Raw genomic sequence first — 72089 nt, 5'->3', positions numbered from 1 at the left:
CTAGAGTGATCGTGTGGATCAGAATACTCTAGGAAGTCTTAGAGGTTATCTAAGCAGGTTGTAACTAGAGTGATCGTGTGGATCAGAATACTCTAGAAAGTCTTAGAGGGTTTCTAAGCAGTTGTTCCTGGAGTGATCAGTGTGTGATCAGAAGACTCTGGAAGACTTAGTTGCTGACTAAGTGGAAAACCATTGTAATCCGTGCGATTAGTGGATTAAATCCTCAGTTGAGGTAAATCATCTCTGCGGGGGTGGACTGGAGTAGTTTAGTTAACAACGAACCAGGATAAAAATAACTGTGCAATTTATTTTTATCGGTCAAGTTTTTAAAGCTACACTTATTCAAACCCCCCCCTTTCTAAGTGTTTTTCTATCCTTCAGCTTGGACAGGGCATAAGCAAAATATCATTCATCTTAGATTTTTTGGATTAATATGTTTCAGGCATGTTCCTGAACAATTAAGGAAGAAGTTGGGTGATCGAAGTCAGACCATGGTGTTCATATGTTATCATTCGAATGGTGCATGCAAGTTGTATTCACCAAACAATGATAAACTAATTATCAGTATAGATGTTCTAGTGAACGAAAGAAAATGGTGGGATTGGAGTTATGGGTCAGTTTTACAAGAGTCATATAGAATCATAACTGTGTTTGAAAAAGACCAATAAACTAAACAACCAATCAAAATGAAGAACCACTCGAGCAAAATGTTAGAAGATTGATTAGAGAAAGAACCGAGTCGACAAGGCTAGCTGGATATGAGAGATTCCCAGATCAAGCAGTCGTTGCAAATGTTGACTTGATAGAAGAAGCGATGATGATAGTTTAAGCAGAACCAATCAATTTGGATCAAGCCAAGAATGAATTGAATTGGTTGGCGGAAATGAAAGATCTAGAAAGAAGCCAACTGATGTGAAGTGGGTCTACAAGTTGAAACAAAGGCCAAATAGTGAAATTGCCAAGCATAAGGCAAGAGTAGTGGCGAGAAGTCTTCTATAAAAACCTAGTATTGATTTCGACGAAGTCTATGCATCTGTTGCAAGGTTGGAAAAAATTAGGATTTTTGTGTCGACAATATCATACAGAGACTGGAAGATACATTAGTTGGATGTAAAATCAACATTTTTTAATGGACCTTTGAAAGAAGAAGTTTATGTCAGACAACCACCAGGATTCAAAATCAAAGGGCAAGAATCAAAGGTGTACAAATTGAGGAAGGCTCTATATGACTTGAAACAAGCCCCGATGGCCTGGAATAAGAGAATAGACATCTTCTTGATCGAAGTAGGTTTCACAAAGTATGTAGACGATTTGTTGATCACCGGTGCAAATGAAGCAGAGATAAGAAAAGTTAAGTCTAAGTTGATGCATGAGTTTGAAATGTGTGACCTAGGGAACTTATCATATATATTTGGGATGAAGTTTAAAGACACAAGTGAAGGAGTGTTGTTGCACCAGAAAAAGTATACCCAAGATATCTTGAAGAGGTTCAAGATGAGCAGCTATAATACAACTCCCACACCTTTAGAAATTGGAGCAAAGTTAAAGAAGGATACAAATGATGAATTTGTAAGTACAACAATGTAAGAAAATATAAGACCATTACAGATGCAACTGAATATGACTTAACTGAGTCATATTTAAGTGGAGATCAAGACAAGAAGAAGATTATTGCGGGTTACATATTCATGACCGAAGGCGCTCAAATATCTTGGAACTCAAGCAAGCAAAGCATTGTAGCTTTGTCATCATATGAAGTTATGCAGCATTTCGAGCAACATGGATAGAGATGTTGCTCGAAGAGCTTAAAATTAAGAAACCTAAGAAAATGAAGTTGTTTGTAGATGACAAGTCAGTTATCGACCTAGCCAATCACCCTATGTGTCATGGTCGAAGTAATCACATAGAGAGGATGTATCATTTTCTTAGGGATCAATTAAATAAAGGAAAGCTTGAACTTGATCATTGGAATACATAATGGAAACTAGCGGATATACTCACTGTACCCCCTGAAGAAAGTCATGTTCGACAAGTTGAAGAAAATTGTTGGGATGAGAAGTCTCGGAAACATGAATTAGGAGGTGTGTTATAAGTTGTAATTCGATGTTTTGTAGAAAAGCTAGTATTTATCTGTGTCGAAGTAATTAGTTGAAGTAGTATGAGTCAGGTGTATTCGACAGATTCAAATACATTATTTAGTTATTATGTTGAAGCCAGAATATAACTTGTATGTTTTGGGCTTAGGTTGTTATTAGTTGGGGTTGGGCTGTAAGTTTGGGTTTGGCTCTTGATCGCCTATAGCTAGACTTGCTATTGTAATAGTTTTGTACAACATACTTAACAATAATAACAACTTTACAAATTAGTTTATAATTTTCTCTCTTTTCTTTCTTCTTCTTCTTCTCTCATCTTTCTTGAAAATCCTAATTGTCCAAACAAAACTTGGATAAACTAATACTCCATCCGTCCCAAAATATAAGAGAAAAAACAAAAAACACACTTATTAAGAAAAGTATAAATATAATCGTTTAATTTGTGGGTTTAATGAAATAAAGTGTTTAAAAAGATGTAAAAATAAATTTGATTGGTTGTTGGTTATAGAGAAGATAAGAGAGAATGTAAACCAAATGCAATTTGAATTTAATTTTATCTTGAAAATATGAAAGATACATTTTTTCTCTCTTATATTTTGGGACAAGAAAAATACTTTTTTTTCTCTCTTATATTTTGGGACGGAGGGAGTATGTTTGATTCAGTTGTTGTTAATATTAAAAAAAAAAAGAAAAAAAAGAATGAACTCTTCTTATCCATACTTTGTTAGAATGAACTCTAATCTAATTGCAATTACTACAAGAAGGAGACTTATCCCTATTTATTCAGGATTAATATCATTGTTACACTGAAAGACATCATGGACCAAATAGACGTCATCTCAACACTATGACACGAGAAGAATGGTTAGTGTTGACTATCGTCGTGCGTCAAATGGCGATGATGGTTGTGTTCAATTCATCAACATAAAAATTTAAATTAACATTGTTCTAGATATTTGGTAAATATAGTGCCAATGGGATTGATCGAGTTAGATGTTAGCTTGCTAAGATTCGTTCGTGTTATCTATTCAAGTCTAATTCGTCACAAAACATTTGATGAAATCATGGTGTGTATAATTGAGCCCGATAAAAAAGTAACCGTTTTGTCTAATATATATTTAATTGATATTTTTAATTATTCACGATTTATTGCTGGTGTTTGAATATAGCTTTTTGATGAATTTCATCTAATTTAATATAGTGTTTATAAAAAAACGAAAGAGGATTTAAAATGTGAGATGTATAAAAACACATCTATCTGTTCATTGTATTTATTTACTGATTCAACAATTTTGAATTTATAATTTTGATGCTAAAAAAAGCATATTTCAGATTCTAAATTCAAAAGATATTTTTGACAAAACACAATTTCTGACAAAAGAAATTCCCTTAATTTTATATGACTTTAGATCCACTAATCCACAACAAGAAATACAAGGGAGTGTTTGAAATTGAATTTAGAAGGTTGATAACATACTCTTTCTTTTTTTTACCATTAATATCAGGCTCATTAAATAGACTAATCCAGTTTGAAAATTAATTTTAACATCAAATAGTTTTAATCTCCTCCTAATCACAGCTGCGGGCATCAGAAACATACTCATTTGAAGCTACAAAATATGGCTTCCCAATATTTTACATGTGCATTAGGATGTGATAATGAGGTTCCGGAGTCATTATCAAACATTAGCATTAGGGGACTCATTTCATGAAGCTACAAAATATGGCTTCACAATTTTTTACATGTGTATTAGAATGTGATAATGAGGTTCCGGAGTCATTATCAAACATTAAATGTGCATTAGGATGTAATAAGGACTTATTATCAAACATATATTAAATTTGTCAAGAAAAAAATCCAAATAAGTAAACTTTGCTGGCTTTGTTGAATTTTCCACTCATATAGTATTCCAATAATTTAGAAAATTTCAGTCGCATCCCATTGAAATTCAAAGATGATTTATTCCTTAGAAATTATTTTGAAACATATAAGCGAACAGGGTGAGATGTTTTCAACATCTGAGTCATCTGAAGAAATTTCTTGCAAGTTGCTCATAGGAACTTTTTAACTAAGGAGAAATTTCAATTCACCCAACTTTTTTTAATCATTAACCTACATTTTATAAAATCGCTATATTCTTTTTTCTCCAATTTTTTATTAGAAAAACTTTGACTTACAGTTGTAGAAAAACGGACAATTATAACTATAGAAATATGTATTATTATTTTTACACAATTAATATTGATGTATGCTAACGAAGGTTGAATAAGTGATTAGGAGTTGTCTTACTTGTGGGACTCAACTTCTGCAATCGATGTGAGGACATCTTTTATAGGTAATAAGTATTTTTGTAAGCGTTCTTTGAGCCTTGAAGTCTGCCACAAACTCACATGATTTTTATAAAAAAAAGTAAGTATATTAATGTATAGTGAGTAAATTCAAAATTGAGTGCATGAATGTGGAATAATAGAAAGTTAAATGTTATTATTGCTTCAATTATTTATGTTTGAAATCACCCAACAATGGTCAATTTCTTAACAAGATGGCAAGCAAGCACGAGGAATCTTCCATTCTGCCACCTTGCTTAGCACGACAGACTTTTCCAAGGAAAAAACTGTCCAAGTTATAAACTCCCACTATAAATTAGCACTCTGTCATGGTTAGTTATACCACAAAAAATCCTAAGCAAAAACTGATAATTGAAAGTAATTTTATCCTTGAATATGATCAAACTAGGAGTGCTTGTTTGTTCGAGTTTGCCTTTTTACTTGATTTGCTTTGTGGAGTCCATAGCTCAGTTTTTTGAAGCTTCTCAATCACACATCACTTCAGCATCCAAAGAAAATACGCTGAACCTGAAGAAAGAAGATGCATCCACCATTGCTAATGCTGCAGCGCAAAAGCACTTTCGACAAATCCAACGCACGTGCTAATAGGGTGTTATTTAATTTACAGTTTTGGGGTTATATATGGTATTTAGGAATTACATCTAATCTTGTAGATTTTTGAAAGTTTTTGGGGAAATTTTCTTTAAGTTTGGAAGCTGTATTTCTGTTGTTCAACCACAAATTGATTGTGATGTGGGTGGTTCTTGCAATATATTAAGCATGTTGACTTTTGGTGAGTATACAAAAAAACCAGTACAAAGTGGTGTTGAAGTTCATCATAAGTAGTTATTTGATCTTTATTACTATAATGGATTTTAACTGCAGAGAACATTTACCATATCTGCATAACATTAGTAAGATCAAGTATTGCCCTTATTTGTAGATTACAGAACATTACAAGGAGGCCACATTATTATATATTATTATATGATTGTAAAAGAACAATAATATAATTGCCTAATGTGCTTCGCGGACTAAATACAATTTCTGATCATCCTTAATCATGCTCACATCAATAACTTTACCAGCATCTTCTGATAAAATACAAGAGTCCCTAGAAAATCCTATCTGTTCTGCTGCTGTTTTGACTAGCTCTTCAATGGTGTGTGGAACCCATAATACTATTCCATTTCTTCTAGAGTCTTTTGGACCCCATGGGTGGAAAGGGAACACTGTGCACTTCTTTGGATGTACTTTATCTGGAAAAAAATAGTAGCTGCATTTAGTATTTGAGTTTACTGTAGCACATGATTAAGATTCTAGAAAAATGAGATGCATATCAAATTGGAACTAGGTGTAAAGAGTGGAACTAAATGTATTTGGGGGCTTACAAAAATCTTTAAATTCTCTCAATGTTTTAGTACTCTCAAAATTAAAAATATATTAATTATAAGCATTTTCTTCTCATTCCCTACAAAAGCACACTCTCAAATAAGATGGAGGATTTCTCTTTCTTTTCATCTGCTCTCTCCCCACAAACCCCTCCCATCCAAACTTAATCTCTCTAAATTGTTACTTAGCGTATTCTATTGAACTTCTTACAACCTCTTAGAATAAAAGAAGGCAAACACAACATATCAGTACCTATAATTTCTTGGGGAAAAGGGTATTCTGTCAACTGAGCAGATTTTGCAACTTCCAGCATCTTTATCAGATTCTTATTTCCACTCATCCGAGCTTCATCAAGCGGAGTATTTCCCCATCTGTTTTGTAATGAAATGAAAAAGAAAAATAAGTTTTGATAAAACACTAGTAATGTCTATAAACACCATTAAGAACTCACAAGTAACAATACAATACTGCTAATACCATGATGAAGTTCTGATATGGAGTTGCATGTCCAGAATATGATATTAATGCAATGTTCACAAACTATAATTATATGATTTATGGGCATGAATTCTAGAAAAAAGAAGCCTGGCGCACTACTAAACTAGGCCAGCTTTAAATAAGCACGTCCCTTTTTATTTTTCAAGTGAAAACAAGTAATGAAAGCTTCCCTACTTGAAACACTAGTCATGTTAGTTTGAACATGTAAAATAAGAATCAATGAACAGACCTGTCTTTTGTAAAAACACTGGCTCCAGCTTCTAATAGCAACTTTACCATGAAGATTAAACCTGCAGATGCAGCAACATGTAGAGGGGTTCGATTGTCGTAATCTTTCAAATTAGGATCCATTCCATTAGATAGAAGTCTTTTAACATAATCTGGATCTCCTCTTGCAACTGCTGTGCATAAAAAACTACCACTATCATCTATCTTCATAGAGGCCCCTTCTCTAACAAGTAAAGAAGCAATCCGATCGTGTCCATTCTTAACTGCTTCAAGTAGTGGTGTGTTCCCGAAGTTATCTATGGAAGTACCACATTAGTGATGTTTGCATTATCTTAAATTTAAGTTTGATGCTCGAGGAATATCTATAAATCACACAGTTACCTTTGATGTTGATGTCGACGCCTTCATGAATAAGGAGAAGTGTGATATCTTCATATCCTCTGCAGGCCGCAAGATGCTATTGGAAAAACAACAAAGGTTCTTATCAGGCAAGCATTTTTTATAACAGCATTTGTAAATGGCAGTTAATTAACCAGCACACCATAGAAGAAAAGGAAGAAATTGATTGATAACATGACATCATAGCACAAAGTTTCAAGCTCCTTACCAAAGGTGATCTTCCATCATAATCTGTCTTCTTAGGATCAGCTCCAGCTCGAATCAAACTTTTTAGCTGATACATATCACCATCAAAAGCTGCTCTATTGACCTTCAAAGCAAGTTCAGATTCTAGCCTTCCAATATGAAATGTGATGTCTGACTCCAATTGCTTACCTCTAATAGATTCTTTTCCCTATTAAAATAAGAGATATTTATCTGTATCATGATCAGAAAATAATTAAATTGTATAATCCTAAAATGAAAAACTTGGTACATCCATGCCATGTTCAACTAGAGTCTAGAGAGCAGCATAATGCATTTTTAACTCATGTCAGAGGCTCTGTTAAAGGGAAAATGATGTCAAAACTAATATCAATGAGATGATTACCTCTACAAGGTTGTCTAATACTTTCTTTCCATCATAAAAGTATATATCTAGGATATTTGAAAATGATTGTTTATCAAGTCGCAAGACCCTACACAGTTCACAAACACGGACAGTAAATGGCTGAGGAATGTTGCAAAGAATAGATATTTCTCCAAATGAACTGTTGTGCTCTAAAAGTGAAAGAGTTTCTTCGGTCCCATCTTCAGCTGTGCCTACTACCTCCTGTATTGAAACAGATTTGGGCATTCAATAAACATAAATTGAAATCCGTCTTCTACTGAAAATTTTCAAAGAATTAGTCCTAAAATTAATAAGAAATTTGTATCCTCTTTGATGACCTACTGAAGATATGATGAAGCACATTCATTCGATTCTGAGCCACTATTCTCAAATACTTTAATAAGGTAATACGATATAAGGAAGTAAGAAAACTCAGCATTATCCGGCACGTCTCAGAAATAAAAAGGTATGAATACTTATGATGCAAAGGTATGGGTTTGAGTACGGAAATAGGTACAAGATACAGCCTTTTAAAAAGAATCAAAGTTACAGGCGCGTCGATTAAAAATGAGATTTTTTATACGCATATCAGTACCAGGTGCTTCACCATTTTTGAAGTATCCATAACTCAGAGATGAATAATAATATGTCTCTATGATATGACTAAAAATTCCAGAAACTTGGAAGATGAGAAAAGATAAAAATTGCAAAAGTGGTTCTGGAAATATAAAATCTAACCAGCACACCATCGCAGACAAAATATAGTTGATCTACAACGTTTCCTTGTTGCATTATAACTTCTCCTGGAAGAAAGAATTCTTCATGGAGCCTAGTAACCTGAAAGATAAAGGAGCATAAATAATTTTCACTTGATATTACACGTGCAGAAAACTATATCAGACAAATTAGAAACTCTCATTAAGCAAAGGTGTCGCTAATCTTATTCAATTTGCAGAAGAATCCCATACAGGCAAGGCTTTTTTATAACTACAAAGTTCAACCTTGAAATTAAAAGTGGCAATATCAATATAAAGATTCTACATGTATATAAGATATTTTTATGATACACACGCATATTATATAATCGAAATATGAAAAAATAAGTAATATTTATATATATGCATGCATGCACACATATGTAATTATATATTGAGAGGTGGTGGGGGAGAGAGGAGTAAGATAAGTGAAAGCATAGTTGATTTTTGTGAAAGAAGGGTGAGAAACATTGTTATTATTAAGTAGGCAAAAAGACTATTATTTAGATAGCTTATCTTTGGACCGAAATTTGTTCTATCCTACCCTTTGTTAAGTAACAAGTGTTTGGATTTTTGTCTTCTTATTCGCCCCTTGATCTGTCATGTCCTAAAAATAAGACAACAACAATAATAACCAAGCTTTATCCCACTAAGTTAGGTTAGCTACATGGATGAACTTCCGCCATAATGTTTTATTCATGTCCTATAAATAACCATATTTAAATCATTGAACAATTACCGTGACTTTTTTGCAAATCAAACAGACACTTCAAGGCTTTCAAGGATAAACTATTGTCCAACATATAAATTGCATAGAAAATAATAAACATAATGGACAAGAGCACATAAAACATTGATAGCCATTTCCAGTTTACCAAAAAGTCAATGTCACGAAAATATACTTGTTCCCTTGTTAAAGTTTAAATAGCAAAAAATCTCTTGTCAAAGAAAAACCAGCTAGAAAGTATTGATCCCCTCAGTTTTAGTTGTAATTTGTAGATTGCATTATTAACCAAAAATACAAATAATACAACTGTAATTTTGTGACGATATAAGCTAGGCAATGGGAAAAATATTACTTACAATCTGATTGATGAATTCTGAAGAGCATCCTCTAAAAAGGGGAATGTTTTCAATGTATGGCAAGTACAACGATTGGGATATCTGCAATAAGTAATTAGTTTGTTACACAAAAACCTACAAACCAGATGCTTTCATGGAAAATATGAAGGCCTACAACTCCAGCAGAAAATTTGCCGGGACAGGGTGGAGTCAAAAAATAAACAGAAAAATATGAACTTTTTAAAACATAAGAATGAACAGAAAAGTGAATCTGGCTAGTAATATGGTGGATCATATTAAAATAATTCATCAGTGTAATATCAAAAAAAATCTACAATATAACTTGTCATTTCATTTTAGCCTACAAGTTTAAATGTATCACAATTTCCAATTGAATAGAGAATATCAAGAAAGTACACTACTGTAAAAAAATCTCACAGTATAACATGTCAATCCTTTAGAACCTAAAATGTTATCTTACCTACCTTGAGAAAAGCTTCAATAGGAATTTAATGTCATGATAAATCATTTGAGAGTCTTTAACTGAAATTTCTTTTATACATGAATATATAGCAAATTCTATACTTTCAAATAGTATCATTTATTGCATATTTATCATGCACTTTCCTTACAAATTACCAACAGTAAGTGCATTCATCTCCTTAGATCTTATACAGAAAAAAACCCTAAGTTCAGAAACGCTCTCTTCTCCTCATCCACCAATAAAACCTCTCCGCCACCACCACTCTTCCTTCCCAAAATCCAAATCTCTGGTTTCAACAATCACTCCCTCCATCTTATAAAAAGTGTCTCATATGACTTTTTATCGATCTCAAAATAATTGTCCCTTTACAATACCAACAAAAACCAACAAAACTTGATTCCACAACTAAAACCAACAAAACTTGATTCCAATAAACAAATATCAACAAGCATTGAAAGCATGTGGCAAAGCAAGATATTATGGAAGGTGAAATAAATAGGAACAACGACAACAATGATTTTTGTAACTAACCATAAATAATGTTCAAAGACCTCTTTATTCTCTTATTACCTTAGATCGAATAGAAATAGGAATGTCGTGAAGGACAGCAGCGTCGGTGTAACTGCTCTCAAACTGCAAGCGCACGTGACCCTTTATTTGTTCACGGATATCCCTGCCAAGTTTATTTCTATTCATATATTTCATCAAATCTGTCATCCTGTCCCTAAACTTTTCAGTCTTTGATCCTTTGACTATTAAAGCTGTCATGTTACCGATCAAATATGCACCAAGAACCATGTCGAATGAAACATAAACCATTACAAATACCATCTCCCTCATATTTACAGCATGTATATCACCATAGCCTGTGGAAGAAAAGAAATTTGCAAACATGATTCGTTCAAAATAACTTTCTAAGAGAGATAAGATAGTATACAATTTGGACACTATAGAATTATTGAGATCAGTGCAAATAATACATGGATCTTGAAACCCATAGAAGAGGTTCTGATAACTGTCAGTTCATTCATTTAACCTAGAAAAGCTTCAGCAGATGCAGACAAGGTAACAGCAGCTGTGTTAGATATGAACAAAGGTTCACATTTCAATTTGTGCTGATATGGCTCACCAGGCCAGTAATTTCATAAAAAACGGTTCTTTGAGATTTGGTCGGTGAGAAAACAGTGGCTTAGTTCCTACTATATTTTTTAAAGCACTGAAACTTGAGCTACTATGACATTACATCATTGACATGCTTATCAGTAGAATTCTTTGAATATTTGTGATCAATAAGTACAATCAAGACTTAAGCTACTAAGTGTAGTTGGTTACAGGATTAAATCATACAAACCTAAATCCATTTTTATTTCCTGTATAATATTTTTAAATGGCTTCTTTCTCCTACAATTTTCTTTAGACTACCTCTAATCCTTTATTAGGAATTTCTTTCATCTTTATCTAGCACTTTAAAGATATGTCAAAGTTCTACAATTAGCAACCAATTGCCAGCACACCCTTCTTCTTTTATCTAGAGTGACCAGCTATTTAAAAACTAGAAGCAGGCCACCGCATAGGCTTGGTGGAAATAACTAATGCTAGACAAAATGAAAATCATTTTGAATTGTGAATTAAAATTTAAAGAAAGAAACCTACCAACAGTAGTCATCGTAACAATAGCAGAATACAATGATGTTGTGTAGAGCTTCCAAAAATCAATTTCTCTGAAATTTGAATAACTATAGTCACCCATTTTCAAACTTCCTATCCATGTGTAACCCTCTTGTGATTCAGGTAGTGTAGTAGCCAAATAGTAGAAAACGCAGGCTGCTGTGTGTGTGCAATAGAGTTCAACAACTAAAAGTTTCACAATCCGAGCAATAATGTAATTGAAACGTATGTCTTTTTCCAAATTCATGAAAAATCGCACGACTATCTGCGCCCTATATAATCTGATCCACAATAGGAACCTCACTTCCTCTCTCGATCCACAAGCCTGTTCATTAAAGGTTATCTTGGTGGTTAGAGCAAGATTCAAGAACTGAAAACTTTCAATGATAAAGAACTTGCTGCAAAACCAGAAGTCATAAATAACAAAAGTCTTTTAACATGTTTGTATAACAAGTGCCGTTCTTCGTCTTCACAGGCCAACATTAACCTTAACTTGTGTTTAGCTAAATAAGTTGCACGGAGAGTCTCACAAGTACAAAATCCTGCCTTTTAATAACAGGCTTCGTAACTTGTGCAACATAATGTTGTAAGCAACATGACTAATGACTAATATACATTATTAAGTTTGTAAGCTTGTGAGCCAACGATGCATTCTATTAATGTAATTAACTAGTATAATTCTTAAATACGAAACAGAAGCACAAGAAAAGAACCATGACACATGTGCTGTTGCAAATTGCAATAGGATATAAACGAAATGCTCTAAATGTTCCATCACCCCAACATAAAAATGTTATTTGCATTTCAATTTAAGTATTGAAACAATCTATCAAGATATTGAGCAATTTATGTCTTTTCCCTGATTAACCAACTTATAGTTGCCAAGTTGAGTAGACATTTGACTCAACTAGGTATATATAGATATTATAATGAATTAATCAACTCCCAATAAAACCTCCATAGCTCCATGAAGAGTTAAAGAAAAAATAAAATGATGATAAAGGTTCATCTAGTTCTGGCAATTGACATTTTATTGCAAACTGAAAAAAAAGGCTAAATGCACAGAACCATTGTGAAATGTGAACAGGCATTATAGAAAACATTTTTGAAACAACGTTTAGAATCATAATAAATTATATAGGCCAAAACAATCCTCAGGCAAGCAATGCAAGTACTTAAGGTTTATCCAGAAGAATTAGAACCTTGTAGATAAGGTCCCAGGGCATACATCCAAGAAGATCAATGACAAAACTAGATTTTAGATACCTGCAAAAAAAAAATATTAAAAATAGGGCGTAAATCAATTAAAAGAAACCAATATGCTGACCACTGTCCCATTTCAGAACGTATCAAATATATAATATATTTAAATGATCTAAAGCTTTCACCAAGACTATATTAAAGCCATGGTCATACACAGTTGGATTTTCTACATTCCTTCTACCTTTTAAACAAAAGAGCAGCCCTGCCATTAATCTAACAACCGAAGACTTGGGATGGAGGGGCCGATGAAGATCAAAGTCTGGAACATGACCTGGGAGGCCCAATAATTTCTGATACCATCTTAAAGTTTAGGTAGTCATTAACATGTGACTCTTAACACGAATATACACTAACAAAGCATTAAGATCATGGCAATAAGAAGAACATCATGAGGTGTAAATGTACCGCGTAGCGATAGGAGCACGCCTGTAGACCATGCGATAGGTCTGGCTGTCTCTATAAGCAACAAAGAACCGCAAAACAATGTCCACAAGAAAAGCAAGCTGTCCTACAATGTCAAGTATAAAGAGATTCTCTGGCAGGCCACGAAAAAATCCAAACTCTATCGGGGTGAAGAATGATGAGTACATTGCCCATAATAATATGAACTTGATCCATGCCCGATACCACCTGCATTGCTCGTCAATATCAGTATCAAACAATTTAGTCTTCCAGTAGTTGAGACAAAGCATTTATCAGTACTTGAGGGGCTTGAGCTAGAGGGTGAACCTTAATATTAAACACAAAGTAGATGTTACTGTAATTAAATTAGGATTAATTAGTCTTTATGTGTAATTGTTCACTCTGTTTCTTTGTCTCCAATCCTAGTGTAATAGGAACACTCATCTCACCTGTACTTAAATATACAAATATTTTTCTACATCTTCATGAGTTTATCAGAGCTTAGGTTTTCAGCTCTTTTTTCCGTGAGTTTCCATGGTGAATTCCCTTTATCTACGCACGCAATAGTACCAATTTGAAAACGTACACCGACCCACCGCCGATAGCACCCCCGACATCTCCGGTCAATAATCATCTCACCATCATAACGCATTCCAATGACTCGGTTAATTTCCGTGACTTGTGTTGACTTCAGCAACAACGCTGCGCCCCTCTTTTCCATTTCTTCATTGTGTGCAGCAGTGCCTCTCTCACTTTCTCCCGTGGCTGCTCTACCAAAGTTTGACATTTTTACCATAGGGCTCTGTTTCGATGAAGAAGCCATGGTTTTTTTTTTTTTTTAGTTAGACATGGTTTTTCACCAGGATGTGAGAGAAAATGGACTAACAATGAAAATGTTTTAGGAAGAAGAAAGAGAACTTGTTTCTTTTTTCTGAATTTTTAAATGTGAATTCCTCATATCACCCCACGAGTCTATTAGACACTCCTGAATCGACTAAAATGTCCTCGTGCTTTTCTAGAAGCACTTCCGGAAGCATTATTTTTAGTTTAACGTTGTTTTATTACGTAGTTGCACTTATGGAACTCTTCCGTAGATACATCTACGGAAAGGTTTGACGTTATAACTCGCATCAGACATTTCTCCTCCCTCATTCTCTTCATTTCAAACTATCAACCTTCAAACACTCTCAAACTCTCTCAACTTCAAATTTCAAATTTCAAATTTATTTCTCCCGAGTTCGGCTACGTTGTCAACATCAAAATCAAATCTTTATCAAGTTCAAATCTATATTTTAATCGGTAAGTTTTTGAAATTTTAAGTTATTTTATAGTATTTTTGAAATCGAATTAGAATTTGATATTTAGGTGTAGAAATGATTGGATAGGTTTAGAGATATTGTTTAGAGACAATGTAGGTGCTGTTTGAGGTTTATTACGGACGATCAAGTAAAAAAAAATGGAGTTCCGCCCAGACTAGCCCATGAGGGTCATCGAGGGTCCTGAGGAGGCTCGGGCAACGAGAGAAGAGAGAGACTGGAGCTGCGTCAAGGGGTACACCACCTGATACTACATGGTGTCACACCTGTACATGTTGCACCTGGAGATCCGCCCAGACCAGCCCACGAGGAGATTTTGCATGCTCATCAGGTTGAGTTGGACCACACTCACGATCTTCTTCCTCGGTGTGGTCAGATAGCTGACACGGGTCTGAGAGTCATTGTAGATGGTTTATTCTCTTAGGGGTCTACAAAGAGGTGTGTGGTGGATGTTATGATTAGGCTGACACATGAGGCATTTCTATACCGTAGAAATTGTGCTAGGACTGGTGGGGCACTTGATGCTAGAGGCAGAGCGAGGAGAAGGCGTGGTGGATGCAGAGGCGGAGGTGGGGCCAGAGGTAGAGGAGAGCAGTAGGATGATGTCCAGCACACACAGTAGTGATGCGTGTGATTTTTTTGATGTTTGTATTTCTTTGATGACGTATGTATGTTACTTTTATAATGTATTCTACATTATGACCGACATTATTTATACGATGTGTTATTTTTGGTTTACCTACTATTGTATTTAAAATGTACTATAATTTTACATTTTTGTAACCAAAATTAAGTTTTTGAATGAAATGAACATGCTTTGAAAATATAACAGACTGTTCCGTATGTGCATCTACGGAATACTATGTTTTTACCACATTCCATATAAGCATTTACGAAAGGCTTCCTCAACTAAAATCATTTGCTTCTGTGGATGTATCTACGGAAGGAAACACACATTTTTTTGTAAAATAGTAATGCTTCTGGAAGTGCATCTACGAAAGCATGAGGCAAAAATAAAATTTCGTACTGTGTGTAAGAGATCAATGGGATGCGTTAAGATATTATCTTTTTAAATATTAATTTTACTTATATTATTTTGATTCGTGTATTGTTCGGTAAATTCTTTGTTTTGGTTAAAATTTTAATTTATTTATAATAAATTAATATTTTTTTTATATTTTCAGTTTTTCTTGATTTAGTAATGCAGTTTTATTTAGAATTCTTATAAGTTCAAATTTGTTTACACAAGGATTGTTACCAAGTAGTAGGATTCCAACTCAAAACTTTGAGAAGAGCACTTTTAGGGCCTGTTTGAAAGGCTTTTTAAAAACTCTATTTTAGTTTTTGAAAATTTAAAAACTAAAAATTTGTTTGAATATAATATTTTACAAATGTGTTTTTAAAAACTCTTCACAATTTTTCAGTTTTTAAAAGCAAAAAACTGAAATGGCTAAATTGTGTTTTGATTTTTACTTTTCAGTTTTTACTTTGCAGTTTGAATATAATATTTAAGTTTTTACCACTAGACCAAAAAATTAATATAATGAAATATTAAATAATATTTTAATATTATAAAATTTTATAAATTTGATTTATTTGACAGTATCTCTCCATTCAACTGTTGGACTGATTTAAATTAACATTTACAAAAACTATTGAAAGGTGTAAGTGATAAATTTTTCATATATTTTAAATAATTTATCATACATTAAAATAAATTAATATGATAGAATTCATCAATAATTTTTTTAATTTTATATAGTCTTATAAATTTAATCTACCAATAATATTTCTCTATTTAATAATTTGATTATTTAATTTAATATTTACAAAAAATATTAATAATTAATATATATATATATATATATATATATATATATATATATATATATATATATATTATTTTTTAATATTTTTTATGTAATATGCCTCAATTGATGAAAGACGCATGTTTCACCAAATTACATTTTTATTTTTAAAATGATAATGATATATAAATTTAAGCATTTTATTGGTTCTTTAAACTTTAACGAAATGGGAATTTACCTATAAATTTTAAAATTTACTTGCCGCCATTTCATTCCGCATTAATCCTCAAAATACAACACTAACCAAAGGAATCTGCTCCAATTATCTATTTTTATGTAGTTTTTATTAAAAAGGAGATTGACGCAAATAATAAATGAATTTCTAATTCAATAAAAAGTGTCTGTTTATAATTTTTTTTAATAAAAAAAATAAAATTAGTTTAAGTTGTTTTTATAGATATTAAAATTCTTCCAAAGTTGGAATGGAGAGATAAATGGAACTCGGTCTAATTCAACACGATCATCTTATCTTCATGAGGGCCTCCCTAATTAAGTAACTAAACTAACACTAACTAAATTTCATATCAGAGAATAATTAGCAGTTACTTACTACTAATTTTAGTTAATTACTTTAAAACAAAAGTGAAAATTAAAAATAAAATAAAATAACTAACCTGTTATCAGGATCGATAACGAACTCATGAAAAAGAGCTTGGCGACTAAACTTTCTCCATCCAATCTTCAACCCTAACTCTTTCTCTAGAAGATTGAATCTGCTTACTCTTGATGATTTTATTCCATCATGAATATCTTGAATTTCGTATTCTCTTTCATATGAAAAAGATGAACGCGAAGAAGAAGAAGAGGAGGATTTTGAACTTGTCGCCGTTTGCTTGTGTTTGTTTTTCTCTTCTTCATCCACTTCCTTCGTCTCCTTCTTATCGATCTAACAATATATGCAAAATTTTAAAAAATCTGAATGTATCGAGGAAAAAACTGATTAATATAAGACTTACTTTCATGATAACAGAGAGATGATTATGGCATTGGAATCAATGGTGGTTGAATAAGAACGAAGAAAATGGAAAGGAATCACGAGAAGGAATTGTAATGGTTCTGTTTGGGGATAGGTTTATGATGTGAGTGAGAAAAGGAAAGGGTGACGATTTTGTTGGAGAAAAATGAAAGAAACTGCACTTGAATTTCTTTCTCTGCTCTCATACCGCTGGTATCGCATTTTATATATATGTTCCAGCCAAACTTGAAAATTAAAATTATTACTCCCTTCCTCCGTGTTAAACTGTACCTTAAATATAATCAATAAAAAAAATTAAAGGTAGTTCACTTTAAGTATAAATTAATTTTACATCATTGCTCAATAAAATTATAATATTCAATCTTCTCATATAAATATTTTAAAATTAAAAGCATCATTTGACCGAATACATCTCTGGGAATGATTGAGTGTAAAAATACTTCACATGCATACTCTTTTTCATCTATAAATTTACTTTTTAATTACTTACTACATTTATTTTTGTTCTTCTATAAATAGGTGTGTTAGAATTAATTTAATACTCTCTCCATTTTAAAATAATTTTCATATTTGACACTTTTACATAGAATAAAAAAATATAATAATAAAAAAAAAAGAATGTTAATTTTACCAAATTATCCTTATTGGTTATTGGTGTATTTTAATAATTATTAATATAATGTGAGAGAAATATAAATTATGAATATTAATTAGAGGGTATGATTGGAAGATAAAAGTAAAAATTGCATTAGAAACTAAAAGAACACTTATTTTAGGACAAATAATTTTTATAAATGTGACATTTATGTTGGGACAGACGAAGTAATTAATATATATATATATATATATATATATATATATATATATATATATATATATATATATATATATATATATATATATAAAATTTATGTAAGAGCTTAAAATTTTAATACACTTAAATAGGTAAATGAAAATGCATGTAATTTTAGGACCTACGATGGTTGATCTATCCAAAAAAAATTGAATGGACCCAAAGCAAAAAGTATATAAAAAATGACGTCAATAATTCTCAAAGACACGTTAAGAAAGAGATATGAATGACGATCATGAGACCCAATAAAATTAGCCTATGTCTCAAGTTCAATTATGAAAATGATGAGGACGACGATGACAGTGATAATGAAGGGTAAATCTTTGAAACTCCAAACAACCGTAGTTGAGGAATGAAAACACATCTCTTAAGGAGGTGGTAAAATATAAGACAATAGATAATTAGATTTGAGTAGTTAACTCTCCCTTACAGATAAATAAAATATACTCTAAGAGTATACCCCCCCCCCCCATTTGGCATTATCAAAAAGGAGGAATAAAATACAACACACTGAACATATATAACACATTAAGATGAAGACACAAACTCAATTATGCAATCCCCTTTTTCGACATGATCCCTAATAAAATTTTGCTTAGTCTCAATGTGCTTAGTCTTAGAGTGAAGTACAAGATTTTTTGTGAGATTTATGGCACTAGTGTTATTGCATTTTATCGAGACAATTCCAAGATTAACTTCATAATCACTTAAACGTTGTTTCATCGAGATAACTTACGCACAAAAACTACATGCAGCGACATATTCTACTTCAGTTGTGAATAATGCAACACTTTCTTGTTTCTTATTATGCCAGGAGATATGAAAATAACTCGTACTGCTGGTACTTTTCTGATCCAATTTATAACTAGCAAAATCGAAATTAGAATATCTAAGATTCGTATAATTTGTCCCATTGGCGTACCATAAACCCATAAATGGTGTGCTAGTAAGATACCTCATAATGCGTTTACCGCCGAGAGGTGTGATTCGTTGAGTTTTGCATGAAAACAAGCACACAAGGAAACGAAAAACACAATATCAAGTTGAGATGCATTAAGACAAAGAAAGGAATCTATTATATCTCAATATTTGTTTTATTCAAAGGCTTTTCCTTCTTCAACCTTATCTAAACTGCATGAAGTACTCAACGGAGTTGAGATTGGCCTTACTTCATCCATGCCGAATCTTTTTTATAGCTGTGGATAATATTTAGCTCAATTGACAATTTTGTCTTCCTTTGATTGAAGAATTTGTAACTCAAGAATATATCGAATCTCCTCAATCATAGACATTTCAAATTTATTCTACATCATGTTAGAAAAATCCTTGTACAAGGACTCATTAGTATAATTGAATATAATATCATCGATATATATTTGCACAAGTAAAATGTCATACTCAGATTTCTTAATAAAAAGACTTGTATCAACCTTCCTTGTTTGAATTTTTTTCAAGCAATAACTTGCTTAAGCTTTCATACCAAGCTTTAGGGCTTGTTTCAGACAGTAAATAGTCTTTTTTAACTTGAATACATGATTAGGAAAAGCAAAGTTTATAAATTTGGGAGGTTGATCAACATACACTTTCTCTTGGATGTAATCATTTAAGAACGCGTTCTTTACAACCATTTGGAAGAGTTTGAAATTTAAAATGAATAAAAAATTCTAAAAGTACCCTTTTAGCCTCAGATCTAGCTACAGGGACATAGGTCTCATCGAAATCTATGACTTCCTGTTGATTGTATTTAAAGATCCATTTGGATCTAAACCCTGAATTAGATGAAGGTTTGAAGACAAGCTCCTAAATATTGTTTCCCTCTAATTGATTTAACTTAGATTGCATAGTAATAGACCAATGTTCGATAATGAGAGCTTCGTTGACGTCCTTTGGCTCAATTTGGGAAACTAATACTATAAAGTGACATACCTGGTTAAATGAGTGTTGAGTCTTGACCCCCCTTAGAGATATTTCTAATGACGTTCTGGATTGGATGATCTCTTGTGATTCGTTATTCCTTGGGTAAATCCTGATGATCATTGCTTGTTTCTTCATTTAGAATGATTTCAATTTGATTTTTTGTTTATATCTTCTGTTGGAACAAAATTTATGTGAACCATATCCCTTGAGTTTTGATGATAACAAAGTATTTATAGAACAAATGGGTTCAAGTGTGCAGGTACAAAGAATAATATACTTATTGAAAGTCAGTACTAATATTGCATTGAACATTCAAAAAGAAGCTTAAAGATGCATATTCTAATAACAGACTTTAAAGAGTCAGCCTCTGAAGAAGCCAACTTCTGAAGATCAAAGTCTGGAGAAGATCATCATCTGAAGATCAGAACCTAAAGATCCCATATTCTGCTAAATTCAACCTTTGAAGACTCAAAGATCAAGGAGTTTCTTATAAGTCTCTATCATACTTTGTTGTTGATTTGCATTCTTTTGGTCAGATGGAGACTTAGCAGAAAATTGTAAAAGCCTGAAAAAATACAAATGATAATTCTTTTTGTAGCAAAGGAGTTTCAAAAGGCATTGCAACAATATTAACCATATCAAGAAGCTTTGTAACGAATTTGATATTGCTTCTCTCGAAGACTCACTTGTGCAAAAAGTTCTTTCCAACGTCTCTTTGATTATTATCTATAAATAGAGCATAAGTCTTGGAGAAAAATACAACAACACACCTTGACAAACAAAGAGAAGCTACTCTGTCAAAACAAAGAAGCACAAGTTAAACTTAGGATTTCTTAACTCTTGTATATTCTAGAAATTCCTAAGTGTTAGAGTCAGACTGTGTTGTATTTTGTCTACACTTTTGATTGTATATCAAGTGTAGTTTATCACATTCCCTTAACTATTTTTATTGATTCAGAAGTCTCTTGCCTGTGTGCTTAAGCATTTGGAAATCTCTTGCTTGTGTGCTTGAGCATTGAAGTCTCTTGTGTGTTTGGACAATTGTAAGTCTCTTATTTGTGTGCTTGAGAAATTTGTAATCAGATTTGGTGATAGCGGAAATCCCTTGGAAATGCAAGGGGACTGGACTACTCTTGATTTGTAGGAGGAACCAGGATAATTGCTTGTGTGTTTGTTTGCTCTCTTCTTTATTTCTGATAAACTTTATTCCATTTCTAATCATTAGACTTTATCTTTGTGATCAGAATATGTTAAGAGATTTGCAAGAGAAAAAGAAGAAAAAGTTAACATAATTCAACCCCTCTTTTTATGTTTTTCTCACCTTCATTTGGCATCAGAGCACGGTATGTGCTAACACTTAACTGTGGTACAATAAAGATCATGAGAGAAAAACTATGCCTGAATCAGAAGTCACTAACGGCTCCCCCAGAAAAATGTTGATCAAAGTACTTCTGAAGAAACAATTATATTTCTAAACCTCCAACGCTTAGTGGAAATTCCACTAAGTTTGAGTGGTGGAAAAATAAAATGTATACTCATATCATGTGTCTTGATGATGAGTTATGGGATATTTTTTAATATGAAATTGATTTTGAAGTTGATGGAGTTGGTATGGTGGCTGATAGAAAGAGCCTCACATCTTCTCAGAAAAAGATATATAGAAAGCTTCACAGAGTTAGAGGAATCTTGGTAGATGTTCTACCTCATTCTGAGTGTCTCAAGATTCTTGACAAATATACTGCCAAAACTATTTTTAAATCTCTTTGTGCTACCTATGAAGGAAATCAACAAGTTAAAGAGGCCAAAACAAACCTTTTGGTTCAATATTATGAGCTATTCAAAATGAAGGAGGATGAAGATATTGAAACCATGTTCACAAGGTTTCAAGTTTTTGTATTTGGTCTTCAAGTTTTGAACAAAAGCCAAACTATTGTTGATCATGTCAAGAAGATTCTAAGGAGTCTTCTTGCCAAGTATAGACCTAAGGTGACAGCTATATAAGAAGCTATAGAATTAAACAAAATAATTTTGGAAAGTTTGATTAGCAATCTCCAAAGTCATGAGATGTAACTTATTGTAGATGAGCCTACCCATAAGTCAAGGTCTCTTGCTTTGAAGTCTGTTGATCACTCTGCCAAATATTCTCATGTCTGGAAATCTAAAGAACCTACTCATGAAGAAGGTTTTGAAGAATAATTAGAAGATGAAGAAATGGCATTCATAATCAAAAGACTTCAATATCTGGCCAATAAAAAGAACAGAAGATTTTATGGACGATATCTCTGAGTCTAAATGTGCATCTTAGTATTAGGAAACTTAGAATGCATTTAGAAAAGGTTTTATGCATTAAAAACATGTTTTTATATGAAGAATTTCTTCTATGTGTCGACACATGCAAGTTCCAGAATCAATAGAGATTATCAGAAGGGTTGCTTCAACTGCAAGAAGTTTGGTTACTTTATTGCTGAGTGTCCAGAGCTGCAAAAGGACCAACCTAAGAAAGGAAGCTTTCAGAAGAACAACTTGAGAAACTAGGTCTTGAAAATTCTCATGGAAACATTGGATGAACTTGACAAAGAAGGAGAATCTGACAAAGATGAAGAGGAAGTCACTCTGTTTCTGATGGCTTCAACATCTTCAGACACAGAATATGACCCATGTTTTGGCTATTCTGAAGAAGAGGTATTTTCTAAACTATATCGGCCATATTTAATTTTTTTCATTCAAGACCTTATGGATCGTTTTCAAGATAAATCCGTACATATAAAAAGTTTTAAAAGGGATTATGATCTCATGAAAGTTGAATTGAAATCTTTCTGAAAGATATTTATGTAAGAATGAATTAGGTCAAACTCTAATATGATATCAAAGTATATCAAAACAGACCATGAATTATCTTTAGTTTTTATCCATGATCGACTCTAAAAGAGTGTTCAACGTGAAGGGTGTATTGAGAAAATCTCAAATCCCACATTAGTTAGAGATAAAGTCTTACTCATACTGGTTAGAGATAAAGTATTGAAAAAATTTATATATAGTGGCACCTGTAACCTTACAAATCGGTTTTACAAGGATGAATGCTCGCTTTAGTAGATTTTATTCTTTTAGGGAGAGTGCTCTAGTAACATTAGCAATTTTAGACACTACCATGAAAGCACAATCTCATCATAAGAAATTATTTGATCTTAATTACTAGGATGGGTTTTAATTGTAACGCAGTCGGAAGCTCTAGGGAATAAAACGCGCTAAACTTAGAATAAAGAACAGGGTTGCGAGCGCATATCTAGAATAAAACACAGGGTTGCAAGCGCAACATTTGTCAAATAAGTTAGAATCCACTAGAACAAAGAAAAGTTCAAATTTTATTATATGAAAGATATCTCTTATGGTCACGCTAAAGGTCTATAAATACAGAAAACAAAGAAACCCTATTGACATGGACGGATGTATGTAGTGGCATGGTGTGGCTATAGCCACACCAGAATATTTTTTTTAGGGTTAATAGTAATTCAACCCCCTGTAATATTAGCGAATTTTGTTTTTGCCCCCTCCCTACCCTTTGGCAACGGTTTTTTCAAAAAAAAACCGTTGCCAAAACCTGCCTTTGGCAACGGTAGGGGGTTAAATCAAAACACGCTCATATTACATGGGGGTAAACTACTATTAACCCTTTTTTTATATACCACCACCTTCGTAATAAAATAACTTAATTGCAGCATGAGTATTTGTAGTATCACTCAATACGGATTGACAACTAGCTCTCCTAATTGCAACACATTAATAACCAACAGATTGATTATTAGATTGAATTAAAAACTTAAATAAAATTTAAAACTATTTACAATCCAAATCATCTTTATTTATAACCATAAATACACCATTACCAATTTTCTTTTGATAATAACATTTGAGATTAATATTTCATGTTAAATACATATAATTTAATTATATCACTACATAACTTTGTATCTTATATATTTCAAGCGAACATTTCAAAATAAAATATCATTGACTAGACCTTAAAGTACTATCAGTTTAAAGATTTAACTATTTAAACTTTATTAATTTATCTATAATTTTAAATAATTTTAAAATTATATATAATTTATTTATTATAAAATTATATTTGAAAAATACGATCAATATTTTGCCAATAATGTTATTTATTTTTAAATTGTTTAAAATTATTTAAATTATAGATGCATTAAATAATTATATTGTTAAACTTATAATAGTTTAATATTTGAATTTCATATGACTTTGAAATTATTTAAGTTACGAATAAATTAATGAATTTTTTTCTATTCGCACCGATTTCGACCCACCACAGGTGGGCCATTAATGAATTTAAATAATTAAATTACTACACTTATTTTAATATTTAAATTATCTAAATTTAATTACAATTTTAACCACTTAATTTAACTCATTCAAGAAATTAGTTCTTATATTTCAGTGCAAAGAATTGAGAAGAGGGTCAAATTGGTTGAAAAATTTAAACTAAAGATAAATAAATGCAGTTTTAATAACTAATTTATTTATCATAAAACATTAATTTAAAATACTATTAGAAAAAAATAATTGTGAATTGTGTATTTATTGATATAAATAAAAGTGATTTGAATTTGTAAATAATTGAGACTGAATTCAATTTTAATTCAAATTTTAATCTAAGCTATGCAACAAAATGAGTGATTAGTGATTAAATAACTGTCTTATAACTTTTATAAAATGAGATGTTCTTGAAACAATTAACACTGATGATATTTTAGTCCAATTTCAAAAAAAAAAAAAATCATATTTCTTTCATGTTTAGCCACACCATTATGTAATGTCTGGATCCGTCCCTGCTTATTGGGCCTTTAATCTGAAACAAAATGAAATAAAACAAATAAAATTAAATAGAAATTACTTAAATATTAAAACAAAAATTGCTTAAATATTAAAATGTTTTGCGACGTGCGATTTCTCTTTTGATATGCACAAGTAACCCTCCTACATGAGACTCTTCCACTTTTGAAGAACTCGATCCCGAGTTCTCTTCTTGATAAACAACTTCATCTGACTGCAGCTTGTTGTAAGTACCAACTGAAAACCTCTCCTTACGCAGAAACACCATCACATTATCTCCCACATTCAAAACCTTAACTTCCATGTGTTTATCTCGCATAGGAGGAAAATTGTTTGGTAGTTCATCTGCGGCGAACTCCTTAAAATTCTTTAGGACCCCTAACAATTCTTCTGGAATTGTTGTTTTCTCCTTTACAACACTTGTCACCTCTTTAGTTAGTACTAGACATAAATATTTAGTTTCTTTAATAGCCTCATCAAGATTCTTTTCACTATGTGTCATCACCAAGAAACTAAACTTTTTTTCTCTCCGATTCTTATCAAAATGTAAAACAGGAGTCATAGTATTTTTATGTGTGTCCCATGTAAACATCATCACATTATCCCGTCCTCGATAAGTGGTATCATTATCAACCTACCAAGGTCTACCAAGTAAAATATGACAAGCATCCATATCAATATTTCTATTTTACATAATTGATTTGCAAGTGTTCCACCTTTTTATCCATGTCATGATCTCCACATTTGCTTACTAGCATATCAGATGGAAGTAGCTCTGAATTTTCACTTAAAAGACACTGCTCCTCAGATTTTAAAACAACTGCAATTGTAAAAGGGTCTTCTGTCACTTCAATACAAGAATCAAATTGAATAGAAATATCATTATCATCAAGCTGATTTTCGCAATTGATTGTGAAACTCTCATTCCATAAACGCCCTTGTGCATCTCCTTCATATATACCAAATTCATCATCACCATAATTTACTTCGGTATTCTTTGTTGCCCCTTTGACAATTTTAGACCTTGCCTCTTTAACAAAAATTGTCTCCAACTTCTTTATTCACCTGATTGCTAAATTTGCCATTTGTTCAGTCAAAACAATTAGAGTCGCGGTAATTCCCTCAAGATCTGCTCTTGTCGCTGATTGATCCGCCATAATTGTCAAGCTACGAAAATAACAAGAGAGGCCTACTTTGAAGCCAATTGACGCAATCGGAAGCCTTATGGAATATCAAACACTAAACCTAAAATAAAGAACAGGGTTACAAACACAAACCTATAATAAAACACAGGGTTTCAAGCACAAAATCTGTGAGATAAGCTGGAATCCACCATAACAACAAAGAAAACTTCAAATTTTATTATAGGAAAGATATCCCTTATGACCACGCAAAAGGTCTATAAATATAGAAAACAAAGAAATCCTATTGGGACTTATTGTTCTTTAATTCAAAACAACATTAAATAAAACAAATAAAATAAAACAAATAAAATAGAAATTATTTAAATATTAAAACAAAAATTGCGTAAATATTAAAATGCTTTCCGACGCGTGATTTCTCTGTCGATACGCGCAAGCAATCCTCCTACATTGCGTTGGACATTTACCATAAATTAACTGCATAACATTAATACGATCAAATATTGAGCTTATTTCTATATTACAGCACATTACAAAGAGGCCACATTATTATATGATTGTAAAAGAACCATAATATAATTGCCTAATGTGTTTCAAGGACTAAATACAGTTTCTGATCATCCTTAATCATGCCCACATCAATAATTTTACCAGCATCTTCTGATAAAATACAAGAGTCACTAGAAAATCCTATCTGTTCTGCTGCTGTTTTGATTAGCTCTTCAATGGTGTGTGGAACCCATAATACTATTCCATTTTTTCTACACTCTTTTGGATCCCATGGGTGGAAAGGGAACACTGTGCACTTCTTTGGATGTACTTTATCTGAAAAAAATGGAAGATACATTTAATATTTGAGTTGATTCAAAAAAAATAGATGAGCAGACATAACGAAAGGAAATGCATATCAAATTGGAACTAGAAGTAAATTGGAACGGAGCTATGGAACGGAGCATGGCTTAAGGTAGTGGTGTGTTTGACAGCAAAAGGAGATCACAGGTTACATTGCGTATTCTATTGAACTTCTTACAACCTCTTAAAATAAAAGAAGGCTAACACAACATATCAGTACCTGTAATTTCTTGGGGAAAAGGGTATTCTGTCAACTGAGCAGATTTTGCATCTTCCAGCATCTTTATCAGATTCTTATTTCCACTCATTCGAGCTTCATCAAGCGGAGTATTTCCCCACCTGTTTTGTAGTGAAATGAAAAAGAACAAGTTTTGGTTATGCTAACAAGGAAAAGGAAAGAAACAGAAAACCTATAGTATATTCTAAATAAACCAATTCAGCTAAGTGTTTGGAATTAGGGGAAATATTTCACCTATAATAGACAATTTTGGTGGAATAAGCACTAGTAATGTCTATAAACACCATTAAGAACTCACAAGTCACAACACAATACTGCTAATACCAACGCTGAAGTTCAGATATGTCCAGAGTATGATATTAATGCAATGTTTGCAAAACTATAATTATATGGTTTTGGGGGATGAATTCAAAAAAACAGAAGCCTGGTGCACTACTAAACTATGCTAACCTTAAATAAGCATGTCCCTTTTTAGTTTTCAAGTGAAAACAAGTATTGAACGGTTCCCTACTTGAACCACTAGTCATGCTAGTTTGAACATGTAAAATAAGAAATACTAAAACTGAACAGTACCTGTCTTTAGTAAAAACACTGGCTCCAGCTTCTAATAGCAACTTTGCCATGAAGATTAAACCTTCAGATGCAGCAACATGTAGAGGGGTTCGATAGTCATAATTTTTCAAATTGGGATCCATTCCATTAGATAAAAGCCTTTTAAGATAATCCGAATCTCCTCTTGCAACTGCTTGGCATAAAAAACTACCACCATCATCTATCTTCATAGAGGCCCCTTCCCTAACAAGTAAAGAAGCAATCCGATCGTGTCCATTCTTAACTGCTTCAAGTAGTGGTGTGTTCCCGAAGTTATCTATGGAGGTACCACATTAGTGTTGTTTGCATTACCTTAAATTTAGGTTTGATCCTTGAGTAATATCTTTAAGTTACATAAATTACCTTTGATGTTGATCTCTACACCTTCATGAATTAGGAGAAGTGTGATATCTTCATATCCTCTGCATGCCGCAAGATGCTATTGGATAAACAACAAAGGTCCGTATCAGGCAAGAATTTTTATAAGTGTTTGTAAGTGGAAGTGACATCATAGTAAAAAGTTTCAAGCTCATTACCAAAGGTGACCTTCCATCATAATCTGTCTTCTTTGGATCAGCTCCAGCTCGAATCAAACTTATTAGCTGATACATATCACCATCAAAAGCTGCTCTATTGACCTTCAAAGCAAGTTCAGATTCTAGCTTTCCAATATGAAATGTGATGTCTGACTCCAATTGCTTACCTCTAATAGACTCTTTTCCCTATAAAAATGAGATATTTAGCTGTCTCGTGAATCGTGATTAGAAAATAATTAAATTGTATAATCCAAAAATAAGTAAATCAGTACATCCCTGCCATGTTCAACTAGAGTCTAGAGAATAGCATAATATATTTTTAAATCATGTCAGAGACTCTATTAAAGGGAAAATGATATAAAAAATAATATATAAGACATGGTTACCTCTACAAGATTGTCTAATACTTTCTTCCCATCATAAAAGTATATATCTAAGATATTTGAAAATGATTGTTTATCAAGCCGCAGGACCCTACACAGTTCACAAACACGGACAGTATATGGCTGAGGAATGTTGCAAAGAATAGATATTTCTCCAAATGAACTATTGCGCTCTAAAAGTGAAACAGTTTCTTCGGACCCATCGTCAGCTGTGCCTACTTCTTCCTGCATTGAAACAGTTTTGGGCATTCAATAAACATAAATTGAAATCTGTCTTCTGTTGAAAACTTCCAAAGAATTAGTCCTAAAATTCATATTAAACTTGTTCCTCTTTGATAACCTACTGGATATATGATAAAGCACATTTATTCTATTCTCAAAGCCGCTATTCTCATAAATATTTGTATAAATATGAATAAGTAAGAAAATTCAGCATTATCCAGCAATGCTTGGGAATAAAAAGGTATGAATACCTATGATGCATAAGGGATGCGGACTACTAAAAAGAATCAAGTTACGGATACATCGATAAAAAACCATTTTTTTTTTGTTACACAAAAAAAAAACTAAATTGTTCAATTCATTGCAAAACATCATAATAAAGTTCAAAAAGTAAAAAATTGTGTCAAGTTACAACAACAAAGAAAGTAAAATACATAAGTATTATATTATTACAACAAAAACAACCAAGCCTTATCCCACAGAATATAAATAGTATTATATTATTAAATAAAAAAATTCAGATACCTGGAAGATGAGAAAAGATAAAAATTGCAGAAATGGTTCTGGAAATATAAAATCTTACCAGCACACCATCACAGACAAAATATAGTTGATCAACAGCGTGTCCTTGTTGCATTATGACTTCTCCTGGAAGAAAGAATTCCTCATGGAGCCTAGTAACCTAAGAGATAAAGGAACATAAATTATTATCACTTGACATTGCACGTGCAGGAAACGATAACAGACAATTTAGAAACTCTCATTAAACAAAGGTGCCACTATTCTTATTCAATCTGGAGAAGAGGCCCATACTAGCAAGTTTTATTATCACTACAAAGTTCAACCTTGAATGTAAAAGTGGCAGTATCAATATAAAGTTTCTACATGTATATAAAATATTTACATGATACACACATATTATATAGTCGAAATATAACAAATAAAAGTTATGTATATACATGCATGCACACATACATGATTTATATATTGAGAGGTGGGGGGAGAGAGGAGTAAAATAAGTGAAAGCATAGTTAATTTTTGTGAAAAGAGGTTGAAAACATAGTATTAAGTAGGAAAGAAAGACTGTTATTTAGATAGTTTTTCTTTGGACGAAAATTTGTTCTATCCCTACAGTTTGTTGAGTAACAAGTGTTTGGATTTTTGTCTTGTTACTCACCCCTAAGTTTTAGTTGTAACTTGTAGATTGTAGATTTAGTCCAAAAAGCTAAAGAGAGCTTTAAGCTTTATTCACCAAAAATACAGATGATACAGATATAACTTTATCATGATATATGCTAGGCAATGGGGAAAACATTACTTACAATCTGGTTGATGAATTCTGAAGAGCATTCTTTAAAAAGAGGAATGTTTTCAATATATGGCAAATACAATGATTGGGATATCTGCAAAAAGTAATTAGTCTGTTACACAAAAGCCTACAAACCAGCCAGATGCTTTCATGGAAAAAGTGAACAGATACAACTCCAGCAGAAAATTTGTTGGGACTGGGTGGTGTAGGAAATAAACAGAAAAATATGAATTTTTTAAAGCATAAGATTGAACAGAAAAGTGAATCTAGCTTATAATATGATGGTTCAAATTAAAATAGTTCGTTAGTGAATATCAAGAAAAATATACAATATACACGTGTCTATTCATTTTAGTTTAAAAGTTTAACCTATCACAATTTTCAATTGAATAGTGAATATAAAAAAAATACACTAATGTGAAAAACACTCACAGTATAACATGTCATCTCTTTAAAACCTAAAATGTTTCTTACCTACGTTGAGAAAAGATGTATGGAGATGTTTCTAATAAGCATCAGTAGGAATTTAATGTAGTGATAAATAATTTATGGGAGTATTTAACTGAAATTTCTTTTATATATGAATACTTAGCAAATTCTATACTTTCAAATAGTATCAATTATTGCATATTTATCATGCACTTTCCTTACAAATTACCAACAATAAGTGAATTCATCATAAATTTGAAAGGTATAATCAATAGAGATAAAACATAGGGAAATTCCACAAGTAAAACCAATAAAACTTAATTCCAGTAAACAAATTGAGATTGAATATCAACAAGCATTGAAAGCATAAGGCAAAGCAAAATATTGTAGAAAGTGAAATAAATAGGAACAATGACAACAATGGTTTCCATAACTAATCATAAATGATGTTCAAACTAACCATAAATGATGTTTAAAGCCCTCTTCTTTCTCTTATTACCTTAGATCGAATAGAAATGGGAATGTCCTTAAGGACAGCAGCGTCGGTGTAGCTGCTCTCAAACTGCAAGCGAACATGACCCTTTATTTGTTCACGGATATCCCTACCAAGTTTATTTCTATTCATATATTTCATCAAATCTGTCATCCTGTCCCTAAACTTTTCAGTCTTTGATCCCTTGACTATTAAAGCCGTCATGTTACCGATCAAATAAGCACCAAGAACCATATCAAATGAAACATAAACCATTATGAATATCATCTCCCTCATATTTACAGCATGTATATCACCATAGCCTGTGGAAGAAAAGAAATTTGCAATCATGATTCATTCAAAATAACTTTCCGAGAGAGATAAGATATTATACAATTTGGACACTATAAAATTACTGAGGTCAATACAAATAATACATGGACCTAGAAACCCATAGTAGAGGTTTTCATAACTGCCGGTTCATTCCTTTAACCAAGAAAAGCTTCAGCAGATGCAGACAAGGTAACAGCAGCTGTGTCAAATATGAACTAAGGTTTACATTTCAATTTGTGCTGATATGGCTCACCAGGCCAGTAATTTCATAAAAACTGGTTCTTTTGAGATTTGGTCGGCGAGAAAACAGTGGCTGAGTTTCAGATATGACAACACATCATTGACATGCTTATCAGTAGAATTCTGTGATTACTTATGACCAACAACTACAATCAAGACTTACGCTACCAAGTGTAGTTGGTTACAGGATTAAATCATATAACCCTATATCCATTTAATTTAGTGTTAAGTCTTTTTAAATGGTTTCTTTCTCCTACAATTTTCTTCAGACTACCTCTAATCCTTTTTAGGAATTTCTTTCATCTTTATCCAGTATGTTATAGATATGTCAAAGTTCTACAATTAGCAACCAATCGTCAGATCACCCCTCTTCTTTAATCTAGGCTTATGTGACCAACTATTTAAATACTGGAAGCAGACCACTACATAGGCTGGGTAGAGATAACTAATGCTAGACAACATGAAAATCATTCTGCATTGCGAATTAAATTTTAAAGAAAGAAACCTACCAACAGTAGCCATCGTAACAATAGCAAAATACATTGATGTTGTGTAGCGCTTCCAAAGATCAATTTCTCTGAATTTTGAATAACTATAGTCACCCAGTTTCAAACTTCCTATCCACGTGTAACCCTCTTGCGATTCAGGTAGTGTAGTAGCCAAATAATAGAAAATGCAAGCTGCGGTGTGGGTGCAGTAGAGTTCAACAACTAAAAGCTTCACAATCCGAGCAATAATGTAATTGACACGTATGTCTTTTTCCAAATTCCTGAAAAATTGCACGACTCTCTGCGCCCTATATAATCTGATCCACAATAGGAACCTCACTTCCTCTCTCCGTCCACAAGCCTGTTCATTAAAGGTTATCTTGGTGCTTAGAGCAAGAATGATGAACTGAAAACTTTCAACAATAAAGAACTTGCTACAAAACCAGAAGTCATAAATGACAAAAGCCTTTAATAGGTTAGTATAACATATGCCGTTCTTTGTCTTCACAGGCCATGTCAAATTGTCATAAAACCACAAAGCCAACATCAACCTTAACTGTTTAGCTGAATAAGTTGCAGAGAGTCTCACAAGTGCAACCTAATGCTGTAAGCAACATGACTAATGACTAATATACATTAACTAGCATGATGCTTAGTTAAGAAAAAGAAGCACAAGAAAAGAACCATGACATATATGCCATTGCTATAGAACAGAAATGAAATGCTCAAAATGCTTCATCACCCCAACATCAAAGTGTTATTTGTTTTTCAATTTCAAGTATAGAGACAACCTATTAAGATATTTAGCAATTTATGTCTTTTCCATGATTAACCAACTAATAGTTGCCTAGTTGAACTAGACATTTGACTCGCTAATTTTTTATACATATTACAATGATTTAATCAAATCCCAATAAAACCTCCATGGCTCAATGGAAAGTTCAAGAAAAAGTAAAATGATGACAAAGGTTCCTCTATTTCTGGCATCTGACATTTTATTGCTAACTGAAAAAAAAAAAAAAAACTAAATGCCTAGAACCACTGTGAAATGTGAACAGGCATTATATAAAACATCTTAGAAACAACGTTTAGAATGATTATAAATTAAAGAGGCCAAAACAATCCTCAGGCAAACAATGCAAATAAGGTTTATCCAGAAAAATTAGAACCTTGTAGATGAGGTCCCAGGGCATACATCCAAGAAGATCAATGACAAAACTAGATTTTAGATACCTGCAGAAAAGAAAAAAAAGGAAGGCATAAATCAATTAAAAAACAACCCAATACCCTGACCACTATCGCATTTCAGCACTTATCAACAACGATCAAATATCTAAGATATTTAAATGATCTAAAGCTTTCACCAGGACTATATTAAAGCCATGGTCATACACAGTTTGATTCTGTGCAATCCTTCTACCAGTCATGCCATTAATCTAACACCTGAAGACTTGGGATGGAGGGGCCAGAGAAGATCGAAATCTGGAGCATGACCTGGGAGGCCCAATAATCTCTGATAAGCCCTGATACTGTCTTAAAATTTAGGTAGTACCTAACTCAACTCTAAATATCGACATGTAAAATGACGGACATCTCCCACCTATAAATACGGTTTATGACCATATATCATCCGACATGTGACTCTAAACTCAAATACACCAACAAAGCATTAAGATGGTGGCAATTAGAAGAACATCATGAGGTGTAAATTTACCGCAGAGCAATAGGAGTACGCCTGTAGACCATGTGATAGGTTTGACTGTCTCTAAAAGCGACAAAGAACTGCAAAACAATGTCTACAAGAAAAGCTATTTGTCCTATGATGTCCAGTATAAAGAGATTCTCTGGCAGGCCACGAAAAAATCCAAACTCCATTGGGGTGAAGAATGATGAATATACTGCCCATAATAATATGAACTTGATCCATGCCCGATACCACCTGCATTGCTCATAAATATCAGCATCAATCAATTTAATCTTCCATTAATTGAGGCAAAGTATTTATCAATACTCGAGGGGCATAAGCAGATGTTGTGATGTGTTATGATTCTCATTGTAATTAAATTAGGATTAAATAGTCTTTGCTAAGTTGGGATTAATTAGTCTTTATGTGAAAATAGGAGCACTCATTTGTACTTGAATATTCAGACTTTTTTTATATCTTCATGAGTTTATCAGAGCTTAGGTTTTCAGCTCTCTTTTTTCCTCATGTGAATTTCCTTTATATGCGCACGCAATAGTACTAATTTGAAATTAAACTGCTGGAAAAACGCACAGTACCGAATAAAAACGGGTCAATTTTTGTTCAAGTTGCGTCTGTGGATTTAATTAACATGGAACCGACTCCCCGCCGATAGCTCATCCACCATCTCCGGTCAACAGCCATCTTCAAGGCCAGACATACATCTCGCCACCAGAACGCCTGAACGCATCCCGCCGACGCGTACAACGGGAAATTCCATGCCTTTGTGGTGGCGTTTCGCCCCCTTCATTTTTCCTTTTCTTCACCGTGTGCCTCCTCCAACAGCCTCGTTCAACCACGGTGTGCAGCCCCCTGCTGTTGTGAACTTCTCTCACGTGCTCCCATGTCTGCTCTTTTTCTGTATTTAAAAATATTATTATTATTATTATTATTATTATTATTATTATTATTATTATTATTATTATTATTATTATTATTATTATTATTATTTAACTATTTAAAAAATTGGCTCCAATTTTTTTTTGCTTGACGATGGCAAATAAGTCCATACTCCCTGTTATAAACAATTATTTTTGGGACGGTTCAAAGTTTTGGACTCCATCTTCTATGGTTCTATCCGCACTATCTTTGACATGGGCGCGAGAATTAATATAATTTTTTTTGGTAATTTTTAAACTTAAAGTGGAAAGTGTAAGTTAATTTCTCAACAATTGTCACTCATAGTTTTGCTTAGGGGTGGCAAAAACGGGTCCGGCTCATTGGGAAAGTCTGTTCTGTCCGCACTTTTACGCGGGGCGGGACAAAGTTTTAGGTCTACTTCCTTTAATGTGTCCGCTCCGCTTCGCTCCGTCTCGTTTTTTTGCGGGCATTAGCTTTTTCATACAATTTTATTATTTTTAGGCTTAAAAGATTCATTCTCTGCGGGTTTTCCCGCCCCGCTCTCATTTTTTTGCGGGGCGGGACAAAATTTTAAACCCGCACAATCAAATATGTCTGTCTCACCCCGCCCCATTATTTCCATGCTTTTGCGGGGCGGGCCTAAATGGGACGGGCTTGCCCGTTTGCCACCATGTCTTTTACTATTATGTATTTATTATTTAGACAAAATTAAGATTAGAAATCAGAATAGGTTGAGTCGAGCTACTTTTGTTAAATTTAAGTTTAATCTATTGAAAATCTTTAAAATTTAAGTTTGATTGGTAATTTATTATATGTTTATTTTTAAATTTAAGTCTAAACTTTTTAAAGTTTAATTGACTTATTAGTTATTAGCATGTTTAAAAACTTATTTTATTTGAATATTAATAAAAATTAATTTAATTAATGTTTATTATCAAATTAAAAAACAGTAAAGTTAATTATTTATTTGCATTGATTTATAAAAGCAACATCGGATATCTGATCATAAAAACAACACATGACACCTATTGATTTTTTTTAGGTATTGAATTTATTTAATAATATAGATTTTATAATATTATTTATCTGAGAGAACTTATAAAAATAATATTTATAAAATTTTATTAATTTATTTTTATAATTTTTTAAAATAATTAAAAAAAATATATTTTAAATCAAAATACAGAAAAATAATATAATTATTCATATTTATTTAAATATATCAATTTTGATTTGTTTTTTATAAACCGTGTCTTAATTCCTTTAATTAAATAGACTTTTAAATTTTTTTAAATATTTTCTATTTAAAAAGAAAAATCTGACATCAACATATTGACTTAAAAACTAGATCTCCTATCAAACTAGACAAAAAGAAAAGTAGGCCTTCAATTAATTGTTTTTTTAATATCATACTTAAAAAAGTTTTCATTTTTAATAAGGGAAATCGTGTGCCAGAGGAAAAACAGTCCCCTGGGTCGCACGTAAAAGGTTTATTTTTCTTTAAAAGTATTATTCATAACCTAAAAAAATAAAAAATCTTTAAAGTACGGTAAACATAGCATCAAATATTTGTTATGTTATTCTAATTAAAACTCTATTATCAACTATATTTCAGACTTATTTGACATCATTATATGGTGTCTTTTTACCAAAATAAAGAATAAAGCATTTTTCTCTGAATAATGATGTGTTTAAATGTTTCAAATTTGTATTAATTATCTAATAAAACATAAAATTGATAATATTACGGCATGCCGATCTTTTATATAATCTCTGGTAAAAATCACTACTCTTTTACTCAATTATGTTGGTAAAACTTTACTTTTAAATAATTTATTGTTTTTTTCTTCTCCTTTTCCAACTTATTATCTAAGAAAATTAAAAATTTCATCTTTAACCGTTTAGCAAGCTGATCTCATAACTAATATTATTGCCTTATTATATTAAGCTAATTTTATTATTTTAATTATAGTATATCTTTTATCTCTAGGTAATCTTTACACTTACGACCCATCTTTCTACATGTAATGATATTGTTTATTCACAAGAATACAAAAAAATAAATATAAAATTTTAATTGTTATTTACTTTGTGTTTAAAATATGACAATAATCAAATTTTATTTCAAATAAAATCGGAAAAATAAAAATATAATACTATTCTAAAATTTTAATTTTTTTTAAATAAAAAACAAATGTTATTGAGTTTTATAAGAAATTATTTTTATGGATTTAGTTTAATAAATATTAAACCGATTAATTCTACCTGATTTATCTGATAAACTGATTTAATCGAATTTACTAAAAATCAAAATTGTATCAATTATAATTGAGTCTTTAAAATAAAACCGTAATTTACGTTGAATTTAAATTTTGAACTCAATATCAACTCAAACCGACCAATTGTTCCGCCCTAATTTCACTTTCACTTTCGAATATATAAATTCGTGCCATGTGATGATGTGATTGTCATTACTTGACCTGTAACTATAATTAACAATAAAAAAATCTAATGTAAGATCATTATTCATTCCTAAGATAAGATACATATAAAAAAGCCTATGACTCATCTAGGAGCGATGCACAATAACGCAAAACTCACATCACATGACTTGCGTAGACAGCCAAAGAAAAACAGCACCTCCACGTATGCTGATTTAAACTTACCGCCATTTTAGTCCACAAAGCATAAAAACACTAATCAGACAGCATAATCTCCTGACCCTACCATTACTCTCCCCTAATTAAGTAACTTCCTAAACTAGCATTATTTAATTTTCAGTAGTTACTACGGATTTCAGTGAATAGTAACTTAAAACGAAACGGAAAATTAAAAACAGAGAGATGTAAGGTAACTAACCTGTTATCAGGATCAATAACGAATTCATGAAAAAGAGCTTGCCGACTGAACTTTCTCCAACCAATTTTTAACCCTAACTCTTTCTCTATCAGATTGAATCTGCTTCCTCTTGATGCTTTCAATCCATCTCGAACTTCATGAACTTCGTATTCTCTTTCATATGAAAAAGATGAACGTGTAAAAGAAGGAGATCTTGAGCATGTCGCCGTTTGCTTGTTCTTGTTTCTCTCTTCTTCAACCTCTTCCTTCATCTCCTTCTTATCGATCATATCAATCTATGCAATATTTTCAAAAAAAAAAAAATTAAACGGTTATTAAGTTTCTGTTTCTGAATCTGGATGAATCTAGGATAAAACTGATTAAAGTCGCGTTGTTGATGATTGGATTAATGTGTATAACAGAGAGATAGTAACGGCAATGGTATTAATGGTGGTTGAATGAGAAGGATGAAAATGGAAATGAAAAGAAGTATGTGGAAATGGAAAGAAATCACGAGAAGGATTTGAAAAAATGGTCACGAGATGTGTGAATTATATAGTAAAGGTAGGGTACTGATTCTGTTTGAGGATAGGTTTATGATGTGAGTGCAAAAAGGAAAGGGATCGTGTTCGAGTTTGTTGGAGGGGATATATGAAAGAAAGAAACCGAACTTGGATTTCCTTCTCTGCTCTGATACCGGCGTGGGATCGCATTTTATACATATTTCAGGGGCACCCAAATTGAGGACACCCAAATTGAAAAATAAAATTAAAAAAATAATATTTTTGACATTGATGTAAGCACGGTTCAAAAATACATAAACAGTGTTATTATATTTTTTTAATTTTTAATTTAAAAAAAAAAATTTATTTTAATTAACAAAATGTTAAAATTAGGTTAATACAGTTTAGAGTTTGTTTAATATATAATTTGACATAAAAAAATAGTTTTAAGTTATAAAATAAAATTGATTAATTGAATATTATTAGTTGGTTAATATAACTTATAATTGTGTTATTAAATATTCGGATATTAAAAACTAAATCTTACATGATAAATCAACTTTGATTAATATTATGTATAAAATTAATTAATATAATTAATAACTTGATTAATTATAAAAATATATTAAATAATAAAATATAATTGAATAATTAAAATATATTATTCAATATATTAAAATATATTAAATTATTAAAATATTAAATATAAAAATATATTAAATAATAAAATAAAATTGATTAATAAATTATAAACGTTAATTATTACATTTATATATTAATGTCAGAATAAGGTTAATATTATGTATTTTATTAAGTAACGCAATAGTAAAATTAATTAATAAATTATTAATAAAATAATTGGAAAATGATATAAATTGTGACCGATACATTTGTGAAATTGATTAATAACAAAATTTTATATTTTATATAAAATAAATTTTAAAAGTTAATATTTAAAAGAATTTAAAAAATAATATCATTTTATTAATACGGTATAAATATTAATTTAAAAAAAAAGTCAACATTGTTAAATTATACTATACCCTTAAATATGTGTATAACTATAAGGTATGAGAAATGCTAGCAACACTCTCTTTTCAACATTCTCTCCAACACCCACCTTCTTATTGGTTTAAACATGTGTGGGTCCTAATACTTTATGTGGGATCCATTTCCAAAGCAAGAGACCCACACATGATCTAACTAAGAAAGTGAGTGTTGGAGAGGAGAGAGCGTTGAAAAGAGAGTGTTGTCAGCACTCTTCATAAGGTATTGAAGAAGTTAAAATTAAAATCATGTTAATGCAGAAGTTAAATAGATAAACCAACATTCATATAGTTATTAAATTTATGAAAAAATGTCGGTAAGTAATGAGCAAAGTAAGGGATGTAATCGTTTGGTTTGAAGAGAGTATATTTTAAGTGAATAAAGTTTAGGAATATCAACTTACCTCCGTTAGCGGGAATTTCCGTGAGAATTTTATAGTTGGAGTCCTAAAGATGGAGAATTTTCTTTCCGCGAGAATGAGAATGAGGAACAAAGTCTCTCCGAAGATACTTTGAGGACGGGGGTGGCGTAAATATTTTCCGTCCCGTAGAGTTCCCATTCCGCCTAAAATAGAATAGTGTCCTTAATTTATATATAATTTTAAATTATTATGTAAGTTTATTTGTCATTTCATATATATATATATATATATATATATATATATATATATATATATATATATATATATATATATATATATATATATATTATGTAAGTAAGTAAAATAGTGAGATCTAAATAATTATTTCAATTTTTTTAATTTGAAATTTTGATGGTCATGACACTAAATATAGATTAAATATTATTAAAATAATATATTTATCTTAAATGATTAATTTCTTGTGGTTAGTGTTTAAAGCTTTTACTATTAATTTAGTTTAAAATAATAAATTAAAAAAAATCATGTTTATGAATCTTTGTATGAACTTTGGAAATCCGTGGGGACCTGCGAGGACGGGGATGAGAGAGAAAATTCCCCATAACTGAGATCCAAAGCAGAAGAATAGATTCGAGGGCGGAAATTATAATGGGAATATATCTCCCGCCACTGCCCCGCCCCATTGACATCCATAATTAAGTTCCCACTATCCCTACCTTTTCATTTTTTACTTTTTTTTAAAAAAAAAAACATTAATTTTCCAATCATTCTCTCCTTCTTTAACGGCTCAGCTTAAACAATCAGGTCTTAAAAATTTCATGCCATTCTCCTACATATTTTATTTAAAGAAATCACAAAAAATAATTATAAAAAAGAAATCACAAAAATAAAATTGTTCATAAACTTAAAATAAAATTAAAATTGGATATTATGTGATTTTTTTTAATGTATGTTTAGTTCCACTTCTACAAGAGTGTCTTTGTTTTAAGGTTTCAAATTATATTCTTTATAATAGTATTTCCAGGATTATTATTCCTAGAATTATTATTGTCACTTATGTGCTTAGAAATTAAGGTTTCCTAAATATAATTGTAAATTTGTTTAATTTAAAATTAAAAAAAATATAAATAAAAATAAATGTGATTAGTAGTGGGAAGTTATAATTGGTTGAAATTATTCACATGAGAATGTTATTTTCCCACCATTTATGCCTTAGAATAAAAATAAAAGAATCATATAAAAATAAGATTCCTTGAAATAAAAAGTTCATTGGAATAATTTTTTTAAACTTGAATCAAATATAGAAATCTTGAATTCCCATAGTCCTGAGAATATTTTTTCTAATTTTGAAACAAACACACCCCAAAATTGAGAATCAATTTGATATGAAATTGATTACGAATAATGTTGTGGTGTTTGGTATTTTAAAAGTAAAATTGATTTTACGTTTAGAATTGATTTTATTTAAAGATGGAATATGTTATTTTTATCTCTAGAATTTATTCGAGTGATTTTTACACAAAAAATTATTGTTGAATTCTTTTTTACATAAATATATTCAAACATTAATCAATTCTAATAAATTCAAGAGTTTAAAGGTAGTGCACTTGACAGTGTAAACTAAATTTACACATGCATCCAATTAAAATCCTTACACTTGTCATGTCATATTAATTTTTTAAAATTAAAATTGTGTTTTAATTGGATACATGGTTGTGATTGGTTGACAGTGTAAAAATATTTTATAATATCCCTTTTTCTCTAAATTCAATCATTTTAATATCAATTTTATCAAATTCAATTATATTTTTTAAGAAAAGAATAAAAAAAAAAAGTAAAACGAATAACTTTTTTCTCCTCTTTTTATCATCAATGAGATAAGCCATCATTAATCAATGAATATGAATTAAAGACGTCTAATCAAAATGTTGAAAATTAAAATAAATTAATTAATTAATATAAATGGAGAGAAAAGAGTTTCTGTTACTGCGTTGCAGACCCAATTATCATTTTAATCATCATTCATAGGCATTACTTAGATTTCAAATTATGTTAAAATTTATAAAATAATTTATCTTTCAGAAGTTAATGAATGCTTGTGGAATACTCCTTCTGTTCCAAATTATAAAATATTTTTTTTTATTCATTGAATAAGTGATGTATTGAATCTAGAGAGTGAATTCTCTTATAATTTGGGATGAAGAGAGTATGTGTGAATATTCAAAGTGTGAAAAAAATTTGATTTTTGAAAAATTTATTTGAACAAATTTATTATTATTATAATTAAATTTTAAATAAATTTGATGGTAGATTTCAAATTATGTTAAAATTTATAAAATGATTTATCTTTCATAAGTTTTAGAAATTTACTGTTCTCTGTTTTCGTGAAGTTTTAATGAATGCTTGTGGAATACTCCTTCTGTTCCAAATTATAAAATAAATTTATTTTTTTATTCATTGAATAAGTGATGTATTGAATCTAGAGAGTGAATTTCTCTTATAATTTGGGATGGAGAGAGTATGTGTGAATATTCAAAGTGTGAAAAAAATTTGATTTTTGAAAAATTTATTTGAACAAATTTATTATTATTATAATTAAATTTTAAATAAATTTGATGGTAGAGATTTTCTAAGGTATGATTAGAAATATCTAACAAAGTAATATTTAGTTAAAATAGTTTTAAAATTTCCTATCAAATAATATTTTAAAATAGATAAGATATTACACTCGATTGATATTCTTAAGAGTCTCGAGTAAGGTGAAAATATGTGAGATCAACAAATATACCTTACGATTTAGCATACACACGTTTAGACCAGTTCAAACTTTTCTTTTAAATCGAAAAAACGTAGATTTTTTTTATAAATCTATTTTGTTAAAAATAATATGCCACATATCATAAAAAAAAGTTTTTTAAATTTATCTGATCGAATTATTGAAATAAATATAAATAATTTTATTATCATTATTATTCTATTATATTTGTATTTTGAATTGAAATTAAAAAACTTAGTTATCTTAAAAAATTGTAAAAGTTATTTTCATAAGTTCTCTCAAATTTATGTTAATAGATAAAATTGAATAAGTCAATGCAAATAAGCATTTAGAGTCAGTTTGTCTAGTCTTTTTCTTTTAATTTTTTTATAATATTGCCCCTATTATTTTGGTCCCTACAAAAATTTTATGCATGCATTTTAATCCCTACTAATTTTGAAAATTTTGAAAATTATTTAATTACCCTTTAACTTTAAAATTTTAAAATAATTTTCATACATGTTTAGAATACTGTAAAATATTTATTTACCAAATTTTGGAATTTTTTAAAATAAAGAAGAATTAAATATAATTTTTTAAATTTCAAAAGATAATGATAAAAGTACTGAAAATCTCGACTTAGAAATCAAATTTTGAGTTTCTTTTTTTTCAATGATTTTTTTATAACATTTTAAACATGTCTGCAAAATAATCATTCAAAAATACACATTGATTTAACATGATAGACTAAAATCACGTGGACAATAATTTTGTAAGGACCAAAACATCTCATTTTTTATAGGGAACAAAAGAAAAATTTAGTAATTTTATAGAGACCTACATAATTTTGTAACCTACATAATTTTGTGTAAAATGTTTTACAAAGAAATTTTTTATAAAAGTTTTTAATAACAATTCAATCCGAATAGTTATTCTTAAAATGATATTTTAGATACTTCATCATTTTTATTGAAACTTCTTTTGATGTCAAAATTTCAAAAAATTATTTAATTTTGAAACTAACTTTTTTTTGGATCTCCCCAACTTGAACTTGTTTTTCCTCAATTAAGGCCTAACAAACTTAAAGAATCAAAAGTAATCAACCAAAGAATCATGTACCAACAAGGTTTGAAAAACAAAACAATTGTATGGTCCAAAATTTAACAATGTGAATGCAAAAGAATGCTTACCACTATACTACAACGACACATAAAAACAAAACGAATCCTAAGTACAAAAATCATGCAAAAGATTCTAAAACAAAACAAGCTCAATCAATAATCACACCTAACAAAAATTCATCGGTAGATGAAGAACACGCAAAATGAGGGATTTTCACTCGACAATCTTGCAAACAATAGACAAAATTGTGCATTCATCCAAAAATCACATTGAAACTACAAAAGTGATAACACGATTTTATATCGTATATTTAGCCTAAAATCCATAGATATTTATAGCATTTTCCGTTTATTATGTTAATTTATTATGATATTACGCGTGTATTTGCTTTGTTTCAGGTTTTACACTTCAATTACGACTATTTGCGAAAAGGAAAGAAAATCGAGCTTAAATGACCAATATCTATGCTTAAAAGACGAAAAGGGGTGCTGAAACGAAAGAGGGGTGCAATTTGGACCCAAAAGGCCCAAAAGAGCAATCAAGCCCACGAAGGAAGACGCACGTCTCTGCCACCTCAGCAAAGGGGAGACGCACGTCTCCACCTCCCTAAAAGATCTCCACTTGAGACGCACGTCTCAAGTCAAAGTGCTGCCTCCCTGAAGAATCGGAGACGCACGTCTCCACGTCCTGGTCTGCAAAAAGCTCCCCTTTTCACGCAAAGCAACTGCATACCTCCTCCTATAAATAGGACCTGTCACTTCACTTCAATCTGTCCGATTTCCTGCCAACGAAGTGCTGCCGAAATTGTACCGCGAACTGCTTTTCCTTATTCTGCTTTCATTTAACCGTCTATTTTCTCACAACGATTTCTACACTGGAAATTGTTGTGAACTTTTCATAGATCTAGCCTTACGTTAGGTTTATCGCTTTATTTTCCTTGTTTTTATTTTCTGCCATTTAAATTCCGAAGAACGATCCAGCCAACCTGTGGTGGAAGTTCGAGTACTTCAAGATTCAATTCAATCCAGATTTATTTTAATTCAGGTTTTTTATTTACCGCCTTATTTATATTATTTATTTGCATGATATATTATATGCCATTTAATATGCTTATTATTATGAACCGAACCGATTTATGCATGTTTAATCGTATTAATATGTCTGGCTAAAATATTAAAGGTGTCGGTATGTAGAGTAAGTTAACCATAGGGGTCCGAAATAAATTGGCTTAAATTATGTTTTATTAATTATCACTTATTTTTGGTTTATATGTCTAGTTTGATTAGTAAGTCTTAAAACCAATAGAGCGAAAGTTTGAGGGATTAGGACGGTCAAAGGTTAAAATCAATAGAGCGAAAGTTTGAGATCTTTAACTGGATAGTAGACATAGGACATTAGTTTTAAGGATGGCGAAAGCGTATTAAAACTAATTGGAACTTATTTATTTTCAAAAATTGTTTTTACACTCGAGCGGGATGGCGAAAGCGTACGTTAGGGATATTAGCATGTTCCGAGTCAACAGAGCGAAAGTTTGAGATTAGGAGATTTAAATAGATAACGACCTCGTAAAATAGGCATTTTATTAATTACATTGTTTCCAAAAAGCTCTTCTAAAATCTAATGGGATGGCGAAAGCGTACATTAGGATTAGGATAGTAGTCTGACTCAACAGAGCGAAAGTTTGAGACGAGGATTTTTAACCAATTGCAATTAGTAAAGATTTTTAATTTAATTATGCAAAAGCCAATGGACCTTCGGATTACCTTTAGTTAAACGAAATACATACTGATACCTGTCTTTTATTATTATTCTTTATTCTCTCACAATCACTTTCCCTTAGGAACAATCGAAATTTTAGTACTCCTAGCTTTACATAGTAACCTTAGATAACGGTAGATCGATTCATAGTCCCTGTGGATTCGATATCTTTTAAAACTACACGACACGACTGTGCACTTGCAGTTATCAGATTTATAGACACGTAAAGTCGCGATCAAGTTTTTGGCGCCGTTGCCGGGGACTATTTAAGTCGATATCGTAACTCACTGTTACACCGTAGAGACTAGGAAAATTCTTCCCTTTCTTTTTGAACGATTGTATGCCAAATACTCGTTCACAAGGAGGAGACTTAATACAACGAATTAACGAGATCGAACGTTTCATTAACGTTAAACGTCGAGCTCGCAACCTTCCCGAAGTAGCAGAAATTCCGATTAATCAGGAATTGATTTTTACTGATCAAATCAATCAAATCACCCCGAAGTTAGAGATGGCTGCTATTCGTCCTCTTAGAGACTATGCCGCTCCTTCGCGCGCTGAACCGCATTCAAGTATCGCACCACCTGCGATTGAAGCGAACAATTTCGAGCTGAAACCTTCACTGGTCCAAGCTGTTCAACAGAATCAATTCTCTGGAAGCCCTGTAGACGACCCCAATCTCCATTTATCTGTGTTCGTGCAATACGCCGACACTATCAAAGCCAACAACGTTAGTTCCGAAGCTATTCGATTACGCCTTTTTCCTTTCTCCTTGAGAGATAGAGCGAGAGCGTGGCTTCAATCCCTGCCTTCCAATTCCATAACTACGTGGGACGAATTGAAGAGAGTATTCTTAGCAAGATACTTTCCGCCTAGCAAAACTGCTATGCTTAGAGGTCAAATCAACGGATTTACCCAGAAAGATAACGAATCGCTTTTCGAAGCTTGGGAACGTTACAAGGACATGCTTAGAATATGCCCTCATCATGGACTCGAACCATGGCTGATCATCCATACCTTTTATGGTGGTCTCTTATATAACACTAAAATGACTATAGATGCCGCTGCTGGCGGAGCATTAATGGACAAACCCCATGATGAAGCATACAAACTCATAGAGAACATGGCACAAAACCATTACCAATGGGGAGGAGAACGCGCCGCTCTAGAGAAAGCCCAAACCAAAGGAGGAATGTACGAAATTAGTGGTATAGACCGCGTTAACGCTAAAGTAGACGCTTTAACTCAAAAGATCGAGAATTTGACCATCACTCCTTCAGCCACCGCTGCCGCTGTAGCACCTAACTGCGAGATTTGTGGATTGACTGGGCATGTAGTTGCTGAATGCCAACTCTTGACTGGAGTCCCATCTGATCAAGTAAATTACGCTCAAGGAAACCCTTATTCTAACACGTACAACCCTGGATGGAAAAACCACCCGAACTTTTCTTATAAGAACAACAATGCGTTGTACGCGCCTGGACAAGCACCAGCTGTACCACCTGGCTACCAAAAAGCGCCTGTAGCTGCTCAAAACACCCCTAGGAAGTCAAACCTAGAAATCATGATGGAGAACTTCATAGCTTCCCAACAACAAACCAATAAAGACTTCCTGAATCAAAACATCCACAATAGCGAGCAACTAAAACAACTATCGAACAAAGTAGATGCTTTAGCTACGCATAACAAAATGTTAGAAACTCAAATCTCACAAGTAGCTCAACAACAAGCACCTACTGCTGCCCCTGCTGGCACGTTTCCTGCTCAACCACAACCTAATCCTAAAGGACATGCGAACGCGATAACACTACGAAGTGGAACTAATTACGATGGACCCATAGATCCTAGAACCCAAAACGTACCCATGTCACAACAAGAGCCAAAGGAAACCCAAAAGAAAACAACCGACGAACAAACTGCTAAGACTGATGAGAACAATAACGAAGTGGAACCCGAAAAAGAGAAACCTTATGTTCCACCACCACCTTACAAGCCACCAATTCCTTACCCTCAAAGATTAGCCAAATCAAAAACCGAAGCGCAATTTAAAAGATTTGTAGAACTTCTGAAGCAATTAAACATAACCATACCATTCACAGAAGCCATAACTGAGATGCCTTCGTACGCTAAGTTCTTAAAAGAAATCTTATCAAACAAAAAGAAACTCGAGGATAACGAAACTATAACGCTTACCGCTGAATGTAGCGCTATCATCCAAAACAACATGCCTCCAAAACTGAAAGACCCTGGTAGTTTCTCTATACCCTGCGTAATTGAAAAAACCATCATAGAGAAAGCCTTGTGCGATTTAGGAGCTAGTGTTAGTTTGATGCCTCTTTCGACCTGTAAGAAACTCAATCTAGGTGAGCTTAAAGCAACAAGAATGTCTCTTCAACTAGCAGACCGTTCAGTCAAATATCCTGTAGGAATGTTAGAGAATATCCCTGTTCGTGTAGGTCAATTCTACATCCCGACTGACTTCATCATTATGGATATCCAAGAAGATTCTAACATCCCGATCATTTTAGGAAGACCATTTTTAGCGACCGCTGGTGCAATTATAGATGTAAAGCGAGGAAAGCTTACTTTCGAAGTAGGAGAAGAGAAAATAGAATTTATCCTTTCCCAATTCCTAAAAGCACCTTCTATAATTGACACATGCTGTTCTGCTGACATAATCGACGAGTGTGTCAAGGAAATAAAATCCGAACCAAATAAGGAAACCGAAACCCTAAGAATTCCTATGCCGCCAATTTTTGAAGATGACAACTGGCGTGAGGAATATCAAGATAACCACCTGAGTGAATGCTTAGCTTTAACCCCTGATCCTATACCTGGACCAAAGAAACCTGCTATAGAGCTGAAGACACTTCCTACCGATCTTAGATACGAATTTCTAGACGAAGAACTAAACCGACCAGTTATAGTGAACGCCAACTTGGGACGAACCGAGACTGAAAAATTACTTAATGTCCTAAGAAAATACCCTACCGCTTTAGGATACAACATATCAGATCTGAAAGGTATAAGCCCTTCTCTGTGTATGCACCGCATTATGCTCGAAGACGATAGTAAAACCTCTAGGGAACATCAAAGGCGAATAAATCCTATTATGAGCGATGTGGTTAAAAAGGAAATCCAAAAACTGCTAGAAGCTGGAATAATATATCCTATATCTGATAGTAAGTGGGTTAGCCCTGTTCACGTCGTACCAAAGAAAGGAGGAGTCACTGTAATCACTAACGCAAAAGGAGAATCTGTAGCACAACGTACCCAAACTGGATGGAGGATGTGCATTGACTATAGAAAGCTAAATAAAGCTACCCGAAAAGACCATTTCCCTTTACCTTTCATAGATCAAATGCTCGAACGCCTAGCTAAACACTCACATTTTTGTTATCTGGATGGATACTCCGGATTTTTCCAAATTCCTATCCACCCTGACGACCAAGAGAAGACCACATTCACCTGTCCTTATGGTACATTCGCCTATAGACGAATGCCTTTTGGACTCTGCAATGCACCCGCGACCTTCCAAAGATGCATGATGGCAATATTTGCCGACTTCCTAGATGGAATAATGGAGGTCTTTATGGACGACTTCTCTGTCTGTGGAGGAAGTTTTGAAACATGTTTAGAAAACCTTGAAATGGTGCTTAAACGATGCGTAAGCGTAAACCTAGTCCTTAATTGGGAAAAATGCCATTTCATGGTTCGACAAGGAATTGTACTTGGACACATCGTATCCGATAGAGGAATCGAAGTTGATAAAGCAAAAATCGAAATTATCGAAAACCTTCAACCTCCCAAAACCGTTAGAGAAATAAGAAGTTTTCTGGGACATGCTGGTTTTTACCGACGCTTCATTAAGGATTTCTCTAAAATAACCAAACCCTTAACTGAACTACTCATGAAAGACGCCGAATTTGTTTTCACCGATAAATGCACTGAAGCATTTCAAACGCTTAAACAAGCATTGATCTCTGCGCCAATTATGCAACCTCCCGACTGGAATGAGCCTTTCGAAATAATGTGTGACGCAAGTGATTATGCTGTAGGAGCCGTTCTAGGACAAAGAAAGGATAAGAAACTACATGTCATATATTATGCGAGTAGAACCCTAGACGAAGCTCAGATGAATTATGCCACGACAGAAAAAGAACTATTAGCTGTCGTATTCGCATTAGACAAATTCCGTTCTTACCTGGTAGGAGCCAAAATAATCATATACACTGACCACGCCGCCATTAGGTACCTCCTAACCAAAAAGGACGCTAAACCAAGACTTTTGAGATGGATCTTGTTACTACAAGAATTCGACCTGGAAATTAAAGATAAGAAAGGCACTGAAAATGTCGTAGCAGATCACCTCTCTCGATTGGAAAATCTGAAACCCGAACAAGTACCAATTGACGATGATTTCCCTTATGAAAGACTCATCGCCCAATTAGAAGCAAATGAATTCGAACCATACCATCCAAACTCTGAAACCGAGAAATTAGCTGAAATAGCTTTAGCCCGATCTGACGCACCTTGGTATGCAGATTTCGTAAATTACCTAGCTGCTGGTGTGCTTCCTCCTGATCTAAGCTACCAACAGAAAAAGAAATTCTTCCATGACCTAAAACATTACTATTGGGACGACCCACTCCTTTTCAAAAGAGGCCCCGATGGAATCTTTAGACGTTGTGTACCCGAGGAAGAGATAAGAAGCATAATAACACACTGTCATTCTGCACCGTGTGGAGGACACCATAGCACATCTAGAACCTGCGCCAAAATCCTTCAATCTGGACTTTTCTGGCCCAACCTGTGGAAAGACGTCTATTTTGCTGTACTAAGCTGTGATAGATGCCAACGAACTGGAAACATTTCAAGACGCGATGAAATGCCTCAAAAAGGCATTCTAGAAGTAGAAATATTTGACGTCTGGGGAATAGACTTCATGGGACCGTTTCCATCATCGTGTGGAAATCAATATATACTCGTAGCCGTCGACTATGTTTCAAAATGGATAGAAGCTATCGCCTCTCCTACAAACGATACACGAGTAGTTATTAAACTTTTCAAAAACGTCATCTTTCCTAGGTTCGGTGTGCCAAGATTGGTAATTAGCGATGGTGGTTCCCATTTCATTTCAAGAATACTTGAGAAACTCCTTCGAAAATATGGAGTAAATCATCGAATAGCCACACCATATCATCCACAAACAAGCGGTCAAGTAGAAGTATCTAACCGTGAAATAAAACAAATATTAGAGAAAACTGTTGCTATATCGAGGAAAGATTGGTCAACCAAGCTAAATGAAGCTTTATGGGCTTATAGAACAGCTTTCAAAACTCCAATAGGAACTACCCCATTCAAACTCGTTTATGGAAAATCATGCCACCTACCAGTAGAGCTAGAACATAAAGCCTATTGGGCCATTAAGAACTTAAACCTAAACTACACTGCCGCTGGTGAGAAACGACTTCTAGACATAAACGAATTAGAAGAACTTAGACAAGACGCTTACGAAAACGCCAAAATCTATAAAGAGCGAACGAAAAAATGGCACGACAAGCGTATATCTAGGAAAAATTTTAGCATAGGCGATAAAGTGCTCTTATTTAATTCTAGGCTAAAATTATTTCCTGGTAAGTTACGATCTAGATGGTCTGGCCCTTTCGAAGTAACTAACATATTTCCGAGTGGAGCGATAGAAATCAAAAGCGAAACCGTCAAACCTTTTGTCGTAAATGGGCAACGTCTTAAGTATTACCATCATCTCGAATACGATGAAAACATCGAAGTTTTTAAACTTGACGAACTGCCCGTTTTTTCGAAAAAATAGTTTTCTTTTTTTTAAATCGTCGAGCTTACGACATTAAACAAAGCGCTTGGTGGGAGACAACCCACATTTATTTATTCTTCTATTTTATTTTATTAGAACTTTAATTTTTCTATATTTTTTTATTTTATTTTTATTTTTCATTTTTAAAACTTTATTCTATTTTTAATTTTAATTTTAATCAATTTTGATTTTTCATACATCTTATAATAATTATTATAATTATAACTACTATCTTGATTGGAGAAAATATTTCCGTTATAATTATATCTATTATTATAACTTGTTACCTAAGCTTAATTTTAATTTTTTTTTTTTTATTTTAAATTAACACTAGCCTAATTCTAACTTATCCTAATATTTTCAACTTCTAGGTTTTTTCATTTAATTACTAACTACGATGCAAGGAGTTGACAATATGGAAGTTGTGTTCCGTGGTAGAGGACAAGAAGCAAGATTTAACAAGCTGGCTGAAAGACACATGGAATTGACTTGCTATCCTCACCAACCAACTATGGTGAAGCTTGGTATCGAAGAAAGCATCCTACACCTGCTTAACCAAATCGGTTGGACTGGTTCTCACTTGTTCCGCAAGTTTAGCACTTATCGGAAGCTCACTCTGGAATTCCTGAGCTCCCTGACCTATCTTCCAAACTGTGGACAAGGGCTGAAAAAAGGAGTTATTCTCTTTAGACTCTTTGGTATGGAGTTTAATTTCTGCATCCGAGATTTTGCTGAAATGTTAGAACTACCTCATGGACCTGATGCATACGCCCAAGTAGCTGAAGAAAATCTTCCATACTGGGAGTTGGAAAAATACTGGGGCAAGATCACTGGAAACGACAACCCTGAAGAGAATGAATTTCAATCTGAGAACATCCACAATCCTGCTTTCCGCTACTTTCACAAGATCCTTGCTCACTATATTTTTGGCAAACCAGATAATGTCACTGAAGTTACTAGAGAAGAGTTGTTCATCATGTTTTGTACATCTCAGAATCGTCCGGTCAATGCCATCGCATTCATGCTAACAAACTTCGAGCGCATCACGCAAGACGAAGTTTCACCCATTAGGATTGGCGGATTTGTCACTATGATCGCTAATGCCATAGGAATGAGAGTGCCTTTGCTTAGATTGACACCTTTTGGTACCCATACCTCTATGGACATCAATTTCTGCTTTAATCGAGGTATCATCGGTAATCTTGGACCTGATCGTTTTGAATTGCTCATTGATAACAAAGTTTGGTATCAGTTCACCTTACCGAATCCTAGGACAAGTGTGCACAACCCTACCAACTGGCTTTACTATGGTCAGATTCCTGAGAGAGAGCCATCACCTGAGACTCCTCAAGCTTATGAACATTTTGATGAGGAAATGCCTGCATCTGAATCTGAACCTGAAACACCTCCTGGTTATTATGAACCTCTTCCTGTTGATGAACCCATTCCTGATTATGAACCTCTTCCTATTGACGAGCCTGTATCTGAGTATGAGCCTGAAACTCGTTCTGAAGATTCCGTTGAAGATCACACTGTTGATATGACTGATGTCGAGGTCGAGCAACAACAACCCGCTACATCCACCGCATCGGTGAATCAAAGAATGCCTAATCTGAATACGCACGAACAAGCAATCAATGCGCTACAACAAGATGTACAACATGTGCGCAACGAGCTTCACACTTTGCAAATGCATTTCTTCGATTTCATCGACACCGTCAATGCTCAGTTCGACGAAGTTTTCAAACACATTCAGTCTAATCAGAACAACAATAGACGTGGCTAGATGTTACCGTATTAGATTATTAGATTTTTATTTCTAGTTTTAGTAATTTCTATTTCTAGTTTAGATTTTCATTTTTTCTGCACTTTTCCATTCTGCTATTGTTAACACTCAGTACTGATTTAATTTTAAAATGCAATATTTTATTCACTACTGCTGTTGTGTTATATTACACTGCTATTAACTGCTATATATATTTGCCTGGCTATCACTTTTTGCTGTTAATGGTATTGAAATTCGACACTGTTCTGAACTGATGGACACCTTTTTGCTATTAATGGTATCTGTCAGCACTGTCTGGTCACTTGCATGCGTGACCCACCTGCCTACAACAGGAGACGCACGTCTCCATCTGTGTGGGGCCAGCTGACACGAACCAAAGGAACAGGAGACGCACGTCTCCATGCTCTGCCCCAGCAGACTGGCTGCCTGAGACGCACGTCTCCCAAGGCCAGCAGTCTGTTTGACCACGCAGACCACTCTCTTTCCCTCTTGAATTTTGAATTTGAATTTCAAAATTCATCTTTCAATTCTCCTCATTCTTCCCCTATTTATTCCATTTAAACTCCATTAACCTCATTCATCCTCCATCATTCACCTCTTAAACTCCATTCATTTCCCATTTCTCTATTCTATTCAAAATTCAAACACCACCATTAATCCATACTTAATTCTCCATTTACCACACCATCTTCAAACCTCACTATAAAACCACACCACCACCACTCTTATTCTTCACAACCTTCATACCATTTCTTTTCTACCATTCTAATACCATCTTTATTTTTCATCTTCAAACTCATCATGCCTCCACGTTCAATCATCCGTAGTGTGCGTCCTGAGAGACCACCCCCTAACCTTAACAATATTATATTCCGCGAAGACGACAATGATGCTCAAAGAACCAAATACCTCGCTTTCTACGAACGTTCGGTTGTTCCCACAAAATTTGTAAACACCGAATGTCTAGAAACTCTAGGCCTCATTGATGGTGTTACCCGTTTACTCACTAAATCTAGCCTACACCATCTCTGTACCGAACTCGTACCCACTTATGAGCCGCTCGTCTTAGAATTCTTGAGTTCTTTCAGTTACGACACTCCTTCTGATCAACCACTCTCAACCGGTAGCATCCAATTTAGGATGTTCAACCGTGAATATACACTGGATCAAGAAGTTGTGGCTACGTACTTGAATTTCAATACATCACCGAATGCTCTCCGCAATATCTTTCAAGAACTCAATGGTCGTTCATGGGAACAACATGCCTTCGACCTATGGTTTCACCTCACTGGCGAAGTTCAAACTGGTTGGAGGGCCCTACATGCTTCTCACATTCAAAACCCCGCTATACGTTATTTTCAACGTGTTTTGGGGCATACTATTTTTGCGCGATCCAACAACCACAAGGTAAATCAACATGAACTATTCTTCCTTTACTGTGCGCTAAACAACATCCGTTTTAATGCCGCACCGTTTATGCTCCAACACATCCAAGGCTGTGTCAACGCCCCCGCTACAAATCCCTTTTTGTTTGGCGGAATTATTACTTCCTTGGCCTGTGCTTTAGGTCTTGGTGACGAGCTCCTTTCACTCTCTCATCTCATGATGCCTGCTCAATCACTTGACCTCACCTATTGCCGTGACTCCCACTTGGTTTCGCCACGCCATGATGGCCGATACACCTTGGTCGTCAACAAAGTTCTGATTCCTTATGTCATCCTTCCATGTCCTGAAAGAATCAACATCCGTTATGTTCAGCGTTGGAGGCTTATTGAAGACAATCCTCAAGATAACCAACCTGATCATCCTAATGAACCTATGGATGCAAATGAAGAAGAGCTCAACCAAGGACAAGCTGATGTCACCCAACCTCCTCCAAACAACCCTCCGCCTATCACTCTTGAAGCCATGTATGCTGCTATTCAACGCCAAGATCAACTCGTTCAAGCTATGCAGACAAACCAAACTGAAACAATTAGGCTCATCCGAGAGATGCAACAGGAGCACCGTGACTATGCTATTAGGAACGAAAGTCAATACGCTGAAATTGCCACATATTTGCATGATCTTGACATTCGTGTTAATGACTCTCCTGTTAGACATCGCCGTGTTCGTACAAGAGGCGCGAGCAGTTCTCGAAACCGCAACAATGAGGAGTAGTTCTTATGCACTGAGGACATTGCATCATCTAAGTCTGGGGGAGTCGTATTATTTATATTTCCTTTAGTTTTATTTCCCTTCAGTTTATTTCCCTTCCTTGTAATGTTTTTCTAATTCAATAAAAGAATATTTATGGAATTTAAGTCTTATATGTATAATTCCGTAGTTATTTCAATTTCTTCCATTTTCTTGAGCCATAACAAAAAATTTTGCTCCTAAACGATAAACGCAAACCCCACACGTTCAAGAAATACGAAGCTACTCAATCACTCAACGAACCGAAACTGAATTAGTCAATATCCTTATTATCGCAACACTCTAAAACCCCCGAGTATACATAACCGATTTGAATACCCGTTATACCAAAACCATCGACTTTAAGTTTTGAAATAACCCTTAGTAGTTTATTCTAGCAGTCGGCACCGTCTTAGATACAAACTACGCAGAGAGTCGATGAATATAAGTGTATGATCCTCATATTAATTATGTGTTCAGCTATAAGAAGAAATGTGCCTACTAAGTAAGGTGATCCTCACAAGATCATTTAACCTAACGGTCGCAAATCTCATATACAAAGAATTTAAAAACTCACTGTCGATTGGTTCAGAAGTCATCTGGTAATGAACTTGGTAGGAAGGACTATTGTCCGATTCCCCACAATCTACAAGTGAATGCTAAGGAGTATACCACATATTGTGCCAGAACTCCATGAGAAGGATCATAGTCACTAACCGACTACTCTGCTATGTGCGTGTCAAGATAATGGGCTTAATGTGATTGCGCGCGAATGAAAAGGGTGAAACATGATGACAAGTCAAATAGGTCGAGCTATAATGGCATGATTCGGATTGGTATGCATACTGGGAGTTGTTTAGTGTTGTTACTATAGGTGTATCGCTAAGATTCGTTATTTCCGAATAAGAACACTATGTAGCTAAGTATGACTGAACGACGTGGTGGAAGTGTGTTTCATTTATCTTTATCTTCTTATTTTGCTTGAGGACAAGCAAAGGTTCAAGTCTGGGGGAATTTGATAACACGATTTTATATCGTATATTTAGCCTAAAATCCATAGATATTTATAGCATTTTCCGTTTATTATGTTAATTTATTATGATATTACGCGTGTATTTGCTTTGTTTCAGGTTTTACACTTCAATTACGACTATTTGCGAAAAGGAAAGAAAATCGAGCTTAAATGACCAATATCTATGCTTAAAAGACGAAAAGGGGTGCTGAAACGAAAGAGGGGTGCAATTTGGACCCAAAAGGCCCAAAAGAGCAATCAAGCCCACGAAGGAAGACGCACGTCTCTGCCACCTCAGCAAAGGGGAGACGCACGTCTCCACCTCCCTAAAAGATCTCCACTTGAGACGCACGTCTCAAGTCAAAGTGCTGCCTCCCTGAAGAATCGGAGACGCACGTCTCCACGTCCTGGTCTGCAAAAAGCTCCCCTTTTCACGCAAAGCAACTGCATACCTCCTCCTATAAATAGGACCTGTCACTTCACTTCAATCTGTCCGATTTCCTGCCAACGAAGTGCTGCCGAAATTGTACCGCGAACTGCTTTTCCTTATTCTGCTTTCATTTAACCGTCTATTTTCTCACAACGATTTCTACACTGGAAATTGTTGTGAACTTTTCATAGATCTAGCCTTACGTTAGGTTTATCGCTTTATTTTCCTTGTTTTTATTTTCTGCCATTTAAATTCCGAAGAACGATCCAGCCAACCTGTGGTGGAAGTTCGAGTACTTCAAGATTCAATTCAATCCAGATTTATTTTAATTCAGGTTTTTTATTTACCGCCTTATTTATATTATTTATTTGCATGATATATTATATGCCATTTAATATGCTTATTATTATGAACCGAACCGATTTATGCATGTTTAATCGTATTAATATGTCTGGCTAAAATATTAAAGGTGTCGGTATGTAGAGTAAGTTAACCATAGGGGTCCGAAATAAATTGGCTTAAATTATGTTTTATTAATTATCACTTATTTTTGGTTTATATGTCTAGTTTGATTAGTAAGTCTTAAAACCAATAGAGCGAAAGTTTGAGGGATTAGGACGGTCAAAGGTTAAAATCAATAGAGCGAAAGTTTGAGATCTTTAACTGGATAGTAGACATAGGACATTAGTTTTAAGGATGGCGAAAGCGTATTAAAACTAATTGGAACTTATTTATTTTCAAAAATTGTTTTTACACTCGAGCGGGATGGCGAAAGCGTACGTTAGGGATATTAGCATGTTCCGAGTCAACAGAGCGAAAGTTTGAGATTAGGAGATTTAAATAGATAACGACCTCGTAAAATAGGCATTTTATTAATTACATTGTTTCCAAAAAGCTCTTCTAAAATCTAATGGGATGGCGAAAGCGTACATTAGGATTAGGATAGTAGTCTGACTCAACAGAGCGAAAGTTTGAGACGAGGATTTTTAACCAATTGCAATTAGTAAAGATTTTTAATTTAATTATGCAAAAGCCAATGGACCTTCGGATTACCTTTAGTTAAACGAAATACATACTGATACCTGTCTTTTATTATTATTCTTTATTCTCTCACAATCACTTTCCCTTAGGAACAATCGAAATTTTAGTACTCCTAGCTTTACATAGTAACCTTAGATAACGGTAGATCGATTCATAGTCCCTGTGGATTCGATATCTTTTAAAACTACACGACACGGCTGTGCACTTGCAGTTATCAGATTTATAGACACGTAAAGTCGCGATCAAAAAGCAAGAATCACAAGGGCTTTGCAAGGTTGTTATGTGGCTTGGTTAACAAACACAGGATAAATCCTAAAGTTAATCGAAACAAAAATTTGCCTAAATTTAAGGGAGTAATTATTTCCACAAAGTTTCAAATAATGGAATTTCAATCAAACTTCTTCTTTCATTCCAAGTTTCACACCAAACACAATACTTATTTCATACTCTTTTTGATTTTTTTTCTTTTTCAAACTTTTCTCTTTTTTCTTTCTTTTTCTTTTCTTTCTTTTTCACTTCTTTTCTTTTTCTCAACCTCATAGCAACCAAGCAACCAAGCAAGTAATCAATCTCTCTCCAACTTAAATTCAACTCAAAGTTGTATTGTGGCTTGGTTAACAAACAAGGGATAAGTCTTAAAGTTAATGAAACAAAAACATGCCTAAACCTAAGGGAGTAATTACTTCCATAAAGTTTCAAACAATGAAGTTTTAATCAAACTTCTTTTTTCATTCCAAGTTTCACACCAAACACAATACTTATTGCATACTTTCATTTCATACTCTTTTCGATTTTTGATTTTTCAAACTTTTCTCTTTTTTTTTTCTTTTTTCTTTTTCACTTCTTTTCTTTTCTTTTTCTCAACCTCATAGCAACCAACCAACCAACCAAGCAAGTAATCAATCTCTCTCCAACTTAAATTCAACCAACATTAATGTGTGAATACTCTCTATTTTTTAAGGCAAGGAGCAACCAACCAACCAATCAAGCAATCATTCTCTCTCCAACTTAAATTCAACCAACATTAATGTGTGAATACTCTCTATTTTTTAAGGCAAGGTAAAACTCACACATCAACACAAAGTTGGGGGTTCAATAAAACAAATATTCAACATCCATGCAAAAATGAGAACCAAACACTCATAGCAAGCATTTAGCAAAAACAACATGGACATTGACAAAAAGGCTCAACAAGGATAACAAAAGATCATACATTCACAAGGTGAATTGACTATTTGACTATGGTTATTGTGCTCAAAATCAAAGAAATGTCTTGCTCACTTTCATGTTTTCATAAAATCAATACAAACAACAGATTAAATATAATAAAATTCAGTTTAAACAAGAATTTTCGGTCTCCTGCATATATGAACAATGGAAAGCTTCCTCACAAATGGTAGAAAAAGGGAACTAAAGTGATTCATATCATGAACAAGTAATGAAAAAAAAAGAATGGCATGATCAATGTACAAATGACAAGTTCCTAATTATGTTATGCTATAGAAAGCGATAAACGATTACCTTGCACGTACAACTTTGAACATTATCATTACCGCACAATTAACATGTTGAAACAATCAAAATAAGAGAATCACCAAATGCTACTTCAAGCGATCGGGCCAAAATTTTAATTCAAACAGCAACAAAAAGAATTAAGCACAATACTATTAGTACTACTAATTGCCTAGGTGAAAGTGGGAAAACAGAGGGGAGCCAAGTGAACAAATAAAAAAGAATTCATTGATTGGAAGTAGCAGGACGCGCTAAGCGCCTTACACCAGGAAAAAAACCAGTCCAGAAGATTGCACAGCTGGTGTAGCCTCCACTTAACACCTACACATCTCATTTTACACAACTAACAGAATTTTCAAAACTCAAAACTGTTGGGGTGCCTCCCAACAAGCGCTTGTTTTACGTCGTAAGCTCAACGTCTTTATTGTGTACGGGTAGTAACTTCCTCCATGATACGCTAATGCTTTTTCCTCAATGCACCACCTAAAGAAAATGACTAACCACACACTTGAACAAATGTTACGAAACAATAATATTTACAACAATACGTAAACAACACATATGTGCACAAACTCGAACAATAAAAAAACACAATTTTAACAAACGGTTTGGTGAAAATGAATAAACAAGTTGAAAAATGAATATTTATAATTAAAGAGCTAATTTGAGTTCAACTTCTTTAGTCAGTTCACCAAACAAAATTGAAGTATGTATAACTATACACAGGCATACAAGTATCAATATATACGATATCTAAAAAACTTAAGAATAAAGAAACTATCACAATGCGATCTAATAGAAACACCAATACCCGACAACGACGCCATTTTGTTGAAGCTGTAAAGCTGCAAGCAACACAAGTTTTAAAAGTATTTATCCGGGAATTTATCGTGTTCACAGAGATTAGTGCTACCGAACTGCCATTCAACAGTTTTCGCAGTTATAAGTTTGAATTGAATTTGTTAAAGGCTAAACTTTTTAATGTGTTAATCTATTTATGTATTACTTGAATTACTTATTTACAAATTTTTAAATAAAATAGGCTTTTATATAGATTTATAGGTCAATTAGGCATTTGAAAAGGCTAAACTCGAAGCCTAAAAATAAACTTATGATAAATCCGATGCCATACTTAGGTTTTGAAATTTTTAGCAGATCAAACTCAGACTTGACAAAATCTAACTCTCGAGTCAAATTTTGCTTATTAAAGAATAAATTTGATTTATTTCCTAGTTTGCATAAATAGTCTCGTTAAATTAGCTCAGTTGATATCAATGGCCTATGCGGGGATATAAAGTGTAGGATCGCGGATTTGAATCTGTAGCTTCTTATTTATTCACCTTTAAAAGGTGAACTCCCACCATTAAACTACAGGACAAAAAAAGATAAATCGTAAATAAAGTGAAAGAAGTAATTTAATTGATATACGTTAATTATATAAATGCATGTAAGCAATTGTTCTAAAATTTAATTTCTAACGACAATATTTATCTATATTTTTATAAAATGATAAACGGATTATTGATAATTATAAATCAACAACTTATAGTATATCATAAATATGAAAGAATATATTTTTTAATTGAAATTCAAACTCTAATTTAAATCTTAATATGTATCTTTTAAGAACAAATTGAATGACTATCAACTATAAATATTTTATTTATAAAATCACTTTTATATATATATATATATATATATATATATATATATATATATATATATATATATATATATATATTAATAAGAAAAAAACACATATTTTTATTATAAATTATAAACAGAAATATCTACTTTATTTCATTTAAAAAAATTATTCTTATATCTTTTTTTATAAATAATAATTAATTAAAATTAATTTATATCTTTTCTATATATATATATATATATATATTTTTTGAAAAGATATAAAATAATTTCAATTGGTTATTATTTATGAAAAAGATGATAAGAATAAATTATATATATAAAAGGCAGATTAAGACATCACATTTTAGTGTGGCTAAATATAAATTAAATTATAAATTATATTATATCAAAAATAAAAAAATTAATATTTTTTAAAGTAATATGTTTATAATGTTTTAAAGGCCAGATTAGACCGGTCCATCGAACCAAAAACCGAAAGGATCGTCGGTCTATTAAATCAGTGAGAGTCAACTAGAAATCTACCAAATCAATAAAATTGAAAAATTGATGATTTTGAAAAACTGACAGATTAAATGTTTAATTTTTTTCAGACAAAATGAAGTTGTTTAGATAACTTTTTTAAAGAATAAAATTAAAATATAAGTAGGTTTTGGTCAAAACTTATTTAGAACAACTTTTCCTCTTTAGAATTAAATTTATTAAACACTTCACTTAGTTTATGTTACAATTAAACTTTATTCAAAATTCATTTTGATTTGTATTTTATACTATTTTATTATGTGTGATGATTATGTTTAAAATTTGAATTTATAAAAAATGAATTTGTAAAATAATGATAGTTTAAAATTTGGAAGGTGTCGTGATTTTTTTAGAGATTGAATTATTTGATTTGACTAATTTAATAACTATATAGTTTTGTTAGAGAGACCGATTTATTCAATTTAGTTACTCGGTTTATTCAACTAAATTGTTCAATTTAATATGATTTAGTCATGCAATTCGATCAATGACCAAGTAATTTGAGGTATAAATATATAACCTACCTTCATCAAATGGATGACCGGTCTGATTTTTAAAATATTAGAAAAAAATGAAAATATATATATATATATATATATATATATATATATATATATATATATATATATATATATATATATATATATATATATATATTTATATTTATGGGGATGCATCAAATTGGAGGATATTTAAAAATAAGAGATATGAGGATTAAATGATAACCATTCGATTTGATAAATGGTCTTGATCAACATTTATTGTCTATATTTACATATGACTTCATCAAGACCAGTTATCAAATTTAATGGTTAATATTTAATTATCGTATCTCTTATTTTAAAAGTCCTCCTACTTCATATATATATATATATATATATATATATATATATATATATATATATATATATATATATATATATATATATATATATATATATATATATATATATATATATATGAATGAGACGGGATCATTTGACACCGGTGTCAAACATTAATTTTGACACCAAATCATATCCGTTTATTATTATTAATCTAATGGTTAAGATAAATTTTCTTAAAAAACTCATGTTAGTTTTTTAGTAAACATATTTTAACCTTTAAATTAATAATAATAAACAGGTAGGATTTGATGTCAAAAATTAATATTTGACACCGGTGTCAAATATATATATATATATATATATATATATATATATATATATATATATATATATATATATATATATATATATATATATATATATATATATATATATAAATTCAATTATAAAAGTATTAGTTTTTAGGACCTACACCAAAAATATAATTTGATCAAAAATATGGTGTAAAATTATGATTCAAGTTAAGTACTTAAAAGTTAAATTGTTCAGACTTCGTTTAACATACTCGAAAGTCGTAAGTAATTAATGTTGAGGATGGTAAATTTTGTACTTGACAATTCATATGTCAAAGTTTAGTTTAAAGATAAGCTTATTTATGTAATTAATCAAACAAATTTGATAAAAAAAAATATTTGAAACAAAAGGATATTTAACAAGAAATTTCAATTAATTTTTTAGATTCAACTCATTCTCAGTCCAATTTAAAAAAATTGCAGATGATGGGTGACACAGTAGATAGATGCATTTACGGCCAGATTGAAGAGACAATAAAAGATAAAGAAATAAAGTGTTTCATAAGTCTATATCGTCAGACATCTATATCTAGATATATTTATTGTCTTATTACCTAATAATGCTAATTTCTACATGTCGTGACAAAAAATATTAAGTCTTCGAACCATGCATGTCTTATAATAGTGTCACCTAAATACAACTCAAATATTAGTGCTATTTAAAAGGGGAAGATAACCTCATAAATTCTACACCTAAAAATAAATTAAAAAGCCTGTCCTTTCTAATAGCATTGATTCAATTTACCTTTTCACTTCTGGCAGTAATAGGGAAAATGACCAAAGAACCTCATGTCTAGTTTCAGGTTATGGTGAAGAGCCACAAGATTTTGTTCATAAGAATAAAACTCTTGATTGAAAAAATATACTACCCAACAAGCAACGGAAAATAAGCCCCTGCAACACAATCAAATTGACTAATAATTTGTTGCTACTCAAATATTGTATATAGCCACTCTAGCATGTAATAAGCATCTTAACTATGAGTCTCTTGTCTAGCCTCCTTAATGGTAACATGCAATAACTTCATAGCAAGTGCAATAACTCCTTCTTCATTGATACCAAATGGATGGTCATAGAAATCACCTCTTATCAAAAGATGAAGTAAGGATGCAACATTATGAAGAGTTTGTCATTTCACCAAATGATATATAAAATGATGATGTTTTTAGATGTCAGTGTCACCTCTCCCTAAAGGATGGGATTAACGATACTCAAAATGAAGTGAAAATAGACTAGATTCATACAAACCAACCTTATATTATAGTTATATTATAGGTGGGAGATATTATGAAAGTCATTCAATCTCTTTCTTTCTATGTATTGCAACCTTTAATTATTTCTTCAGGCCGCACTCCTAAAAATATTTTAAATTATACATTATAAAATAGATAAAGTAATTAAAATTTAAAAATAATTAAAACAAATAAAAATGAACTACTTGTCACCCCATGCCATAATCAACGAGTAACGTGATGCTCAGACTATATTAGAAGAGACGTATTATATGTCACTCTTAAAAAATGATGTCGTTGCTCTTAAGGTGCAGGTCTCTCCTCCTAGTTTGCATCCATCGCTCGTTGATCTTGAAAATAATCTTTTCCTCCCCATCCACAAGAAAAGATCTTGTCGCAACCTCTACCTCACACCACTAAAAAATATTAATAAAATATACATACTAATGCATTTTAAAAGGGTTAATTGTTGTGCACAAATGTGAGTTATTAGTCTCAAATTGCTTAGAAAAGTGGAGGTTGAGCATTTTATAAGGGAAATGATACATACACATATCACCTTAAAGTTTTGGGTGATATGTGATGTCTCTTTAACTTGTGTGTTGCTCTTGACCCAACATGGATGCTCCTCATGATGGCCCAACTGTGATATCAGAGCTGATGGTTTAATTAAGAGACTAACTCCTTGTATCGAAAGTCTTCTTGACAGTGTGGTGGTCAGGCGGCGTGTCCCGTTGTAGTGCCTGCAAAGATGGTACAAGTGTATGTTAGATGAAAGAGTTTCCGCTTGAGGGGGAGCATAGTGGGTGGATTCACACTTGAGGGGGAGATTGTTGTGCACAAGTGTGAGTTGTTAGTCTCACATTGCTTAGAAAAGTGGAGGTTGGGCTCTTTATAAGTGAAGGATCCATACATTTATCACCTTAAGATTTTGGATAAATATGTGGTATCTCTTTCACTCGTGTGCTATTCTTGACCCAATGTGGATGTTCCTCATGATAATCTATCATTAATAACACATTTTCCCTATTATATGGGCAAATTCTTACTTACCCCGATAAAAAATTGAGATTCCAACCATGAAATACAAAGATTCTGTTGTTTTAAACCTTTGAGCCATTTGATTCATTTATTATGCCTAAATGACACTTTGACTAAATATTTATTTATTTTTTATTTTTTGCATGCCACTTGAATTTATTTTAGAAATGTGAGATTAATTTCTAAACCCAAATCTTCATAAAAATATTTTATTGGAAAAAAAATCAAAATTCATGAAAACGACATCATTAATCTCATGAAATATAAATATTTATTTTATCACACCAAAATAAAACCTCATGAAATTTGCAGAAAATCAAATCTGGTCACAAAATAAATTCTTATTAAAAAAATTAAAAATCAAGTCTGGTCACAAAATAAATTCTTACTAAAAAATTTCAACCTTTATACTTCACTCAACAGATCCAAAATCAAAACTAGGAAAATAACATAAACCAGAATAAAAACTCACTCAAACGAGAAACCGTTCTCAAACACACACACACAATCTATCTATCTATCTATCTATCTATCTATCTATCTATCTATCTATCTATCTATCTATCTATCTATCTATCTATCTATCTATCTATCTATCTATCTATCTATCTATCTATCTATCTATCTATCTATCTATCTATCTGTCTGTCTGTCTGTCTATCTATCTGTCTGTCTGTCTCTCTGTCTGTCTATCTGTCTGTCTATCTATCTGTCTGTCTGTCTGTCTGTCTGTCTATTTGTCTGTCTGTCTGTTTCTCTGTCTGTTTGTCTGTCTATCTATCTATCTATCTATCTATCTATCTATCTATCTATCTATCTATCTATCTATCTATCTATCTATCTATCTATCTATCTATCTATCTATCTATCTATCTATCTATCTATCTATCTATCTATCTATCTATCTATCTATCTATCTATCTATCTATCTATCTATCTATCTATCTATCTATCTATCTATCTATCTATCTATCTATCTATCTATCTATCTATCTATCTATCTATCTATCTATCTATCTATCTATCTATCTATCTATCTATCTATCTATCTATCTATCTATCTATCTATCTATCTATCTATCTATCTATCTATCTATCTATCTATCTATCTATCTATCTATCTATCTATCTATCTATCTATCTATCTCTTCCCCTCTCTCTCTCTCTCTCTCTCTCTCTCTCTCTCTCTCACACACACACACATAACAAAAGAGTATGCAATTCAAAAATAGGATTCATCATTTCGATATAAATTTTCCTGCATCTGGCGTTTCAACCTATCTACTGAAGTTCCATGTTGCATGTCTCTGTCTCATGAGTTAAATATTTTGATTGCTTGTCCTTTAAACATTTGTGTTTTTATATAGTTATTGAGTCTACTCATTTATTATGCATCTTAGGATTGAGTTTTAAATCCATTTTAAGCACACATAAATCAAAGTGTCCGATTATAGTTTAAGCAATATGTTTCAAGTCAATTTATTGAGTTTTTGGATCAAGAACTATATTTGAGAATTGTACAAGTCATCACACTGTTAGAATATCAAAATCACTTTAAATTTTGCAAAAATGAGATTCGTAAAGTCTGATTCGAATCAAACTATTCACATGACTTGAATTAGGTTACACGGAGCTCAATGGTTGATTTCATATTTCCATGCTAACGTCCCTCTAGCCCTTTTCACGATGGGGATTAGACATCCTCAATCATTTTAGCACCAACTCCAGGCTAACTCAAGCATCTATAGTGGTAATGGACTACTTCATAAAGTGGGTCAAGGCGAAAGTGTCGATGAATATCACGAAGACAAATGTTTTGAATTTTTTTCAAACGGAATGCCTTGGCCAAATTTGGAGTTCCTCAAGCCATTGTGACAAATAATTGAACGTAATTCTTGGATAGTAAATTAAAGATCTTGTCAGAAGAGTTGAATGTGAAGCAAAATTTTGCCTTGGTGGAACACCCCTAAACAATTAGGCACGCAGAAGTAGCTAACCGAGTGTTAATAAGAGGAATAAAGTGGAGGCTCTACAAGGCCATAATAAATTGGGAGGATGAACTACCTCACGTATTATGGGTATACCAAACAATGCCTTATTCAACTACCAGTGAAACTCTTTTTTTTTTGTCTTACTTACAACACTAAAGTCATTGTTCTAGTAGAGGTTGAAGAACTGAGTTAGAGGATGGCACATCCTTTACTAGAGAAAGATGACAACCACGCGATTAGGATAGAAATCGACTCATTAGAAGTAAAAAGGGCATGTGTTGCCTTTTCCAGTGTCGTTGTCAAACAAATCACTGTCTATATATACAAACGACATGTTTGGCCAAGAGAATCCCAAGCAAGGAACTTGGTACTGCAAATGACTGACATTGGAAGGAAAAATGTCTGAGATGGCAAGATAACAATAGCATATCATAGTATATTGACATGGCAGCATCAGTAACAATTTAAAAAAAATTAATAAATTAAATGTAATTATAAGTAGTGTCGGTGCAAGTGTCTGATATTAACACGGACACAAACACATTTATTTTTAGAGGTGTCAGTATTAGATAAGAAAAGAAAAATATGAAAATATTTAACAATTAATTGTTCTATTTGTAAACTATAACTAAAGATTATGGATTACGAGATTTTAAACCTACTTTTTTTTTATTTTAAAATGAATTTATTTGGAATACACTGATAGTGTAAAGAAATTGTATACCGTCAGTGAATCACAACAATTAATTTGTTAGAAGTGTTTGACTTTTATTTTAATTTTTTTTAAAGTAATATAACTGAGTAGTTGTGATGTATTGATAATGTAAAAAGTTTTACGATGAGAATGCATAACAATTAAACTCTTTTAAAATTATTCTTTGTGACACAACATAAGAATTTGTGAATAACATTTTTTATTTTAATTTTGGATTTTAAATTTAGTTATTTGCTTACCAATATTCCTTGAATGAAATTGGATCGGAGATTATGTATAGAGCTTGAAAGTCATGTTATAATAAGTCATTCTTGTTGCATTTAAATTTTAATTATTGTAAGATCTCTATTTATTTTATTAAGCAAAGCTTAATATACGAAAGAATACATACCTCATTTTTTAACACACACATAATTAAAATTAATATTAATAAAAAATATCGTTTATATGTTTACGTGTGATACAAAAAAGAGCAGATTAACAGATAGACAAACACGAGAATCCATATTATAATGTTTATTATACAAATAATTAAAATTGAAACTAAATAAAAAATATTCGTCTATATTTTCATCCATATACACACTAAACGGATAAACGGGTACGAACACTAGTCTTTATAAAAAAGATATATGCATAAACTCGTAACAAGTATTAAAAATATAGTATTTAAAAATTAAAAAAGAAAAAATTAATTGAAAACATGTCTGCGTATAGTTGATATGTGCTAGTGCTATACGACTCTACTCAATTTACAGGTATAAAATATTATATTCCACGAAAAACCAATTGCTAATGTTCTAATATGGTCAAGTTTTCAACAAAAACATAAAACTTAATGTTCTAAGTCATGTGTTGTCATAGTGATGGAATCAATTGTGCTGTTTTTTTCATTATCAAGTTATTAATTTAAATTTTTTTTAGAACAACTAATCATTCATATGTGATACGTGCAACTCCCGCAATTTACAAATAAAAAAAAATATTACATACAAATTAGAGTTTAGAAAAACTATAACTGTCGCTTGAAGGTAGCGACTTGTTTTTTATTACATTTGACGATAGCTACCGATAAACACTGGTGTGTGTGTGCTGTCAAAAAAAGAAAAAGATAAACACTTGTGTATAGAAGATTGTGACAAAAACCTTATTATATATTTTTTGACAATGGTCTTATTATTATTCTTGATAACAAGTCAATAACAAAAGAAAAGTAAGAAAATAAACGAATAGCGAGATGATTGTTATTACTTGAATAAGACAACAAAATTTATTTACTTTAATGAAAACTGTTATGTCGTGGAACAATAATTGGAAGCCCTGATGACATTACGATACTTGTAGCTCGACGAGGTGAAAATAGATTTATTAAGTCAACACTCTAACATCAAAGTTAAGTTGTAAATCATTTAAAGTGAAATAAAATTTAAAAAAATAAATTTCGCAACTACTTTGGCCAGAAAGGGAGTATTTATATAATATATATGATTGAGTTTTCTTAATTCTTTTTTGGGCCTTTGGGTACGGTCAAAAACAAAATTGTCTTCGAGCTTATTATACGGAGAGGCATGAGAAGTCTTTAAAATCGGGTCGTACGGGGTAGCGAAGAGATTCCTAGAACATCTTTAATAAAAGTTTGTATAATCATTGAATCATTTCACAAATCACCTTACATGTGACTTTAGGTGATAAAGCTAGAGGGAGTGATGCTTCTGCCTAAACCATTCGAGTGCACTTAAGTGCATTTGTTTCCTCGAGGAGGCAATTTGGGCCGTTGGAATATTATTTTGATGACATTCCACGATTTTGTAACGTTTCCTTCACTCTATATGAATTTTCTTTTGGGTTTCTTCTTGTCATTCTTGCACTTTTCTTCTGCATTATTATTGTGAGAGATTTTTCCTTGCTAGAGCTTTTGCATTGTCACTTTTCCCTATTCAAATAGTGTACTTCGTTCAACCTCCTTTCTTTAGGTACCATTTCTTTTTTACCCTTCCTCTTTTTCATAGATGACCTAGGGGATGTGTCTTTGAATATAAATGGAGATGGTGGGAGTGATTCTTTCATATCGACCATTTTTGTAAATCCCGATATTCTAGATGAGGACCCGCTGGAAGTTAATGGTCTCATTCCAAATTTGATCATTCTTAGTGATAGTTTCAGGACCGGGGGAGGGTTCTTGAGAGTGGAGGCGACCCTCTAGTCCTTTTGATGGGAATGAGGAGAGAAACTCACGTACTCTGGTTTACCTCGAGGTCGTTGCACACTTGACTTCTTCTGTTTGTTATCATGAAGAAATGAAGGCGACAATTATTTCTCAAAATGAGACAAGGGCCCATTACTTTTCTTATGCTTAATCTAAAGGTCTCGATTACTTCACGAAGCATTAGGGTCGTTGATCGTAAGTATTTTTACTGCTTTTAATTAGTTTTCTTTCCATGTTTTTCATTTGTATTTTACTGCTAAAAATGGGTATTTTCACTATGTTTCAGATATAGAGCATTTGGCGCTGACCGTTATAGAAAATAGAGGAAAAAAGCATAAGAGGATCAAGAAAACATAAGCCAAGATAGACAACCCGTCATCATCCATGACGCTTGTCATGGTCCCTGGAAGGACGACTGTCATGCGAGCTGGAAGAAAACAAGCATTCAGTAAACAAAAGCCATGACGGTTGGCTCGTCAACACCCATGACGTCTGTCATGGACCCAAAATCCACGTTTTTGAAGTTCCATTTCCTATTTCAGTTTACTTCTCCTGGTGGTAACTTGCGGTTGTGCAATTTCATAAGTGGACTTAGCTGTCAATTAGTGCAAAAATAAGCATATAAATGTATTGTAACATAGGAAAAAAGGACCCCAAGTATTATTGTACTACAATCATTTTGGATTTTTATAATTTATGCACCGAAAGGGCGTAAACAATATCTAACTCAAAAATTCAAGTCTTAAGTTTGTGAAAGCATCTCTAAGATAATTGAGAGATTACTTTTATTTTATAAAAAGTCTTTAACTTGCAAATCATGCTGCGAAAGTAGACAGTTTGCTGATTTAGAGTCTTGTGACGCGCCGATAAAAGTAGGTGTTACCACTAATTTTAGTATTTTTTTTACAAAAATCACAATTCTGTCACAATTCCTCTGAAGGTACTTTTAGAACGTGGAGTATCATTGCATACAACTTATTTATAAACAAATTTAAAACACATTATATAATGTTAGTAAAAGAGAGAGATCTCAATGATTATTTTAAATGTTTCCAAATTTGAAGTTTGATGGTGATGACTCTCTAAAGTATAAATTAACTATTGGTTTTTTTATAATAAAATTAACTATTGTTAAAACAAACTTATATATATCATGGATTATTGTTTCTTAATTCCTTGTGGTTAGCTTTTGAATATTTTTTTATTAGTTTGTTTAAAAATAATAAATTTAAAAAGTTATGTTTATAGATCTCACATAAACTATGTAAATTTGTAGGGATCCGCGAGAATGGAGAAAAGAGGCAAAATCTTCTGAGACAGGGATGAAGAATAGATTTAAGAATGAAAATTGAGATGGAACGTATCCCTTGCTCCCGTACCGTTTTATTGACATACAAATATGTGATTGTCAATAATTAAATACTTTTTATTTACTTAACAATTCTTTGAAATTGTGTCAGTGTCCCATTGTTAGAAAATTAATTTAAATTGAATGGAATCGAGACTAGAATCGTGCACGGAACACTTTCCTTATAGTATTTAAAGCACTTCCAATTTGCCTTAGAGTTTCTACGCAGGAATACCAAGGATAATTCAGCCTTCTCGAGTTTGCGCAAGACCGACGAAAACTCGAATGTAGCGAAGAGTGCTCTGGAATTATTCTAGAGGATTTGCATTTTGTTGTTGTGATTTTTTGAATTCACAATGAATTATTTATAGGCCACATTGGTATTGTTTCACAAGGTAGCGATCCTTGGTGAAACAATCTCTCTTACCAAAAGTTACAAAGCTTGGCCAAGAGTTACATGTTTTCATTCTGCAATACTTCATGAAGTGTTGTCAACTTTCAAATTCAAAACAAACATATTTTCCTTGTCATTTTGGAACACTCTCATATTATTAATTATTATTAATAATTTACAACAATCCCCCACTTGTTCTAATAATGACAAGTCCAATTCCAGAATATAAAAAACAAAAGAATATTAATACAGTTAGGTATCTTTCGATTTGAACTTAACCTTAGTAAAGACAACGCAAAGCCTAATCGGAACTTTAGGTAGCTATGCTTTGAACCGTTATCCCATGTGATCAGACCGGCGTTACTATACACACATTCTTTAAAGGTTCTTCGCCTACATATCTCACCTAGCACTATTTATGGCCGTGTGCTTTTCCCGTTCTTCATGAATTTTTCATGAGAGAAACTACAACTCTCACTTTAAGACGGCACCATCTTGAAATTCATATAGGTGAAGTTCAATTTGTATCTATTTCTTAAGATACATATCCTCCTCGATATAGAACTTCATTAAGAGTTTTAGAAAACTCAACCCTCAATTATGTAATAGTCAACATTGTCACAAAATGTTGCACTAACTTCCAAATCAATGACTTGTTCTTATCCATTGAATCTTAGGTTAAGATGTATTAACTTCAGATTGGGTTGCTATCATTGTCGGAACGCTTATTCAAGGAGTTTCAACCTCACACCTCTCGAGGTTGTCTTTACTAAATCCCTGGCCAGTAGTTTAGTAAATGAATCATTCAAATTATAGATCGATCATATATATGTGAATGAAATG

General features: G+C 32.4%; 2 protein-coding genes and 1 non-coding gene across 6 annotated transcripts; all 3 read right to left on the bottom strand.

The window, feature by feature from the left end:
• Positions 1–4669: 4669 nt before the first annotated feature.
• Positions 4670–17487, bottom strand: LOC131620884 (potassium channel SKOR-like). Of its 3 annotated transcripts, XM_058892064.1 has the most exons (14): positions 17302–17487; positions 16960–17231; positions 13165–13389; positions 12699–12762; positions 11482–11821; positions 10399–10694; positions 9366–9446; positions 8266–8364; positions 7528–7749; positions 7147–7332; positions 6921–6996; positions 6541–6835; positions 6066–6184; positions 4670–5680 (listed from the first exon to the last, which is right to left on the bottom strand). In XM_058892064.1, exons 1-14 carry the CDS (start codon positions 17305–17307, stop codon positions 5439–5441), a joined length of 2523 nt encoding a protein of 840 aa, XP_058748047.1. In that variant the 5' UTR covers positions 17308–17487; the 3' UTR covers positions 4670–5438. The 3 variants fall into 3 exon arrangements, with proteins under 3 accessions (XP_058748047.1, XP_058748048.1, XP_058748049.1); XM_058892065.1 differs by lacking the exons at positions 16960–17231; positions 17302–17487 and adding an exon at positions 13611–14071 and having other exon boundaries at positions 4671–5680; XM_058892066.1 differs by lacking the exons at positions 16960–17231; positions 17302–17487 and adding an exon at positions 13748–14071 and having other exon boundaries at positions 4671–5680.
• Positions 17488–26499: 9012 nt separating this feature from the next.
• On the bottom strand, positions 26500–38318 carry LOC131620882 (potassium channel SKOR-like). 2 transcript variants are annotated; one of them, XM_058892062.1, is made up of 13 exons: positions 37639–38318; positions 33892–34116; positions 33347–33410; positions 32199–32538; positions 31144–31439; positions 30229–30309; positions 29490–29588; positions 28688–28909; positions 28302–28487; positions 28129–28204; positions 27748–28042; positions 27157–27275; positions 26500–26909 (listed from the first exon to the last, which is right to left on the bottom strand). In XM_058892062.1, the coding sequence occupies exons 1-13, from the start codon at positions 37905–37907 to the stop codon at positions 26668–26670; spliced, it is 2514 nt and encodes an 837-aa protein (XP_058748045.1). In that variant the 5' UTR covers positions 37908–38318; the 3' UTR covers positions 26500–26667. The 2 variants fall into 2 exon arrangements, with proteins under 2 accessions (XP_058748045.1, XP_058748046.1); XM_058892063.1 differs by lacking the exon at positions 37639–38318 and adding an exon at positions 34458–35677.
• A 7749-nt stretch (positions 38319–46067) lies between these two features.
• LOC131621134 (small nucleolar RNA R71) lies at positions 46068–46174 on the bottom strand. The gene has a single exon (XR_009289464.1). It is a non-coding gene; the product is annotated as a small nucleolar RNA R71 (small nucleolar RNA).
• Positions 46175–72089: the final 25915 nt, after the last annotated feature.

Source organism: Vicia villosa, linkage group LG7 (assembly GCF_029867415.1).
Source record: "Vicia villosa cultivar HV-30 ecotype Madison, WI linkage group LG7, Vvil1.0, whole genome shotgun sequence".
Taxonomy (NCBI): domain Eukaryota; kingdom Viridiplantae; phylum Streptophyta; class Magnoliopsida; order Fabales; family Fabaceae; genus Vicia; species Vicia villosa.
Note: the sequence above shows the minus strand (reverse complement) of the source record. Positions and strands in the feature narration are given on the sequence as shown.

Coding starts and splice junctions, on each gene's coding strand:
- LOC131620884 (XM_058892064.1), bottom strand. Junction 12,763..13,164: donor CGTGCTCCTATCGCTACGCG/GTACATTTACAC, acceptor TTTTTTTTGCAG/GTATCTAAAATCTAGTTTTG. Junction 8,365..9,365: donor CAGAATTCATCAATCAGATT/GTAAGTAATATT, acceptor TTTATCTTTCAG/GTTACTAGGCTCCATGAAGA.
- LOC131620882 (XM_058892062.1), bottom strand. CDS start 37,907: ATGATCGATAAGAAGGAGATGAAGGAAGAGGTTGAAGAAGAGAGAAAC. Junction 30,310..31,143: donor CCATTTCTATTCGATCTAAG/GTAATAAGAGAA, acceptor TACTTTTTGCAG/ATATCCCAATCATTGTATTT. Junction 28,043..28,128: donor TGTAGAGATCAACATCAAAG/GTAATTTATGTA, acceptor GTACCTCCATAG/ATAACTTCGGGAACACACCA.